Source organism: Coregonus lavaretus (assembly GCF_964263955.1).
Source record: "Coregonus lavaretus genome assembly, chromosome: 17".
NCBI lineage: Eukaryota > Metazoa > Chordata > Actinopteri > Salmoniformes > Salmonidae > Coregonus > Coregonus lavaretus.
The window spans coordinates 26440831-26512919 of NC_140004.1; the positions used below are offsets into that span (position 1 = coordinate 26440831).

General features: G+C 44.1%; 1 protein-coding gene across 1 annotated transcript; it reads right to left on the bottom strand.

Moving 5' to 3' along the window:
- Window positions 1–3532: 3532 nt before the first annotated feature.
- On the bottom strand, window positions 3533–57454 carry LOC311144759 (coronin-1C-A-like). The gene is made up of 11 exons (XM_084180860.1): window positions 57328–57454; window positions 34749–34948; window positions 13694–13816; window positions 12480–12609; window positions 10638–10819; window positions 10359–10478; window positions 10083–10187; window positions 9698–9843; window positions 9155–9212; window positions 8576–8818; window positions 3533–7033 (listed from the first exon to the last, which is right to left on the bottom strand). Exons 2-11 carry the CDS (start codon window positions 34944–34946, stop codon window positions 6914–6916), a joined length of 1425 nt encoding a protein of 474 aa, XP_084036986.1. The 5' UTR covers window positions 34947–34948; window positions 57328–57454; the 3' UTR covers window positions 3533–6913.
- Between the last annotated feature and the right edge of the window lie 14635 nt (window positions 57455–72089).

Genomic DNA, 72089 nt, shown 5'->3' on the forward strand with positions numbered 1-72089 from the left:
TTAGCCATTCCTGGACCTGTGTCCAAAAACAAGCTACAAATGGACAGAACCAAAACAAATGATCTAATGATTCTGTCTCTTCACAGCAAAATCTGCAGAGCTGGGAAGATTGTATCCCCCATATAAATAACATTCTATTGGTAGCAAGAATTTTATATAATAATTTAAATAGAAAGATTCTAATTTTTGAATCCGGTGTCGTTTTGCGTGTCAGTTCTTAAACACTATGCCATGGGATCGGTACGTCAAAGATCTCTTCCCAACTATTTTGCAATCTATATGGGACGGCTGTCAATCCTTTGGTCCTTAAGTGAAACTGATATACTTTTTTATTTATCACAGTTTTCCTTAACCAATTATGTTCTTTAATGCAAGGCCGACAGACAAGTTCCTTACTTTCTCCCCCTTCCACTTTCCTCTTCCACTTTTGTGGTAAGGCTGCAATTATTTGGTTGTAATTTTGGGTAGAGCAGACATTTCCATGTTTTTGTTAGCTGCATGTGCGACATAACTCCACCAGTCCTACCGATTATATCATTTACGATGGTAAAACGATGGTAAATGATATCATTTACCTTTTTTAAACATTGTCAAAAAATTAAGGTTTTTTGTCAATTAGTATATTTGAATTTAACCACAATATTTGTTGCATTATTTGAAATTGAAATTGCAACCAACTTTCTATGGTTTGTTTTAGAAAGAGTGATATTTGGGAGATGATTTCCTTTTCAAATAACTGCAAATGAGTTGTTGTAATCTGAATAAAGGGAAAAAGGCCTTTCTTGAACATTGGGTGAGACAATCTTACTAATTTGCTTGAGAACCAGTTCGGATTTAAGTATAACTTTTGTATGACTGAAGCTTTTAGTGATAGGTCTAATGCTTTAATATTTAATAATTTTTGTCCTCCGAATTCATATTCATTATATAAATATGCCCTTTTAATTTTGTCTGGCTTGCCGTTCCAAATAAAATTGAATATTTTTTTCTCATAATTTCAAAAACTGTTCGCTAGGCGTAGGCAAGACCATAAGCAAATAGGTAAACTGGGATAATACTAAAGAGTTAATCAGGGTGATTTTTCCACAAATTGACAGGTATTTTCCTTTCCATGGTAGCAAGATCTTATCTATTTTTGCTAACTTTCTATTAAAATGTATTGAAGTGAGATCATTTATTTCCTGTGGGATATGTATTCCGAGTATATCCACATCACCATCAGACCATTTTATTGGTAAACTACATGGTAATGTACATTTTTTATTTTTTAGTGATCCAATACGTAATATAGTACATTTGTCATAATTTGGTTGTAATCCAGAGAGGTTAGAAAATGTATCTAGATCCTCTATGAGGCTGTGGAGGGATTCTAGTTGTGGATTTAAAAGAAAACCTGAATCATCAGCGTACAATGACACCTTTGTTTTTAAGCCCTGTATTTCTAATCCTCTGATATTATTATTGGATCTGATTTTAATAGCTAACATCTCGATGGCCACAATAGATAGATATGCCAATAGTGGACAACCTTGTTTCACTCCTCTTGACAGTTTAAAACTTTCTGAGAAATAGCCATTATTTACTATTTTACACCTAGGGTTACTATACATGATTTTGACCCATTTTATAAGAGATTCTCCAAAATTGAAATGCTCCAGGCATTTATATATAAACCCCAGTCGAATTTTACCAAATGCCTTTTCGAAGTCTGCTATGAATAGCAGGCCTGGTTTCCCATATTTTCCATAGTGTTCTATTGTTTCCAATACTTGCCTTATATTATCTCCAATGTATCTTCCATGTAAAAAACCTGTCTGATTAGAATGAATAATATCCGACAATACCTTTTTAATTCTATGCGCTATACATTTTGCTAGGATTTTTGCATCACAACACTGAAGTGTAAGGGGCCTCCAATTTTGTAAATGGACTGGATCTTTATATTTTTCACTTGTATCCTGTTTCAGTAATAATGAGATCAGACCTTCTTCTTGAGTGTCTGATAATCTACCATTTACATAGGAGTGGTTAAAACATGCTAATAACGGTCCTCTTAGTATATCAAAAAAGGTTTGGTATACCTCGACTGGTATGCCATCCAACCCTGGAGTTTTCCCAGACATAAAGTCTTTAATTGCATCCAGAAGTTCCTCCTCTGTAATTTCACCATCACATGAGTCTTTCTGTGTGGCTGTTAATTTGACATTATCAATAGAAAAAACATCTCTACAATTAGCTTCAGTTAGAGGAGATGGAGGCGACTGAAAAGAAAACATATGCTTAAAGTACTTTGTTTCTTCCTTCAAAATATCATTTGGTGAATTATGGGTGACTCCGTCAATTGTAACCAGTTTCATTAAGTTCTTTTTGGTAGCATTCCTATGTTGAAGATTAAAAAATAATTTTGTGAATTTTTCCCCATATTCCATCCAGTTTGCTTTATTTTTATAATATATTACACTTGATCTTTCTTGAATAAGTTTCTCCATTTCTTTTTGTTTTTCCTCTAATTTATTCTGAGCCTCTATGTTACAGTTATTGCCATCTATCTGTTTTGTTAGACTTTCTATTTCCTTTGTTAGTATAAACTCTTTTGACCTAAATTGCTTTTGTTTTCGAGATGAATACTGAATTGCATGGCCTCTAAAGGCACATTTAAAGGTGTCCCATACAATAAGGGGATTCGCTGTACCTATGTTATGTTGGAAAAAGTCAGTTATAAATTCCTTTGTTCTAATTATAAATAAATTACCATCCAATAGGCTTTGATTAAATTTCCAATATCCTCGCCCACGTGGAAATTCAGTAAGAGTAATGTATATGCCTATTATATGATGGTCCGACCGCATTCTGTCCCCTATCAACACTTTTTTTACTTTTGGTGCCAACGAGAATGAGATAAGAAAGAAGTCAAGAAGTCAACGCCCGCTTGGAGTTTGCCAAAAGGCACCTACAGATTCTCAGGTCTGATGAAACCAAGATTGAACTCTTTGGCCTGAATGCCAAGCGTCACGACTGGAGGAAAACTAGCAATATCCCTAAGGTGAAGCATGGTGGTGGCAGCATCACGCTGTGGGGATATTTTTCAGCGGCAGGGACCGGGAGACTAGTCAGGATCGAGGGAAAGATGAACGGAGCAAATTACAGAGAGATCCTTAATGAAAACCTGCTCCAGAGCGCTCAGGACCTCATTCTGGGGTGAAGGTTCACCTCCAACAGGACAACGACCCTAGGCACACAGCCAAGACAATGCAGGAGTGGCTTCAGGACAAGTCTCTGAATGTCCTTCAGTGGCCCAGCCAGAGCCTAGACCTGAACCCGATCAAACATCTCTGGAGAGACCTGAAAATAGCTGTGCAGCGATGCTCCCCATCCAACCTGACAGAGCTTGAGAGGATCTGAAGAGAAGAATGGGAGGAACTCCCCAAATACAGGTGTGCCAAGCTTGTAGCGTCATACCCAAGAAGACTCGAGGCTGTAATCGCTGCTTCAACAAAGTACTGAGTAAAGGGTCTGAATACTTATGTAAATGTGATATTTCACTTTATTTTTACATTTGCTAACATTTCTACAAACCCATTTGTGCTTTGTCATTATGGGGTATTGTGTGTAGATTGATGAGGGGGAAAAAACTATTCAATCAATTTTAGAATAAGGCTGTAATGTAACAAAATGTGGAAAAAGTCAAGGGGTCTGAATACTTTACGAATGCACTGTATCTCAGATATTGCTTGTTTGAAGATGGTCAAGTCATGTTTGCTGTTTGCCCACTCCTCTGGATCACTCATTAACTTGACACCAGAAAACAATTCTTTTTTTTCTTTATTCATTTTTCTGATAATTAATAAGTTTGATACTTGAAGCAGAAAAAATGAACAAAAATGCTTAACAGACCTCCACAAGAGGCTGAATTCTTGTTTGTTTTTCTTCTGTTATTCATTTCTCTCTTTTTGTATTCATAATACCTGTGATAGAATGGAGATTCTGTTCTGTCATGACGCATTATGGCAAGGGCAGGGAAAGCAGACAAGAGGAAACGTTCAAAACCAACCATAACCCAACTCCCAAACACACTTCAGCCCAAAACAATAAACAAAACAAATAAATGAAAACAAATATTTACAAAGCTTTAAATCATTTTCTAGGCCTTTATTTCAAACATCACATACATCTATCTCTCTACAGCATATTTATCCAACCTACAGTGTCCCTTTTAATAGCTATTCACTAATATTCCAAACATCACATCTCTCGCTGCCTTGAGTGGTCCAAGGAGGCTGAGGAGAAGCACTGACAGGGCAGTACAGGACAAGGCCCAAGACAACCTCCCCTGACAGATCAATATCATATCTCAGTAGAACACCTTGAAGTAATTCTCAACCCCAATAAAATATTACAGAACACCAGACGATGCATATTTAGTGTAAAACTGAATCCACGGATATAATCTTAGATCCTGGGAGGCCAAGATGGATTGATTGATATAAACTTATATTTCTCAGTGCTTTCTATGCCCAACACCCCACTGTCAAAGTTCCACTCAGGGTGCCTATCCACTCTCTCCTGCTAAATAACTCACACCATTCTCAAACCGCAGTCATCAATTAAGCACTTCCTGTGCACAACTCTATGGCACTTTCTGATCTCTTCAGTGGTAACACACTTTAAAGGCTAACAAACTCTGAAAGTTAAACCTAACCCACCCTTCCGCTGTAAAATAAGCATAACAAAAATAGCATGACAACAGAACTAATATCGCAGTTGGCAACACCATCAAATATTCGGACGATCCAAACAACTCCTTGTTCCTCTGATTCTCTAGTGATGTGACTGAGTATTTAAGGGGAAACTATTAAAAATCCTGATAAGGAAGTACACATAGTGGGATATCTGCAACGGGAGAGCCGGAGAAGGAAGCACAGGCTAAAACACACAGTATATAAACTACTATCACCACCACACCATCCAATTCTGTTATCATAGGCCAGAACCTTGGTCACACCCTACGGTGAACCCATATAATATCTAAAATCCTCCTCACATTTTCTATCTGGGAAAACAAAAACAAAACTCATAAAAAGGTGCATCCTCTACAACTCCAACCAGGCCAAAGACATATTCACACATCTCCACGTTACATCTTGTCAACCATTATCAAAACAGTCAAAATTGTTATTGTTTCAGACACATCCCGGTCACTCACCCTCTGGTTGGCTGTATGGATATGGGCCAATGAGGTGGTGAATAGTGAGCATCCTGGCACACACAGCATTTCGCTACACCCGCAATAACATCTGCTAAATGTGTATGTGATCAATACATTTGAAGTTGATTTGAACACAAGGGCATGGTTCAACATTGGGGTTTATGACAGCACAGATTACACACAAACACCTCAGAGGCAGAACAAGGCTGATACACTGCTAAAAGTATGTGGGAATGTTTACCAGCCTGGTAACCCACAATTCCATTGGTCCTTCTCTGGGCAGCACACAGGACATTGCCACAAGAACCCGTACAAGCCACCCAGGTGACTGCATATCATGTGTCAGCAGCAGCACTGTGACTTACAGTGCAGAGCTTATTATAGTACATACCTACCATCTGTGTCACAGGGCCAGAGTGGGACATACTAACAAACAAACAAGGAACATATTGGCAAACTATGGCACATTTCAGTTTCATAAGACTCAAACGCTAACAATGTTGATCGCAGAGGTCACCTAAATGATTCAAAAGGATTTTTGGATTGGGGCACGTGCATTGTAAACAACTCCAAACAAACCAGTTTAAGGGAAAATCTAAGGCTACGAGAAGTACAATGTGCAGGGTGACATCTCACCTGTCGTTTTCATCTACAAAGCTAAGGGGAGTCCACTGATAACCCTTTCTGTTCCTGGGACACAAAATTGATGGAGATTATCAAAACGTTGTTCAAGTTGCATACATAAGTTATACCAGGTATCAAATGATATGTAAGGACTGCATGTTTGCTGCTTGCTTAGTAAAACAAGCTAGAGAGTAAGAGATCAAAGATGGAGAAAGAACAGTGGAGAATGAATCTCTTGAGTAGAATATCTATGAATGTATTAACTCTGGTCAGGGTCAGGAGATGTTAGCAAGTGTAAAGACAGCGGTCCCGTTACAATCTAGTCCACTAAGATGGGAGGAGAGGGAAGGATTTAGAGGTTCAGAAAAGCCAGGCAGGAGAGCGAGAACCTTCACACTTACAGCCAGAATCACGCCACCACTTTTACACCTCAGAGTTTTTAGGCATCAAAGACAACAGAATTACTGTGATACATCAGGATCGAGTGTTTGATGGTCAGTCAGTTTCTCATGAGTTAGTTCTCCTCCATTGTCTTTTACAGTAATTGTTTGATTGTTTAAATCTCCCCCCCTTGCATTACCAGCCTATTGCATTGTCCCTTATAGTTTGTATTTTGAATCTTCCCGGAAAACAAAGAGAGAAAAAAGAAAAAGAAATACTGTCAAGGAGGTGTGTAAACAAAACTCCTTTAAAATTTGGCAACATAAGAAGTTGGGATATGGGGGAGACAAAATACTGCTACCTACATATAAAACATTTGGGTTTACCCAAATAGGAACGTTTCACATTGGAATTTTCTTGGTCACAATCTTAAAAGCAAAAAGAATATGTAAGACTTTTTCATTCAATAAACAAGACTAAACTGCCACTTATTAATAGGAATGGAATAGTTTGCCATATTTCTCTCTTATTCCATAATGTTAACTGAGGGTTAGGGGCTGACTAAGAAAAGTTAATCTCGGAATGTTGCTTGGGATTGTTGCTAGGCAGGTTTCAGGCGGAACGCTGTCATTGAGATTGGCAGTGACGGGTCCCGCCCACCTCCTAGCCAATGGATCGTCCTGAACTTTGGCGGGAGGGTCCTTAAATGGCGATCTTGGACATCTGCTCCTCGAGTTGGATGATTCGCTTCTCCTGACTGCTGACCAGGTCCTTGAGGGATTTGATTTCTTTCAAGACCTCATCCAGCTTGGCTTCGTTTTTCTGAGGAATACAGAGACAGAGCAAGACATGAGAGGCCCTTTCTGGAGATGTTTGTACCAGTCCTAGTATAGTTAAAAGCTTTTGCACCAAGACGAAATTGCTGTGAATTCAACAGATTTGGTATTTTGTTATCTGAAAAGAAATGTAGGGTCTACATTAGGGTTCCCTAACTTGCGGCCCGCGGACGATTTTATTTGGCCCCCAAATGAGCATTTAAAAAATATATATGTTTATTAAAGTTTTATTGTTTTATTGTTGTACTGTAAAAACACCAGCAAATCAGCGCCAATGATTTTTATTTTGGAAATCTGTTCCAAAATATTCCCACCCATAATAGAGAGATATATGATCGAATACAAAATGTAAGCAAGTTTTGAAATGATTATGTTTTAGTCAAATATTATATCCGTTTTGGGCTTCTTGCGGTCATTTTGCAAATGATTTGTAATTATGTTCCAGCCCCCTGACCATCCGCTCAAGAAAACAAATCTGCCCGTGTCTGAATCTAGTTGATGATCCCTGGTCTACACACTGTGTGTGTGTGTGTATATATATATATATATATATATATATATATATATATATATATATATATATATATATATATATATATATATATATATATATATATATATATATATATATATATATATATATATATATATATATATATATATATATATATATATAGGGAATTTCCTCAGATCCATTCTATCCCTGCAGGCATGCTATGCTGCAGGCAGGCAGGGCTCCAGTACCCTGTGACACCCTGAGGGTTAACATGGTGCGCCCAGTCTGCCATGATTACAGGCCAGAGCTGCAGATAGATGCGGAGGCCAGGGCTGGGTCCCACGCGGGTGGCTGTGTTGTGGGCGAGGTGGGGCAGGACGCCCAGAGCAGCAACCGCCCCTCAGTTAGTGGGTCAGAGAGAGCGAGGGGGGTGGAGACTTCTAGTAACCACCTTATGAAGTCAGGCAGCCACCCCCCTCTTCACGTTCCAAGTCCCCGGCTGCAACATGTCGAGGCCAGGGCTGAACTAAAGGCCATTTAATGCCTGTTTCAGTGGTAAGGTGGTGGTGGGTGTGGTGATCATCAGACTAGTCCTGGGAAAGCACTGTACATACCCATGTAGATACATACTGTAATGTTGGTATACTGATCCAGTCTGGTGTCAACTTCCACTCAAAACACTAATGGCACATTGCACATACAGAATAATATCCTGGTGTCTGGTGGGTAGTACTTGTATCCATAAAATAGAGCAGTGTTTCCCAACTCCTGTCCGCTAGTACGTCCAACAGTACACATTTTTATTGTAGTCCCGGACAAGCACACCTGATTCTACTTGTCAACTAATCATCAGGCCCTCATTGAGTTTAATCAGGTATGTTAGTCCGGAACACAACAAAAATGTGTGCTGTTGAGGGTACTCTAGGACTGGAGTTGGGAACCAATGAAATAGAGTGGAGAGAGAATGTAACAGTCTCTCCAATACAACCCAGTCAGAGTCCTCCCCAGACAGAGACAGACAGTAATCCTCACTCTGGATGGAGTGGGCGAGGCAGACTTGTTGGCTGGGCCCCTTTTCTCCGCGTTCTTGCTCAGCTTGTTGTCCAGGATGTTCTTCTTGACCACCTTGAGGTCGCGGTTCTTGCCAGGGACGTAGCCGTTCTTCAGGGATATGAGGATGGGCTCGCCGTTCTTCCCCTCGAACCAATCCTCCGCCTCGATGGCACAGTCTGGTCCTGCCGTGTCTGGGTACAGGTCGTCCTGGAACAGGTCAGACTGCAGGGAGAGAGAGGGAGAGAGAGAGAGAGAGAGAGAGAGAGAGAGAGAGAGAGAGAGAGAGAGAGGGGCACAGAGACAGCTGTTAGAGAACACTGTACCAAATGCATAGTTCCAGTTACCAAGACACAGATTAAACATAATCCTGGATGAAAAAGCATTTTCAACTGAGATTCTTCATTGATCTTGCTTTCTTAATCTGTGTCCAGGAAATCACCCCACAATATTCTATCATCTATCCCTAGCCTCAAAACAGACAGCTTGAGTTAAATGTGGCATTGATTGTTTTAATCATTCATATATCGACTGTCTCTAGATCAGAATGAAGAAGCTCACCTTTCTGGGCACAGTCATGATGATAGGTTCACACTTCCTTTCGTGCAGTTTATAAAACCTGTCAACATAGAAGTACAAATAAGCATATTATTCACAACATCATATAACAGGCCTACTGTCTAACATCCTTTTACACACACTGCAGCCCAGCCCAATGCACTTCTACTTCCAGGACACTGGCAATACTCTCAGGCAGCCTCAGTAAACATGGAGCTGTAGAACTGCATGGTACATGATTCTGGTTGGCAGGGCCTGAGTTAAACACAGTTTAGAAGGAGAGAGCTCTCCTCCAACATGTGGTTCTGTGCTGCCTCCTGGTGGACATGGACAGCTAATAGCGTCACATCACAAGTCATGCCTTCCGTTTAGGGCCACCTCATTGACCCTCATCATAGACCCAGCCAAGCACCAAAACACTTGGTTCAACTAATCAACTAGACCTTGCTGAACTGGATCAGGGTTGTGCCCAACAAAGCATGATTATCAGATATGATAGAGCAGTCCTAAAATGGCTGATCCGTTTCCCTATCCAGCGAGCCCTACCTGGCGATCTCACACTTGTTGACGTCCAGACCTCTCTTGGGCATGTATCCCATCCCCCTCTGGGGCTCCTTGGTGGTGAAGGTGTTGAGGTAGTGGACAAATGGGGCCTCGTCTGTGATCTCAAAGTAGCGGATGCTGCTGTCACCCTACAAACCACAGAGACAAGATAACGGCCTTTTATTGTTTGTCTGAAATCCTTTTTTTTTTTTGGTTGATGACTTAATGAGCAGCAATAGACTAAAGTTTAAGATACAGTATGACGTTTTAGTAATGGCTTCATGGATAACACTTCATCATGCCTAACTTCATGGATCAAAGTAAGACTTGTTATACGTTACATGCACAGCAGATCAAATGGATGTGTATGTATGTAATCTCCACTTACCTTACCACACAGATAAACCACATTGGTGTCTGGGTCATAGAAGGGCAAGAGAACTCCATTGCTGGTGTCCATCTCATGCACTGAGATTGCCTCGTCCATGGCTTGCTGTAAATTAAACGTTGACATAAAGTCAGTTACTGAGCAGTCCAGTAACATCTTTAATATAGTGCACTACTTTTAATATAGTGCAAAAGTAGTCCACTATAAAGGGAATAGAGGGTGCCATTTGGGACTCAGCCCAGGAGTTGTGATGGTGAGGAGGACAGGGTGACCCACCGGGTTCCACAGGGCTAGCTGTCGCTCACTCATACGGCTGAAGCCTGTGGTGAACACGTTCCCGTCCGCCAGGAAGATGGCCCTCATCGGCCGCGCCCCGTCGTGTGCCTTTTCCTTCTCCTGTGACACAGAGGGTCAACATCAACATAATGTACGTACATCCTAAATCATCATCTCAGAGAGATCCCTTGAAATTAGATTCTTTTGGGGGAAAGTTACCGGAATTTGACAACCCTATACAGCAGATTTGTTAGTGAAAGTCCTGTCAGTGGTGCTCACCCCTACGATCTCCTCCTTGCGGGGGTCGATGACACGGATGGTCTTGTCCTTGCAGGCGGTGCAGATGAGGCTGCCGTTGCGGTTCCAGCAGGCGCTGAAGATGACATCAGGGTGCATTTCCTCCAGCTGAATCATGGCCTCGCCCGTCCCCACGTTCCAGATGATGATCAGGTTGTCACAGCCTGAGGAATACACACATTTAATATACACACAATACACAAGAGAAGCATGGACACAATACCACTGATATGGCAAAATAATACCATCTACAACTCTTAGTTCATTCTGGTTTGGTTTTGACATGGAGGACAGGGTCATTCTTAAAGGGATACTGCGAGATTCTGGCAATTAAGCAATGACGACGTCTACAGGTACAGTAGCATACGCTAGCGTACCTACTGCTCTGTTCAATCGTTAGGCATTTCTGAGTTCAACATTATTACATTGGAAATGTTTTACGTCAACATTTTTCAGAGACAGCCATGTATGCATTAATTAATCAATTTGACTTTGTTTTTACCACTAAGTACATAACATAATGGTAATCATTTATTTATAGTACGAAAATGCTGTATGTCGCTTTGGATAAGAGCGTCTGCTAAATGACTAAAATATAAAATGTTTAATTGGAATGGTAAATCTCTATTGATAAACTGGATAAATCAAGATATAGCCTAGGCCTATCTGCAATACAGATGAATGCATATTCAATAGGAGTGTGTGTGCATGCATTGAGTAATTGAGCTTGTTTTGGCTGATTTCATGGGGCTACAGATGACAATCTGTTTCCCTTCCATTTGGGATGTATTGTACTGTACTGAGCAACAACATTTGCATAGAAGTAGTTTATTTTTATAAAAGTGTGCGCTGTCTCTAACCAGTAATGACATCATTCACAAGAGGGGTGCGGCCTGTCATGGCCCACACACAGTCAGTTCGCTGAGGCAATAGATCATCTTTGGGAGAGACGTGAGCGAGTCCGATTAAGTGAATCAATAAAGTTTTGGTAGCAATCAGCTTTGAAATCAGCATATTTTGCGTTACAAAGTACTAGGGTAGTGAATTGATGTTGGCTTCAGCTAGTAAGGAAACTTAACCTACAAAGCTGGAAGCTACTGGTATCTTATTGCATTGTAAAGTGTTCTAGCCTGTAGACATTGTTTTGCGAACAATAATGAACAGTTTCAACATTTCTACATGCCGTGTCGCATTATTCAAGTGTGTTCATTTCTGTGCAGCATGAGTGGGGAGCAAACCTGATGCAGCCCAGACTCCCAGTGCAGGCTAAGTGTAGCAGGCACGGTGCGCTCGCGCTAAGGGGGACATTGGCTGCGCTGATACAGAGTTGATCCGTGAGAAATTCGACAGAAGTAGCGGAAGTAACAAAAATTATAGTACCGAACCATTTTTTATGTTCTAGTATCGAATAAGTACAGGCATTTTGGTATACCATGCAACACTAGAGGACATTTTACATTTACATTTTAGTCATTTAGCAGACGCTCTTATCCAGAGCGACTTACAGTTAGTGAGTGCATACATTATTATTATATATATATATTTTTATTTTATTTTTCATACTGGCCCCCCGTGGGAATCAAACCCACAACCCTGGCGTTGCAAACGCCATGCTCTACCAACTGAGCTACATCCCTGCCGGCCATTCCCTCCCCTACCCTGGACGACGCTGGGCCAATTGTGCGCCGCCCCATGGGTCTCCCGGTCGCGGCCGGCTACGACAGAGCCTGGATTCCAACCAGGATCTCTAGTGGAACAGCTAGCACTGCGATGCAGTGCCTTAGACCACTGCGCCAATCGGGAGATAAGGAGGACACCACTCACCAGCACTGAGCAGGACGTTGCGTGCCGTGGGGTGCCATGTGATGATGCCAACTCTTTTGGAATGTCCCTCCAGGACCACAACAGGCTCAGACAGGCCAGTAACCAGTCCGTTCTCAGGGATCTGCCACACCTGCAGACAGAGAGAAGGGTCAGAGGTCAGGGGTGAGGACCAGGGCATAGCTAGGGTCATTATAGCATCATATACTGAGGTCAGAATGTATGGCTGCAGTTCCCCTGCTGTTGTGTCATAAAGCGCTAAACTGGTGGACCGCAGAAAGCAGTACATTCACATGAACCAACTTGTCAAAAACCCTTTTAGATTGACATTACTGTGACAGTAAGTCAGTAGATCACACTTACAACCATGAGACTCAAGGTGGCAGCAGAGATCTAAAGTCACTCACCATACTTATGTACATACTGAGTAGCTTACTTCCTCCTGACAAAACAGCCAGTAGAGACTATACAAATATGGTCAACATTGCAGAATCAGAACATGATCTATGGAAATGAAGACTAAAGTTGAAAGTCACTATGGATTCAGGAGTCTCAACAGCAACACATCAGGAAACTTAATCTAAAGTCAACATTACTTTTAGAGAACCTATTCAGGGGGTATTTCTAGCAGCAATATCAAAAGTTCTGAAGAGAGAGGAACCTTTGGCGGTTCAACTTCTGTAAATACACTTGGAACACTGCACCCATTTCACAGACTGAGGTATTTTTCTGGTGTTCAGAGAGTTGCTTGGGGAAGTCAACGCCTACAGGTGGGGAAGTGGTAGAGCACAGTGAAGTACACTGCACACACTGATCACTGCCGTTCACAGCCCAAATAAGGACATATGGAGAAAAGTACAGCACCAGCCTCAAACAAGTTAGTGACCTCAGCCCTATAAAAAGGCTAAATCATTCCCCAGAGCTGATTCCTATACGACACGTCTCTCTCTGCGTCTAATCTAATCCAGACTAGAGGGCGAGCCCTGCCTGCACCCATGCTTAGCTACCCTATCACTATCTGATTCGGCACCCTTCCCTACACTATCAGTCTGGCCTTTCACAACCAAAATGTGTCATCTCCTGTCGGTTGGCATCGGTGAGAGGGTGTGTATAGAGCAACAGGTTAAGTATGAACAAACACACATTAGTGTACTGCTCCACTGAGAGGAACAGTCTCTGCTGAGGCGTGTGAGGGAGAGGGGTGATTGTAACCTTACCATAACTGTGCAGTCCTCCGAGCCACTGGCGATGACCTGGTCATTGTGGGGGCACCAGTCGATGTCCAGCACAGGGCCCGTGTGACCACACACTGTGGGGTAGGCCTTGTCAATGCGGCCCGACTGTGGAGAAACAAGCAGATACACAAGCAGACATGAGATTAGTCACGGATGTCATTGACGCCTGGTGATCTGAGGGAACAACCTGACACAAGTTTAACTTGAACCATAAAATCAGGGTTAGGCCAACCAACCAGAGACGATGTACAAAACAAGGAGTATGCAATTGATATCATCCCTGTGAGCCGAGAACAGGAAGACACCTCCAGCCGAGGAGGAGGAGCTCAGTCAAACATTAACAAGACACATTTTGACTACCTGTATTTAAATCTGTGTTTCGGTCCAAATTACACAGTCCATTAATGCATTAAGAGCATAGAGGGGAACAGAGACACGAACACAGAGAGAGATTCACCAGCTTAGCACTGTCATAGCCTCAAAAATCTATTTCTGTTTGCAATTCTGCTGCATAGCTACAGCCTAGGACTCATTTAGATTAGAGCTTATCTTTGTTGAATATGTAAATTAAGGTGTGTTGTTGGTGGTGATGACGTCATCAGACGCATGCCAGCAGATGCTTAGTTTTTGCTCTTTAAAGTGAAACACTGAGCTAACCTCCAATCTGAGCCCCTTATATAACCCCCTTATACAACACACAGGCCAGATGGCCAGAAATCACTTCCCCAGCCATCATACAACACACACACACACATACCACAAAGGAGCCAGACAAAGGGAAGGCTGGTCTGTGAGGGCGGGTAATATCTTGACCTCTGACCCTATTGTGATTGGAGGATCAGGTGCTCTCCACAGTGTGAAGTCTGGGTAACGTATAGCTCTGAAGATGCTGAGAGGGGTTAGGGTTGGATTCGGGAGACTAACACATCCTTTTCCATGCTCCCGTCTGTTGATTCCCCAACCAGACCACCGCAGGGCCCGACAGTCAGATGATGTCAGCGAGACAGAGAGCCCTGCTGGCTGCAGCCATACTTAGAGCATAATGGTCTGCCTCATGAAAATCACTCACTGCCCACAGCCATTCTAGCATTAGACTGGGCACCATGACAACAATGGTTTCAGAGGGGCTAAATTTAAGTGCTACATATTCAGTCACGGGGAGAGAAAAGCTTTTCCAGGTCTCTACTGTAGACATTAGAAAACAAAATAACAGTACCTGTAAGCATTAGGCACTACAGCCTTTAGTGTTGACTTCAAAACCATTCAGACAATAACCTAAGAGCGTGAAGTCAGAGAGAACAAAAATATTCAAGTATGAAGAATCATGAACATGTAATAGAGGCGTATGTGGACAGAGAGAGGTAACAAACAATGAACCTGAGTGGGCGGTCTAGGCCCTATGTCTAAATGCTTGTGTAACAGCAGACTGGCCACTAGGACCCAGACAGCCATTTCAGACCAGAACAGGATATGAGTCAGTATGTTGTCTGAAGTCTCCTCCATATTTCTCCATTACTTCCCTGCCTGCTGTGGCACTGGGGAAAACAAAGACTGGCCAGTTCAACTCTGCTGTTCACATGTCACAATACACCACACACAGCCTTAGGTTAAAACCACCACACACAGCCTTAGGTTCAAACCACCACACACAGCCTTAGGTTAAAACCCACCACACACAGTCATAGGTTAAAACCCGATTACAATAGTGGTCAGTGAGTAACAGTAGTTCAACACAAATAAAAATTAATCTGGTAAAAAGGTCTCATTTTGGGAGTGCCAGACATTGCCATGGGGATAGTGGTCATAGATGACAGTCAATTGGTTCACACCACAACGCACTGCTCAGGACACATTCACAGCCCTCCCTACAGCTCAGAGTCCCTCACAACATCAGAGTTGGGCCATGACACAAACTCCAAGCTCAGTGATCAAAGTCTATGCGAGTGTGCTATACCTGAGTGTGTATGAATCTAAAATCACATGACCTAGTCCATGCCTCGCCCTGTCCAGAGAACACTCCCGGAAATCTAACATCAGAATAATCAGCAGCTGTTCTGGGCCTGGGAGGGAGGGATAGGCTCCTCTGAATACATAGCCAGAGAGGGAGGTGAGTAGTTTGTGGAATGAGAGAAAGGTTGACGTGCTTCCAAACACAGTGACCCATATTGCAGCAGTGGCCTGAAAGTCATTCTCAATCTCCCACTGTTGGGGGGAGTGGCCTGTTAGCAGCAAGACGTGCAGCAGGAAAGACATAATCCAGTGTGGAGGGGAGGAGGCTAGCTAGGCTAAATCAGCAGAGGACCAGGTGTGACAGAGGGATGTAGGCTAGGCCTATAATAGCACAGGATACTGCTCAGTACTACCGTTTCCTCTTAGCTGCTTCGGCCTTGCTCAGTGCTTCAACATAACAGCTAGCTAATGGCTTTGTTCGAGAGTATCAAAACTGATGTATCATGGGTAAATTGTGACTGACTGATCTACAAATATTATTGAGTAGTTATTTATGATGCATGGGGATTTCTACATCAGTCAGTTTCGACTCGCCTTTAAAGTCGGCTGCAATGTGGAACACACCCAATGTTTTTCATCAGGCTGGGTGGTTGGTTGTATAATGTCCTCATTGTCAGCAGAGCTGTAGTTTCCCTGGCTTCATCTGACTGTGACATGTTGAGCTGCAGGTTTTCAGTATACTTTTTTTTTTTCTTCACAGGGACAACAAAGGTGTGAGATGACAGACTAGAATCTGGGTGTGTGCAGTAGATGGGTCTATACACAGTGTACAAAACATTAGGCTCTTCCCATGACATAGACTGACCCGGTGAATCCAGGTGAAAGCTATGATCCCTTCTTGATGTCACTTGTTAAATCCATTTCAAATCAGTGTAGATGGAGGGGAGGAGACAGGCTAAAGAAGGATTTTTAAGCCTTGGGACAATTGAGATATGGATTGTGTATGTGTGCCATTCAGAGGGTGAATGGGCAAAACAAAAAGATTCAAGTGCCTTTGAACGGGGTATGGTAGTAGGTGCCAGGCGCACTGGTTTGAGTGTGTCAAGAACTGCAACGTTGCTGGGTTTTTCACGCTCAACAGTTTCTCGTGTGTATCAAGAATGGTCCACCACCCAAAGGACATCCAGCCAACTTGACACAACTGTGGGAAGCATTGGAGTCAACATGGGCCAGCATCCCTGTGGAACGCTTTCGACACCTTGTAGTCCATGCCCTGACAAATTGAGGCTGTTCTGAGGGCAAAAGGGGATGCAACTCAATATTAGGAAGGCATTCCTAATGTTTTGTGAACTCAGTGTATGTGCTGATCGTGAATGACAAACACTGCTACATTATACAGCGGTAGGCTTATAAAACACACAGGTGGGTGCCTGTCTCAGTGGTATTTGCTGCCTGCCTGTCTCAGTGGTATTTCCCGCTGACATAAGCAGTATCATGTCCTCTAGCTGCAGCCTGGTTCACAGACCCCAGAGAGATTAGGGCTACCCCAAATGGCATCCTATTCCCTATAGAGTGCACTTCTTTTCTCCAGAGCCCTATGAGTTCTGGTCAATAGTAGGGCATTATATAGGGGACAGGGTGACATTTGGTACACAGTTGCAGACTAGGACTATGTGCACAGGGTCTGGGGAGGATCTCGGCACTCAACAGGAGACTCACATTTCACATGGAAACTCCCACACACCTGTTCAAATTATATGCTTTTGTCAACACGCTTTTGTTGTTCTTTACCAAAAAACTAAAAAGGAGTACAGTACAGACTGTCACCCAACCAATAATCATCTACATGGCTGACTTGTGAAGAGGGGACATGTTGCCCAACAGGAGTGAGGGGCTGCTGTAGGCCTGTTACCACACAGCTCACAGGGCTGCTGACGTGCCTTCCAGCAGGCCTGAGAGCCTGTCGTTCCAGTCATTCCACACCCCAGGCAGCTCTGGTATGGCTGTGACTAATGAGAGTGAGAGGGCCGCGGGGGTGTTAAACGCACCACTCTTTGAGGTGTTAATCGTGTTTGTCTCTGCTATACACAATAAGGAATTCCAGTCAGAGAAGTACAGGAGAGGATCTCGCTTCAAGCCTGAATAATTATTATTTGAAAGCGTTGTGATAATCTACAAAAGGCTGGAATGCTTGTGTACGGTGAGGTCACTGTGGTTAGGAAAGGACTGCCAATAAACAGATCCTAGCCAAACTGTTCAAACACTTCCAAGGCAGGCACGACACCACCATGCTGCTGTTTATGAGTACAGACCGTATACACATGTATCTTACTCTTTTAGACCACGACTTCTCAACGCATAATGACAAAATCAGGCTTATTTTTATAACCATTTTGGTTATTTAGCAGACACTCTTATCCAGAGTCCAACTTCCTTGATTCAGGTGAACACAGGTAACTAAGCTAGATTCTCAGAGATAATAAGGAGCAGTAGGAGGACTGGCCTGTGGCAACCTGCCTCTGCTCTGACTGACTGGCTCCTCCCTGAGACGCAGCCTGAGGCAGGTATGTATAGCTGCGTTTACACAGGCAGCCCAATTCATTTATTTTATTTTTTACTTTTTTTAAAAACTAATTGGTCTTTTGACCAATAAGATCAGCTCTGAAAAATATGTGATGTGAAAAGATCTGATGTGATTGGTCAAAAGATAAATTAGTGGAAAACATATTGGAATTGGGCTGCCTGTGTAAACGCAGCCAAAAGATACGGCCAGCCTTGATTCTTATTACAGTGTGATAATATTTACCCTCATGTCATTCAGTAACCACAGAACTATGTGGAACTGGAACCAGTCCGGAGAAGAAGGTGCCAGGTGAAAATGTGCTAAAGCTGAAGATAAGGTAAGTGGATAGGTGCTGATAAAATATGCTCGTAAGTAGAGAATAGTGCTCTAAGCTAGAGATCAGGCAGAGTACAAGGACCGGCTACAAGTAGAAACACAGTGAAGAAAAGACAGTTAGCTACTTGGCACAGCCCCTTTACATGCCTGCCTTGGGTGACATCACAGAACACTTTCACAAAAAAAAAACTAAGAGCTGCTCCTGAAACAGACCAAACCAGCAAAGAAGCAAGGAATGGCAGACCAGACCGCTGATCATCAACTCCACGGCAAACAGTCCAGTGGGAGCACAGTGGGAGAGACAGGAGACTGGGTAGGAGTGTGTTTCATGTAGACAGGTGGGAGTTGGAGATATTTGACAGCCTGTTGAGCAAACCACTGACATGAATAGAAAGGCTGAATAGCACGGTCAAAATCATACGCAATTGAGGCAACCCATCAAATATATAAGCTAAAGCCTGTATTGAATAACGCAATCCAAATGTAAGCAGCAGTCTATACATTATTCAATTGTCATTAGTGTTCAATATGTTACTACTGTATTCTGTAAATGACCAGAACACCCAAGGACCTTGACTAGGCTATGTGCTGTATGATATCCTATGATAGAATGTCTGTCAAGCAAGCAGACCTGTTGGATAGCAACAAGTGAAGTTACACAAAATGTGCTTGAACCTCATAACAAGATATAACAAAACAAATGGACGATGACATCAACGTTGACACTTTGAATCCCTAAAACCCAAGAGAGGCATCATGCACAAACACATCCTTACAGCAAAACATGTGATACTCACACACTAAGAGAGGTCTTACACGCATTCTTCCCCTCTGAGCACCATGGAAAGGTCCACCTTTCCGCTTCCCTTTGTGAGTGTATGGCCTTGAGAGCACAGCTGAGGCTGCTGCCCAGTCGGACCCTGGGCTGGTCTCCATGACAAATGCAGCACAATGAGAGGGGAGGTACAGTACAGGCAGACTGGACAGAACACCACCGTGAGGCCCTCTACTCTGACTGTACATGGCTGAAGATCTGCTCCAGCTTTAACATGGTAATGGAGGGATAGAGCAGAGGAAAGGTGGCCAGACATGAGTGATGACAGGGCAGGAGCCAAGACCAACATGTGGCTTCCCAGGCCCAGTTAGGTTAGGAGAGAGCCTGCAGGTACACAGAGAGAGAGGGGGAAACTATTGCTCAGGGAAATTGTTTTGATATAGAGATCAAAAGAGTAATGAATCCTGGGCCCAGCATGTCTTACAAACCCCATTAACAAAAGGTTTATAGGGACATGATTTTGTCACTCAACCAGCAAAACACTTTACCAATCGTGAGGAGAGATTCTACTTAGTTCATTCAATGTTCACATGTTCCATTCATAAGCAATTTCTTTGCCTTTCTGAAAAAAATTATGGAAAAGCAATTATATACAAAACAATGAAAAACTGCACCAAGCAAGCATAGTCTTAACCTTGTATTAGAAAATCAATGGCACTAATAACAAACAGAACATGGCAATGAGATCCACAGAGGGACTGTGAGGGACTGGCTGACAGACAACACTTGACTCAAATCTCCCTTCTCATCCAGTCCCCTCTCTCATCTCCAGCCTATCCCTGAAATCACAGAGAACTGGCAGTGCTGGCAGCCAATGACGAGGCAGGGAGGAAATGGTCCTGTAAGGCTGTCAGGCGGTGAGCAGTGAATGGCCATATATGGTCAAATCTGCAGTCAGCAGGACTCAGTTGCAGCAGTGGCGAAAGCAGAGGCATTATAGGGCTCCTGGAATACAGATTGAGCAGTGGGCAAAGACGCTTATAATACCCCTCTTCCATATGTTTAAGAGTTAGGTAGGGAGTGTGTATGTGTGAGAGAGGTATTGTGTGTGTGTCAGGGTAATAGCCGGCTTTTGGCAACAAAAAAAAAAAAGAGAAAAAAGCCAATAAAACAAAAAAAATTGCCGCAGGCCAATTGTCAGTGAGAATAAATACAAATCCTTTGCAAAATACTGCTTTTTAGCCCATTCATTGATGTAAATACATTTGACCGGTCGTGCTTATCGGTCTATAGGTTAATTTGCATAATTTAGTGGAATTAATTGCTGCATGTATTTTTGTTAGTTGTTATACATCTCATTTAACACACCCGCACAGCATATAGTGCCTAGTTTGAGCGGAAAATCTGTCAGACAGCGCGAGAGCTGCTGCTACAGCGCCTCAAACAGCTCTTTCGTTGCTGCTGGAGTGAAATGTGCTTTTATAAGCCCAATCATTGTGCAACAACTCTAAATGCAATCGTGTGCTAAAAAACTATTTTGATGGCCACGATTAAAAAAAGAGCTAGTATTTTCCTTTCTCCACTGGTAATTGAAGCACGCTTCCCATTCACCATTGAAGTGTACAGGCAACGGTAGGGAGGCTTTAGCGCATCACACACCACTTTGCAATGAGCTGGAGAGAGTATGCATTTTGAAAACATACTTAATTGTTTGAAAACTGAATGTTTTACTTTGTATTATATTATGAGGCATGTCTTACCTTGCTTCAAAGTAGCCTAGCCAAAACCAGACCATAGAAATGTGGCGGCAACGGATATTTTCATCTCCATCACATGAAAGCGCTCACATGTGGCGTGCGTTTTTTCCCCCGCTAACTGCATTATGGAAGGAACATGTGTAGCCTAGTGCCTTGTACGCATTACAGCGCTCATAGTTTATCAACATTTTAAGCTAAATGTTCTGATCCGTTGCATCAGCCTCGTTACTTAAAACAAAAATAATGTAGCCTCGGCCTACTGGTTGGATGAATGTGGGATCCATCATCCCACAACTGTCCCAGAGTCTGTTTGGAATCGGCCATTTCTTTCTCGCACAGAACAACAAGCTGACCAATAGAATAGGTATACATTTCTACTATAGGGGATTGTAGATTGACATAGGCTAGTGATTTTACTGTTTGTTACTCGTCTAGTTGACTGAGGAAAAGTAAACGTGAACAGCTTTAACATCTTCAAAGTGCGTATCGGAATTCGGTAAGAAGGAAGCACGCCATTGCATCCTCGAGTGGCATGTTTGGTTAAGAATAATTACCATAATGTAAATGTGATTTCTGTCATTCTGAGCACCGTGGGTTCTGAGCACGCCCTAATCAGGATACGCACCCAATGTACATGGGTCTGGTAAATGTCTCAAATGTCTGGTCAATTTAAATGCTGCCGGTCAAATCTGTCAGGCGCCACTAACGGAAACCCTGTTGTGTGTGTGTGTGTGTGTGTGTGTGTGTGTGTGTGCGCTTGTTTGTGTGCACACATCGAGAGATCTCTTATGCCAAAAGGGTGAGCTCTGGATGAATGGGGGATTGAGGATGGGTCCAAACAAAACATGGCCAAATCTGATCTTCCTCTCTCTACGGTGAAGAAAGAGTGTTTGAACCACTGGGTTAGAACATGACCCCATATACAGAGTGTCCTGGCTGTAGTTTTATCCCAAAAGAGTCCCAGAATGGACAGAAGAAACCTACTGCCTCAGTCTGAAAAACTTTATTGTAACACACTGACCAACACATGGAGATTACACATGGGAAATAAAGACACAGAGGCTACTGAGCCAGCCAGTCACCAAGAAGAATTCAACAATTTAATGCTTGACTGAATCAAATGAAGGATTTCAAGGCATGGGAATATGAATCATAACAATTGTGGTTTATTGAGACTTTCCCCCTCTACAGAGTTGGGCCAGGCAGATTGAGAGGACAAAGCAGGAATGTCTCAGCGCAGTTGCTACAGCATTCAGTCTCCCACTGCTTCCTTCATATGGAAATGAGGGAATATATTACATTGCGTCAGGCGCAGAGAGAGAAAGGAGGAGATTGAAAGCATGAGGGTTGAAGAAGACATGCGTTCAATCAGACACCTGACACCTCCACACATCCCTCTCTGTCCTGACAGGACGCAGCCAAATATGCAGGCAGCAACAATGAGGCGAGGAGGGGCACTGAGTCATCATGGCCTGCCACAGGAACCACCTCCTACACACAGAGACACACCCAGCTCATCCCTGTGCTACAAATGACCAATACCACAGGCACCTTATGGCCTCACACACACATCGCTCCACAAGCTCAAGCACAGGCCAACGTGTCCAAGCACACTCATACTCAGAGTAACAGTCAAAAGTTTGGACACACCTACTTATTCAAGGGTTTTTCTTTATTTTTACTATTTTCTATGTAGTAGAATAATAGTGAAGACATCAAAACTATGAAATAACACATATGGAATCATGTAGTAACCAAAAAAGTGTTAAACAAATAAAAATATATTTGAGATTTGAGATTCTTCAAATAGCCACCCTTTGCCTTGACAGCTTTGCACTCTCTTGGCATTCTCTCAACCAGCTTCATGAGGCAGTCACCTGGAATGCATTTAAATTAACAGGTGTGCCTTCTTAAAAGTTAATTTGTGGAATTTCTTTCCTTCTTAATGCGTTTCAGCCAATCAGTTGTGTTGTGACAAGGTAGGGGGGGGGGGATATACAGAGGATAGCCCATATTATGGCAAGAACAGCTCAAATAAGCAAAGGAGAAATGACAGTCCATCATTACTTTAAGACATGAAGGTCAGTCAATCTGGAACATGGAAGGAACAGAATGGAAGACCCAGAATTACCTCTGCTGCAGAGGATAATTTATTAGAGTTACCAGCCTCAGAAATTGCAGCCCAAATAAATGTTTCACAGAGTTCAAGTAACAGACATCTCTACATCAACTGTTCAGAGGGGACTGTGTGAATCAGGCCTTCATGGTCGAATTGCTGCAAAGAAACCACTACTAAAGGACACCAATAAGAAGAAGAGAACTGCTTGGAACAAGAAACACAAGCAATGGACATTAGACGGGTGGAAATGTGTCCTTTGGTCTGGAGTCCAAATTGAAGATTTTTGGTTCCAACCGCCGTGTCTTTGTGAGACGCGGTGTGGGTGAACGGATGATCTCCGCATATGTATTTCCCACCGTAAAGCATGGAGGAGGTGGTGTTATGGTGTGGGGGTGCTTTGCTGGTGACACAGTCTGTGATTTATTTTGAATTCAAGGCACACTTAACCAGCATGGCTACCACAGCATTCTACAGCGATACACCATCCCATCTAGTTTGGGCTTAGTGGGACTATCATTTGTTTTTCAACAGGACAATGACCCAACACAACTCCAGGCTGTGCAAGGGCTATTTTACCAAGAAGGAGAATGATGGAGTGCTGCATCAGATGACCTGGCCTCCACAATCCCCTGACCTCAACCCAATTTAGATGTTTTGGGATGAGTTTGACCGCAGCGTGAAGGAAAAGCAGCCAACAAGTGCTCAGCATATGTGGGAACTCCTTCAAGACTGTTGGAAAAGCATTCCAGGTGAAGCTGGTTGAGAGAATGCCAAGAGTGTGCAAAGCTGTCATCAAGGCAAATGGTTGCTATTTGAAGAATCTCAAATATAAAATATATTTTGATTTGTTTAACACTTTTTTGGTTAGTACATGATTCCATATGTGTTATTTCATAGTTGATGTCTTCACTATTATTCTACAATGTAAAAAATAGTAAAAATAAAGAAAAACCCTTGAATGAGTACGTGTCCAATCTTTTGACTGGTACTGTAAGTGCAAGGAAAGTACGAGGGGTGAATCTCAAGGCAAAATCTCAAGACACCTTTAGTCAAAGCGCAAACCTACACGTATTTGGAGGGTTTCTGTGGTTCTCTGACTTAACACCAACAATACTGGATGTGGATAGGGAGGTAGACCATATGAAGATGAAATTAGGGCCACAGTATGCATATCAGAAGGGCCATATTTTGGGGGTTGGATTCAAGGAGCAGCACCCTCCTTCCACCTCCAGCCCCCCCCCAGCAGGCAGAATGCAGAAATGACAAAGGGCCTGGCTGGGAGTGAGCGAGAGACAAAGGCTCTGAGCAGCTGGCTGCCCAAACAGGCTGGGAACAGCACAGCATGGGCAGATGGGCCAGATCCACCCTCACATGGGCTATAGTGTGTGTGTGTGTGTGTGTGTGTGTGTGTGTGTGTGTGTGTGTGTGTGTGTGTGTGTGTGTGTGTGTGCAAAAGAGAAGACATGGCAGAGAGAGTTAGACAGACATGCGTAGACATATTGATCTGAACCCTGTGCCCTGCTACGAGGCTGAGAGGTTATAGGTTACTTCTGACATGGTGTGTAAGGGTTGAGTCCCAGTTAAACAGCCATTTAGCATGACCACCACACTAGGGCTGCCTGTTTTGTTGAGAAAGAAACACACTCAGCTCAGCCATGATCAGAATAACTAGAACTCAATAACATCACTAAAATCAGAAAGGTCATCTGTAAATCAGGAAGTAGTCTCCAAATCCATTTTAAAAGGCTGCAGTTGCAGAAGAAGACAACCCTGAAACCCTGATACTGCAGTGTTTATTAATGCTGTGTAACGTTCCTGTTTACAGAGTAGTATTTTCCACGCTGCCATAGAGATGTAAGCTTATACGGAGACAGCAGCCTGTCCCTGTCCTTTCTCTGAAAGATTACATTTTGACATAGTGGTAACAAAACACTTAATGGCCATTTGAAACGATATGAACTCTTCTTACTTAGTGTTTTAGAGCATGGCCTGTTGATGGGACATTAAAGGGAGATTAGGCCATGCTGCCAGCCCACAGCAGAAAGCTCTCTCAGAAGTCAGTTAGAAAATCAAAAGCCAGTCTACCCCAATGATGTATAAACCATGGATTGATGATGCTATGCATTGGCCAACGAGAGGCTTTGAAGCCACCGGTCGGCCATATTAGCACTCCCAAGAAGAAGCAGTCCTCCATAGGAATGAATGGAATTCTATAGTATTTCAATTAAATGTTTTAAGGACAAAATGTATTTAAGTATTTTTTTTATGTCGTAGTGGGCACAGTAACATTAGAACTTTCCAATAATTTTACTTTAAGGAAAATGTTGTTATACATTTTTAAATGCTTTAATTTTTATGTTTAAGTCACATAATATAATTTAAAAGTATGCATTAAGGTGTCTAATAGAATAAACGTGGCAAAAACAAAATGTAGACATTAAATGCATTTCTATAGCTTCCAAAATATTTTTTACAACAGTGGGGGAGTGCCAAGATGGAGGCGCAGTGGCTTCAAAACAGCACCCCGTCAGTGTATATATAAATCATTGGTCTAGCCCTGACACACAGCCAGGGTCTGGGAGCTGGCAGTGGGACAGGCAGGCGGTGGCTGTATTGAGTAAGGTGCTGAGAGGTGTAAGGCTGTGTGATGACAGGCCAGAGGATCCACTTCCCAAGACCATAGCAGAGTCAGATGACATGGCCCACCAATGGTCTGCTCGGATTACAGGCCTAGGTTACAGGCTGTCAAAACCACACAGACAGACAGAACTTACTGTATGTCACCCAGGGTATATCTGGCTCTGGCTGGCTGACATTGGGGCACTGCTGGACCAGACATACAGGTACGCCACCAGGCTGTGTGTGTCTGCTGCTGCAGCCAGACATCTACTACTGACCACTTATGACACTGTAATAACACCTAATGGGGTTACTGAGGGACATTCCAGACCAGAGACCTTGTTGGCTTCAACGAGTGTCTGACCTTCTACACTTTAATTAAACCAAGTATGAGGGGGGTTGGGTCCGACAATAACGATGCCCTGATGGCCCAGGGCCAGTAAAAACATGTCGGGCCAGTGGATCTCGTCAGTCACTGGCCCGACATGTTTTTACTGGCCATAACTTCTCAGCACATTTTTGCGTTCCAGTTCAACATTTACCTGCTCTGTCACAGTCCACCATTGTAGACTAAACACGGAAAAGTCTTGCCATTTGTATTTGAGCAATATGATCGGCAGTTCATTCAAGCACCACCACGCTGCCGCAAGTCACAACTTGGAGAAGTACAGTGCCTTGCAAAAGTATTCATCCCCCTTGGCGTTTTTCCTATTTTGTTGCATTACAACCTGTAATTTAAATTGATTTTTATTTGGATTTCATGTAATGGATATACACAAAATAGTCCAAATTGGCGAAGTGAAATGAAAAAATAATTTCGTTCAAAGAATTCTAAATAATAAATTACGGAAAAGTGGTGCGTGCATATGTATTCAATCCCTTTGCTATGAAGCCCCTAAATAAGATCTGGTGCAACCAATTACCTTCAGAAGTCACATAATTAGTTAAATAAAGTCCACCTGTGTGCAATCTAAGTGTCACATGAACTCAGTATATACAGTTGAAGTCGGAAGTTTACATACACTTAGGTTGGAGTCATTAAAACTTGTTTTTCAACCAAATTTCTTATTAACAAACTATAGTTTTGGCAAGTCGGTTAGGACATCTACTTTGTGCATGACAAGTAATTTTTCCAACAATTGTTTACAGACAGATTATTTCACTTATAATTCACTGTATCACCAGTGGGTGTGGGTAAGAAGTGGGTCAGAAGTTTACATACACTAAGTTGACTGTGCCTTTAAACAGCTTGGAAAATTCCAGAAAATGATGTCATGACTTTAGAAGCTTCTGATAGGCTAATTGACATCATTTGAGTCAATTGAAGGTGTACCTGTGGATGTATTTCAAGGTCTACCTTCAAACTCAGTGCATCTTTGCTTGACATCATGGAAAAATCTAAAGAAATCAGCCAAGACCTCAGAAAAAACAATTGTAGACCTCCACAAGTCTGGTTCATCCTTGGGAGCAATTTCCAAACGCCTGAAGGTACCACGTTCATCTGTACAAACAATAGTACGCAAGTCCTATGGTCCTCTGTAGCTCAGCTGGTAGAGCACGGCGCTTGTAACGCCAAGGTAGTGGGTTCGATCCCCGGGACCACCCATACACAAAAAAATGTATGCACGCATGACTGTAAGTCGCTTTGGATAAAAGCGTCTGCTAAATGGCATATTATTATTATTATTATTATTAAGTATAAACACCATGGGACCACACAGCCGTCATACCGCTCAAGAAGGAGACGCGTTCTGTCTCCTAGAGATGAACGTACTTTGGTGCGAAAAGTGCAAATCAATCCCAGAACAACAGCAAAGGACCTTGTGAAGATGCTGGAGGAAACAGGTACAAAAGTACCTATATCCACAATAAAACAAGTCCTATATCGACATAACCTGAAAGGCCGCTCAGCAAGGAAGAAGCCAGACTACGGTTTGCAACTGCACATGGGGACAAAGATCGTACTTTTTGGAGAAATGTCCTCTGGTCTGATGAAACAAAAATAGAACTGTTTGGCCATAATGACCATCGTTATGTTTGGAGGAAAAAGGGGAATGCTTGCAAGCCGAAGAACACCATCCCAACCGTGAAGCACGGGGGTGGCAGCATCATGCTGTGGGGGTGCTTTGCTGCAGGAGGGACTGGTGCACTTCACAAAATAGATGGCATCATGAGGAAGGAAAATTATGTGGATATATTGAAGCAACATCAAGACATCAGTCAGGAATTTAAAGCTTGGTCTCTAATGGGTCTTCCAAATGGACAATGACCCCAAGCATACTTCCAAAGTTGTTGCAAAATGGCTTAAGGACAACAAAGTCAAGGTATTGGAGTGGCCATCACAAAGCCCTGACCTCAATCCTATAGAAAAGTTGGTGGCAGAACTGAAAAAGCGTGTGCGAGCAAGGAGGCCTTCAAACCTGACTCAGTTACACCAGCTCTGTCAGGAGGAATGGGCCAAGATTCACCCAACTTATTGTGGAAAGCTTGTGGAAGGCTACCTGAAACGTTTGACCCAAGTTAAACAATTTAAAGGCAATGCTACCAAAATCTAATTGAGTGTATGTAAACTTCTGACCCACTGGGAATGTGATGAAAGAAATAAAAGCTTAAATAAATCTCTCTACTATTATTCTGACATTTCACATCTTAAAGTAAAGTGGTGATCCTAACTGACCTAAAACAGGTAATTTTCACTAGGATTAAATGTCAGGAATTGTGAAAAACTGAGTTTAAATGTATTTGGCTAAGGTGTATGTACACTTCCGTCTTCAACTGTATATGCACACCTGTTCTGAAAGGCCCCAGAGTCTTCAACACCACTAAGCAAGGGGCACCACCAAGCAAGCGGCACCATGAAGACCAAGGAGCTCTCCAAACAGGTCAGGGACAAAGTTGTGAAGAAGTACATATCAGGGTTGGGTTATAAAAAAAATATCAGAAACTTTGAACATACCACAGAGCACCACTAAATCCATTATTCAAAAATGGAAAGAATACGGCACCACAACAAACCTGCCAAGAGAGGGCCGCCCACAAAAACTCACGGACCAGGCAAGGAGGGCATTAATCAGTGAGGCAACAAAGAGACCAAAGATAACCCTGAAGGTGCTGCAAATCTCCACAGCAGAGATTGGAGTATCTGTCCATAGGACCACTTTAAGCTGTACACTCCACAGAGCTGGGCTTTTTGGAAGTGGCCAGAAAAAAAGCCATTGCTTAAAGAAAAAAATAAGCAAACACGTTTGGTGTTCACCAAAAGGCATGTGGGAGACTCCCCAAACATATGGAAGAAGGTACTCCGGTCAGATGAGACTAAAATTGAGCTTTTTGGCCATCAAGGAAAACGCTATGTCTGGCGCAAACCCAACACCTCTCTTCACCCTGAGAACACCATCCCCACAGTGAAGCATGGTGGTGGCAGCATCATGCTGTGGGGATGTTTTTCATCAGCAGGGACTGGGAAACTAGTCAGAATTGAAGGAATGATGGATGTCGCTAAATACAGGGAAGTTCTTGAGGGAAACCTGTTTCAGTCTTCCAGAGACATACTCCAAGAGACTTGCAGCAATTACAGCTGGAAAAGGTGGCTCTACAAAGTACTGCCTTTGGGGGGGTGAATAGTTATGCACGCTCAAGTTCTGCTTTTTTTGTATTATTTCTTGTTTGTTTCAGAATAAAACATATTTTGCATCTTCAAAGTGGTAGGCATATTGTGTAAATCAAATGATACAAACCCCACAAAAATCCATTTTAATTCCAGGTTGTAAAGCAAAAAAATAGGAACAATGCCAAGGGGGTGAATACTTTCACAAGCCACTGTAGGCCTACATGAGTTGATGCCTTCACACAGCACACGCAAGCTGTCCCAAGCATTGATCCACTCTGAGCTTATTTTACAGAAAGTGATTTACAAAAGTAAACATTCAATAGTGAACATACTAGCAATATGCTGCCTACTGGTAGTCTGCAAAAAGAAGCCTAGCATTGGTCTTGGCTCACCTTCTGTAGCCAGTCAATGTCTCTTTTGGAACATTTGTCTTAAAAAGGGCAGAGTCCTATTTTGATGTAACAAAAAAAACATCTCAAAATGACATACTTTTAAAAAGAAATGAATGCATCAATTCAATGCAAGAATAGGTTAATGACTTGCGTTGTTCAATTATATTACAGTTTTTTTATACATCATAACCTAATGTAGCCTATTAATAGCTGAATATAGAGAGAAAGCATGCCAACCTATAGGCCTTGCATGACCCCAGGAGGGGGTGTTCAGTCAACTGTTTACAGCCATACACTGTCAAAATGCTGTTCATCTCCAAGTTGAGGGTAGAGCAAAGTGGTCTGAGCTCTTTAAGGCCCTTATATGGAGCTGAGCAGCACAGAGAGGTCCTGTCCCCAGAGGCCTTTGGTTTAGTTTGTGTTGTACACAACGCTATGATAAATGAGATAGCCATCCAGCCAACCTATAGTGAGGGTTAGGAAACCTCACTCCGGGAGAGCTGACACAATCATCCCAGTGGCTCAGACACTAACACTGTTTGTCCTCCCTGTAGTGAAATCTGAAATGCAAATGTAGGTTTATTTACTGTATGCAAAACAGACATTTTCACTGGAAAACAACCTTGCTGTTAAAAGGGGCAAAGCTGAAAAAAAAGGCTTGTCTGGCTGGCCTTTGCTGTCCATCAGGAATAGCCTAGCTTCCAAAGGCATTGTAACACTCCCCACCCTATCCTGTCCTCCTAGGTCCCATGTCTGCCTTCATGTGTGTCCAAGTCTCTCAGACGTCACCTCATCATCATCCTGCTTGTATCAAATATCTGAAGCCAGTTTGGATGCTTTCCTCTAAAAATACACTTTAATACCCTTAAAGGGATACTTCAGGATTTTGGCAATGAAGCCCTTTATCTACTTCCCACTAGTCAGATGAACTCGTGGATCCATTTTTGAGTCTCTGCATGCAGTTTGAAGGAAATTGCTAACTACACTACATGACCAAAAGTCTGTGGCCACCTGCTCGTCGAACATCTCATTCCGAAATCATGGGCATTAATATGGAGTTGGTCCCCCCTTTGCTTCTACAACGGCCACCACTCTTCTGGGAAGGCTTTCCACTAGACCTTGGAACATTGCTGCGGGGACTTGCTTCCATTCAGCAACAAGAGCATAAGTGAGGTGAAGCACTGATGTTGGGGGATTAGGCCTGGCTCGGAGTCGGCGTTCCAATTCACCCTAAAGGTGTTCGATAGGGGGTTGAGGTCAGGGCAGGCCAGTCAAGTTCTTCTGCACCAATCTCGACAAACCATTTCCGCTCTTTGTGCATGGGGGCATTGTCATGCTGAAACAAGAAAGGGCATTCCGCAAACTGTTGCCACAAAGCTGGAAGCACAGAAACGTATAGAATGTCATTGTATGCTATAGCGTTAAGATTTCCCTTCACTGGAACTAAGGGGCCTAGCCCGAACCATGAAAAAACAGCCACAGACCATTATTTCTCCTCCACCAAACTTTACAGTTCGCACTATGCATTGGGGCAGGTAGCGTTCTCCTGGCATCTGCCAAACCCAGATTCGTCCGTCAGACTGCCAGATGTTGAAGCGTGATTATCACTCCAGAGAACGCATTTCCACTGCTCCAGAGTCCAATGGCGGCAAGCTTTACACCACTCCAGCCGACGCTTGGCATTGCGCATGGTGATCTTAGGCTTGTGTGCGGCTGCTCGGACATGGAAACCCATTTCACGAAGCTCCCGACAAACAGTTATTGTGCTGACGCTGCTTCCAGAGGCAGTTTGGAACTCAGTAGTGAGTGTTGCAACCAAGGACAGACAATGTATATGTGCTACGCGCTGCAGCACTCAGCGGTCCCGCTCTGTGAGCTTGTGTGGCCTATCACTTCGCGGCTGAGCAGTTGTTGCAGCTCTAGCAGGGCAGAAATTTGACGAACTGACTTGTTGGAAAGCTGGCATCCTATTACGGTTCCAAGTCACAGATCTTCAGTAAGGCCATTCTACTGCCAATGTTTGTCTATGGAGATTGCATGGCTGTGTGCTCAATTTTATACACCTGTCAGCAATGGGTGTGGCCGAAATAGCCAAATCCACTAATTTGAAGGGGTGTCCACATACTTTTGTGTATATAGTGTAGCGTTAGCCCAATGACTGGACTTAGTGCCTTCGGAAAGTATTCAGACCCCTTGACTTTTTCCACATTTTGTTACGTTACAGCCGTATTCTAAAATGGATTAAATGATATTTTTCCCTCATCTATGTACGCACAATACCCCATAATGATAAAGCAAAAACAGGTTTAGACATTTTTGCTAATTTATTTAATATAAAACATTACATTTACATAAGTATTCAGACCCTTTACTCAGTATTTTGTTCAAGCACCTTTGGCAGCGATTACAGCATCAAGTCTTCTTTGGTATGACACTACAAGCTTGGCACACCTGTATTTGGGGAGTTTCTCCCATTCTTCTCTGCAGATCCTCTCAAGCTGTGTCAGGTTGGATGGGGAGCGTCGCTGCAAAGCTATTTTCAGGTCTCTCCAGAGATGTTCGATTGGGTTCAAGTCCGGGCTCTGGCTGGGCCACTGAAGGACATTCAGAGACTTGTCCCGAAGCCACTCCTGTGTTGTCTTGGCTGTGTGCTTAAGGTCGTTGTCCTGTTGGAAGGTGAACCTTGACCCCAGTCTGAGGTCCTGAGCGCACTGGAGCAGGTTTTCTTGAAGGACCTCTCTGTACTTTGCTCCGTTCATCTTTGCCTTGATGCCGACTAGTCTCCCAGTCTCTGCCGCTGAAAAACATCCCCACAGCATGATGCTGCCACCACCATGCTTCACCGTAGGGATGGTGCCAGGTTTCCTCCAGACGTGCCGCTTGGCATTCAGGCCAAAGAGTTCAGTCTTGGTTTCATCAGACCAGACATCTTGTTTCTCATGGTCTGAGAGTCTTTAGGTGCCTTTTGGCAAACTCCAAGCGGGCTGTCATGTGCCTTTTACTGAGGAGTGGCTTCCATCTGGCCGCTACCATAAAGGCCTGATTGGTGGAGTGCTGCAGAGATGGTTGTCCTTCTGGAAGGTTCTCCCATCTCCGCAGAAGAACTCTGGAGCTTTGTCAGAGTGACCATCGGGTTCTTGATCACCTCCCTGGCCAAGGCCCTTCTCCCCCGATTGCTCAGTTTGGCCTGGCGGCCAGCTCTAGGAAGAGTCTTGGTGGTTCCAAACATCTTCCATTTAAGAATGATGGAGGACACTGTTCTTGGGGACCTCCAATGCTGCAAAAATGTTTGGGTACCCTTCCCCAGATCTGTGCCTCGACACAATCCTGTCTCTGAGCTCTACGGACAATTCCTTCGACCTCATGGCTTGGTCTTTGCCCTGACATGCACTGTCAACTGTGGGACCATATATAGACAGTTGTGTGCCTTTCCAAATCATGTCCAATCAATAGAATATACGACAGGTGGACTACAATCAAGTTGTAGAAACATCAAGGATGATCAATGGAAACAGGATGCACCTGAGCTCAATTTCGAGTCTCATAGCAAAGGGTCTGAATACTTATGTAAATAAGGTATTTCTGTTTACAATAAATTAGCAAACATTTCTATTCATTATGGGTTATTGTGTGCAGATTGCTGAAGATTTGTATTTATTTAATCCATTTTAGAATAAGGCCGTAACGTAACAAAATGTGGAAAAGGTCAAGGGGTCTGAATACTTTCCGAAGGCACTATCATGCTAGCTATTACCATAGACGTCCAGTCATTGCGCTAACACTAGTTAGCAATGGCTTGCGAAACTACCTCCAACTTCCTTCATACTGGATGCAGAGACATAAAAATGATCATCGCCACGGTAAGTACATTATCACACAGGTCACCCGGCCGCTGAGGATATAGGAAAGAGCCAACAGGCACAAAGAACAAAAAGGTGGATGTTATCTGCTACAGCATTTTATGGTACTGTATTGTCCCTCCCTAAGAGAAGATAAAATACATAAAAATGAACTGTAAATCTTTGACAGCAGGTTAATTTAAGGTCCTGTCATTAAAGCTGAACTGCCGCTGAGCTGACAGGGCCTTTACTTTCTTTCTATTCAAAATATAGGAGAAGTGAACACAGACTTGAGTTACTAACAAGACACTGAATTGATACAAAGATAGCACTAATATTGGATCTTCCTCAGAATAGTGAATCTGTAGTATCGGTCTCCCACATCTGGACCAGTCAGACTGCAGTCTCTCTCCACTGACCACCACCAGTATGTACTGCTGCCTGCCTGCACTGCTGAGCAACCCAGCTTGTTAGAATCCATTTCAATCTCACCCGCTCAGCCAGGCCACCAGAGACCAGTCACACAGCTAAAAATCCCTGTCTGTCCACAACCTGAAACATGCCTATGTGATGCTGCTGACACACAATATGCTGCTGCTTTCTCCGCATGAATGACTAAGGGAAATATGTAGGCTCCCAAACACACACAAAACGTAATTTTTAAACTGCAGAGTTGGGATTTGTAGGTGGCCAATGTGTGATTTCCCCTGGATGTGTGTGGGTCTATCTGAGCAGTAAATTGTGCTGTGTGTGACGTGCCTGGTTGTTCCCTGCAAACAGGGCGTGTTGGAACTGACTCTGGGAAGGAGGAGGGGGAGGGGCTGGCCCAGGCCAAAGCCACGCAGACACACACACTCCGTCATGTCCCCAGGGGGAGGTGTGTGTGTGGGAAGTGTGTGTCAAAGCCACAGACGTAGTAAGGACAGGTCAAACGAGGCCAAAGCCCAAATCTGCTCAGGCAGCAATAGCACATGCCCATATGAATGTATAAACCTCTGTTGCTTGACATAAGTTTCCTTGTGAAACCCACTGACAGATCCACACAATGCAGTTTTTATAGTCAATAATCCGACTCACCTTGTTAAGAGGGAGGACCAGGAAGGCCCCGCCCCCGCTGGCCTCTATGATGATGGCGACAAACTTGGGGTTGACGGCGCAGAACGAGCTGTCCCATGTGACCCGCGACACTCTGATGTCGTCGTAGCACTGGTCATTCTTCAACGCCTGGCCAAAGACATGACGGAATTTGCTCGCTCGCACAACTCGCCTGAACATATCTGGATAGTGGACCGGGGGGAGAGAAAAGTTGGGGTTTTAGTTTGGAAACTGTCACTCACAATCAAAGGGAAAAGACAAAACCAAGCAGTCAAGGAATTTATGCCTATAACATCTCAAGTGACAACTCTTTCTCCTGGTTGCATTAGGCCTAAAGAAAACACAAAAACACAGAATTTCACACGGTGCAGCATGGCTGAGAAATAGAAAGGCTGCAGCTCCCACATGAGTACGTGTTTACTGCTTGTGAGACATGGGTGCCTTGAACGTCCTGTCCCCTAGCTGTGGCTGCTACTCTGCAAGACAGATTGATTGCATGTGTGACTGAGCCCTTTACACATTCCCCTCCCAGATGTGTGAGGCTCAGCCTCAGTCAAAGGATGCATCCCAAATGTCACCCTATTCCCTATTGGCCCTGGTCAAAAGTAGTGCACTATATAGGCAATAGGGTGCCATTTGGGACGTAGCCTAAGGTAAGGTTCTACAGCAGCAGTACATTCAGAGAGAGGAGCCATGTGGCAGATCAGACTAACCCTCCTTCCCCATCCCTCTGACACAAGACCAGGCTGACATTCAGCAGACATGTGCCAGCAAGGGCGCCAATTATCTAGAGTTGAGCAATGAGCATAGCTCAGCTGTATCATTCCTTTGTTCCACCACCAGAATTTGGCCTACACTGGCTATTGTGTACTTCCTTACACACTGGCAACGAGGAACTAGATAATAACAGAGAGTAGGCAGAGATTGTAGGCCGAGAGAGCAAGACAGAGAAAGAGATAATAGCAAAGCTGGGCAAGCAAATCCTCCCTGAGTGAATTACTGGAATGGAAAATAATGTTAGCGTAGGCTTTGCCATGAAGGTTAAAGTGTAATCACAGTCTAATAAAACCAAGAGATAAAACTCTTGGCTTGACAGGGAGGAAAGGTAATCCTCAAATATCCTCATATCTAGGCATATACATGGATATTTCTTTAAGCCCTGCCCTAGCACATGAACATGTTTGACATAACATTCCACACGAGGCTCACACCTCTCATCACATTTCATTTGTTTTCGTTTCATCTTGCATTATGCCAACTATCAAACTTAGAAATACAAGAACCATGTTTCATCCATTGAATAGCCCACCTACTTAAGTGCCATTTCCCAACAAAAATAAGACATGTCCAATTCAAATATGAAACAGTCAGGGACTGTGTAGCTGGTTCAGTTGAAATTCTCACCCAGTAATGAAATCTGTCAACAGATGAGAGAGCTTTGGAAAACATAAATTGTTTTAACAGCTACAAGTGAAGTCACATCTCTGAGCAGCCAATCAGCAGTAACCTAGTTTTCAAAGATAGCGGGAGGATAAGGGGAATTCGACGGTAACGGAATTAGGATGTCTCCAATTTTTGTCTTTAAAATATATGCCAAACAAAAAACATTGATTTCAAAGTTTAAAAACCATACAACTCCTGTAAATGTGTTTTTGTCAAATGTTCTGTGTAAATTCTTAAAAGTAGTCCTTGTGCATAGAGTTGTATGGTTTGTTAAACTTTGGTTTTTCAATGGTTTTTGTTTGGTATACATTTTAAAGTGACAAATCTGAGTCTCACCGTAATTTCGTTACCATGGAAATGCCCATAACTAATCACAAAACTAACTGGGCCACTTTGTCTTAGTTTATCAACTAAGCCTATAGTACCTCTTGCAGCAGAAAAGTGAATGCTGCCATCATTCTATCATTGAGTGCAAAGACTAAACAACAACCACAATTTCGTGCAGACAGGTGTGATACTGTAGTGTGGGCTGGACGATATCGAATTAATTTGAATTAATGTTTTTGCGCGATATTCCAAATACCAGTATCGCAGAATCAAGGTTTTTCGTTTTTATGATCGTTTATGGCCGCTTGTTCTCATGTTGTCTTTCTGGTCTCGTCTCGTTCGCTCCTTCTGTGCTGTGCACCTTCCCATTTACACCAGAGATCTGTACATAATGACGAGATGCTCATGTCTCCGCCCTAACAATGGGAGTCGTTGTCCCAAAGGCGGGAACGCAGGCGACAAGTTTAGGTTCAAAATAAGCAACAAGCGTATAGAAACGCATTAAGCTAATTTTGGACTGATTTTGGCGAGAGTGAAACCTCTCGATTCGCCTCTTCCTCAAAGGCCCTCCCCTCTCACAACAACAAATATGAGAGATCACGTCTTCCTCTGACAAACGGTTCCAACTCGCTATTTGCATTTGTCAAAAATCGGTCATATGGACACCGAAACACAGAGACATTATTTTACTGTAATAGAGAAATTAACATTTCAAACCATACCCTGTTTATGTTTCAACTCCTCAAATTTCGAGCAGGTAGATGCTACTAAAACGGATGTACCAATGAACATTAATTCTGGAAAATTAATGCTCAGTTTGTCACGCGCGCATTACGGTAACACGTATCGCTAGCAGCATTTGAGTCAAATAAAGATTGTTATACTAGCTTTTTAGTCTGTGTTTTATAAATGTGCAATAAGCATAAAACATTCTGAGAAATAAGGTATCCACTTGATTTCAACATCTGAACAAAGTGGACAGGCTAGCATGCTGTTCAAACAGTTGGAGACGGACAGAAGGTTGTTTTCATAACAATTCAACTGTTTTGCCTTAGCAGAATTCAGAGCTTGTGAAATTATACCTAGATCCAAATTGGCTAAACATGAAATATAAATATTAGCTGGCTACTCACTAGCACGTGGCCTTGTGCTTGAGAGATCGTTTATGAGACCGGTGTTAATGCCTGCTACATTATTAGTGAATGTGTATTATGCATGGTTCTGGTTAAATTTGTTACAAAAAGGGCATTTTTATAGACAGACCTGAAAGCCAGATCAGTGATTATTGCAACAAAAAAAGCAGGTACAACTATTTTTATAAAATAATAAAATTATTAGTGGAAGGCATATATTCAGCCTAGGTATAATTTCACAAACTCTGAATTCATTAGATTATTGCTGACTGTTTTAAATGGAGTGTATTTTACCTTTAATTGTAAAACAAAGCTTAGAGAAAAAAAATTATATATATTAATCACCCATAATAATATAAATAATATGCCATTTAGCAGACGCTTTTAACCAAAGCGACTTAGTCATGTGTGCATACATTTTTACGTATGGGTGGTCCCGGGGATCGAACCCACTACCCTGGCGTTACAAGCGCCATGCTCTACCAATTGAGCTACAGAGGACCACATAAGTTTGATTTTTTTTTCTTCGAGATATGAGTTTTAGGCCATATCACCCAGCCCTAAGTCCAGGTTGACTAGATTAATACATTGTTATTCAACAACTCAAATCACCTCTCCTTTTACACCTGATTTGGCAATTAAACAGACTTACTTCAACAGATGAAATACAGTGTTGCTGAGGCAACCAGGTAAGGGAGGAGAAACTAGGTCCTACATCATATAGCCACATCCCTTCTCTGGAACATAGTATGGCATCTCACCTACATCTTTTTGGTTTAGCCTGAGAAGGAAGTCTCTCATTTAACTGACCTGCCTGAACTTCTGATGATGATTTGTGTAGTCGAGCCATGATCCGCTGATATGATGCACAACCACCAGGCAGAACTAGGCTATCTACTATTCACACCCTTCACTACCCATGTCCCATTCCCATCCTAATTCACTGATGAAGCAGGGCATGTGGTGGTGGCGGTGTCAGCAGAAGAGAAGTGAGAGGATTTACCCCGCCCCAAATATGTCCCTGTGAGATAATCCCATTTTTGTATGGAGGTCTAGGATAGTGTCGAATTACAGGAGGCTTAGTTGATCAATTTACTGATACAAGTTGATGCATGTGGCATTCCGGCCACTTTGCAAAAAACGACTTAGTTGTGCCCGTTGTTTACATGTGTATCTGCCCACTCATTGGCTAGAGAGGGCAGATACGCATGATCTCGCCTTCCTTCAATCATTGAGGACATGTATTTCCATTTTTAGAGCGGTCACTCGGCTATCTTGTCAATATAGTAGATCATCTTTCGTGTCAGTCAGGCAGGAAGTTCTTCCTGTGGAGGGGTGTGGCACTGTGACACAGGCAGATAATATGCAACACTACTTCCACTATTAACCCTTGTGGAATACAAGCCCAGATCCTCCCATCACCAACCTCCTTACCATGCTACAGGCAGTCAGGCACACAGCCCATGTATGCCCCCCCATGCTGGATCTAAAGGAGGGAAGAACCTTGGCAGTAAAAGTTAAATGGGTAGGCTATACATTCAATTCATTGTTCTGCTATGCATTTGTCCTTATTTGTTCCATCTATGTTAGCGAGGGGAATTAGCCACGCTATTGCCACTACTACTATACTGAACCTCACCTTCTAACCTATGATCTTCATACTCCAACCTGCTTGTTTCTCAAACCAACACAAACTGGGAAAATGGGAAATGGTTCTTCCTCAGTGTGAGGGCCGTTTCATCAAAATACTCAACAAGGGTGACTTAGTTTTAGGGAATGAAAGCCCCCAAGGCCCTGTATGCCCACCCTCCCACCACTGGGGATCTACCACAGTGCTTCTCTGTAATGGCAGGCAGCACTGTAGGCACTTAAAATCAACCACCATTTCCTCTGGGAGGCCAAATGCCTAGTCCACAGAGTCCAACCCAAACAGAGACACCTTCTCCTGTTGACCTCTTCATCACCCTAGTAGGGACCAGTGGGTTAACAGTAACACACAAAACAAACCCCTATGAGAAAGTGTGTTCTGAGCGACTGAGCTAGGAGTACATACATGCTATAAGAAAAAGGGGTTATCCTTTATGAATAACATGATGCTTATTCAGCTTTTTCCACACAAAGCTCTGAAAATGTATACCATAACAGTGAGGAGTAATGCCATAACAGCTGTATGGGACAATATGGCCACAGAACAACACTTAAAGCCTCACAGGATTTCTTCCATGCTCCTCTATGGCTTTTCCACACAATATGAGTGTGTGCTGCTGGTATATAAACTGATGTAGAGGGAGAGATAAAAACCCAGGTCATCTGAACAATCTAGCGTATTGTCCTGCCAAAAGCATAAACCCACTACAGTGTGTGACACAGGACAGATTAGGCCTTCAGCCAGCTGGGAGCTGTGGGGAATTGCCATGGAATTTGGACATTTGTAAAGCGATAAATTGCATAAAATGTCCTTAATCATTTGATGTTTTGGCATGGTGGCCATGTCGGCCTGTGCAGTTTGAGCCCTCTTGGTCTAGATCTGTTTGTGTGGTCTGAAGGTTGCCTAATGCCTATCAGCTTTAGTGGCACAGTAGGCAGTATTGCCCTTTTTCGCACCATCATGCCGACCTAAACCGTACTGTGCTAGCACAGTAGGCCTACAGTTTGTTTCAGCTCAGCTCAGTAGTGTGAAAAGGGCTAAATGTGACCCCAGTCTTGTATGTCCTCATTATACCAAGGCTGAGGGAACACAGAGTGGAAACAGCTGGCATACAGCAGCCCAGTACAGAACATTGCTATAACCTGTATGAGTTTCCATCAAGCTGCCTGAACCTGTATTCCATACGGACAGCTTGTGATCCAATGCAGATCACACTCGCCAACTCCAGAAATAACACTATCTTAAAAAGGCATGATACAGGAAGACACATTTAGAGACGACAGACATTTTAGCTCCCTATGGTGCCAAGATGTGGTACCAAAGATGCATAAAACAGCTTTAGTCAGGAACAAATCGTGGCGACAAGTGGATGACCGGCTAATTGAGGACCACTCCAAATGTTCAATTAAAACCAGTCTCTCCCTACTGTGTGTCTGATGGCACCATATGGTCCCTTGTCTGGAGGGAGCCAACTCTACAGAATGGGGGAGGCAATCATTGACTTGTGGTCTATTGTGAACAGCAGAGCTCACCAGGGTCCTGGCTCAGTCAGAGCAGAGTGGGGCCTGATTGGTCCCGAGTGTGTGCGGGACCATGGCTAATTATCACAGTAAGCTAATCAGTCTCTTGTTAGTGCAAAGATGCTGAGGGGGGTACATATGATACCTGTTCCATTTCGTCTGAAGTACGGTTGAATAAATAAAGTCAACAGGGTTCCCCTCTGTCCGAGTGATCCATCTGCTGCTAACAGACAAAACTTCCCAGGTCTACCACACATCATACACAGATGGATGAGTAGGATGAAACTATGCATGGATAATGAGCAGTTTGTTCCTGCAGTGACAGGACCTTTTTGCCAGCAGAGCAGAGCAGCCACAGCCCCAGCTCCAGCCCCAGCCCCCAGACAGACACACTCCTAGCTTAGCCTGGCCTGCGCATCACAGGCTCTGCCTGTCCCACCCATTGGACCCTGGGCTTCACTCTGAGTCAGACAAACATACTGCTACTCCAGTTTGGTCAACACGCCAGTCTGCCTGACCAGAATGCATAATGACCACTCTCCCTCCTGGCGGGGAGCAATGCATTCTGGGACATTCTGCTACGCGCTACGGCCCCTGCATCAGGGGTCAGCGCAGGGTCACGGCTGCAGATCTTGGCAGTTGGCAGATATGCTGCGAGTTAGGTGAGGCTGGGACTTCTGACAGACAGCTAGACAAAGCGAAAGATGGTGGAAAAGTGTTTTCTCCTCAGCACAGTAAGGATGTGCTTGACAGGCTGGCTCTGTGTTGCCAAATGCACCAGTGGTCTGCTGTAGCCTAATGCGTGAGTCAGCCATGCCTGAAGTTGAGACTTGGTTGAGACTGGACGGCTCTGCCAAGTCGCAGTAAGGTCTCCAGGCCATGTTTGCAAACACAGACGCTGCTTAGCAACATCAGTAAAATACCAGCCGAGGAATGTTTAAAAATGTCAAGCATTAATGCGAGAAGGTGTGGTCATAGACAAACAGCACAGTTAATTAAGCCTCATGTCCATGAGTAGTATTTGAAGATAATCTGCTCTCAGATCAATTGAACAGGTAGAGTGGAATGCCCAATTTCATGCCATGAATTACACACAGATATCACATTTCTCTAAACAATTAAAGGGAACAATTTAATAAAAAGCTATTTTAACTCTTGATAAACATAGGCCTAACACTAAGAATTGTGTTTTGTTTATCATGCCATTATCCAAAAGTCTCCACACGTACAAGAAAATAAACATTCAAGGGGCTACATTAGGCTACTGCCCGGAGGACAGAGAGAGCGGGACAAGCAGTACAGTAGTGTGACATGTACCGTAGCTCTACCCTGACTAATATCAAGAGATTAATGGTGTGAAAAATTGCTCATAATGTGTGCTAAATGTGAGAATAATTTGTAAGCATTACAGAGTCAGAGAGAGGCCATGCAGTGTTCAGAGCTAAGCCAGTCTTCAGTTGCCAATCAAGAAGCAAAGCTCTGTGAGAAGTTCAGAGAACAGAAATATATATATATATATATATATATATATATATATATATATATATATATATATATATATATATATATATATATATGTTAGGCTAGGCCATGTTAAGCTACTCTGGCAAGTACAAGAAGATCATGCAGTTCTGCTCGCTGTATCTGGTCCATAACACTTTTTAAACGTTTTTAATGTTCAGCTAGTGCATACAAAAGCCATATATGAAACATACTGTACGATTCAAAGGCAATGAATATGAAAAGTTTACAGGAAGACAGACAGGTGGGGTTTTACAACTGTGGTATACAACAATGATAGCAGGGTCGGTAGGGGAGGGAGTTGTGTAACAGAGCTCGGTCAGAGAGTCTCGCATGGCGGAGCGCTGTAGCCTGGCTTTCCTATCCTCTACTTAAGCAATAATACATGAAAGGCCGGCCATGTGTTGACATTTTTATCATGGCTGTGACATGGTCATAGCCAGGAGGCAGTCATAACACATGGACTCAAGTGTATTATTGCTTTTACACACAGGTTACCAGCATAAAAACGCAAGACTCTTTTCCAAACCATACATTTTTTTACAAAACATGATGCTACATTCACTAACCCTGGTAGTCAAGCGCAACTTTAGGCGTTTTCTGGTCATTAGTTCTATTCGTATTGACTGCCATGTAAAGCAAAACCACTACCCAAGCGCTGGTTGACAGTTCCAGAACACTGCAGGTTGCTATGGCAAACAAAGCATGAGAGCTACTTTAAAAAAATTTAACATCATTACGAGCTACAACATTTTTTGATATACTTCTGCCAGGTAAGCCTACTTTGCAGTTAACATTTAATTGAGAAGGTTTTGGGGAAAGTATTTCTGTCAACCCACAAGACTGTTAGCACATCAACTGGCTACACACGGAGTGATAGACAGGGGCAATATTGCTGGAAATTAATTGGCAGATATTGCGTTAGATTTGGCTTTTTAAGCCAATAGTGGCTAACCAGGGGTGGGATAATGTCATGGTTGCTATTGATTAGATAGCAGCTGGGAGCTTGCGGTGTCTGATACTTGTGAGATTTGTGTATAACAGTTTGCGGTGGAACACGTGGAAATTGCATGTACTTTCAGAATTGTTTGGCAAGCTATTCGTGATCGACCTGTTGGAGACCCCTGCTATTGAGGCTCTTCCCCCCCTGCTAGCTAGCCACTGGATCGATCCAGTGTTGTGTTCAAGACCACCTAAAGTGAGACCGATTCAAGACAGGAGCAAATCGAGTCAGAGTCAAGACCATGATTGTAATTGTGTCAAATTGCAACCATAATAAAAGTTCAAAAACTCCATTATTTCTGTGTTCATATTTCATAAGAACATATGGATTCTTTAGACCAGGGGTTTGTAAACCTTTTCAGCCTGGGACACAAATAAGAAATTCTGTGTTTTCCTGGGACCCAAGCTCATGAAAACATGACCCCCTTTTGTATTTGTATTTATTATGGATCCCCATTAGCTGCTGCCAAGGCACCAGCTACTCTTCCTGGGGTCCAACAAAATTAAGGCAGTTATACAATTTTAAAAACATTACAATACATTCACAGATTTCACAACACACTGTGTGCCCTCAGGCCCCTACTCAACCACTACAATACAAAATCCATGTATACGTGTGTGTATAGTGCGTATGTTGTCGCGTGTGTGTGTGTGTATACAGTGAGGGGAAAAAAGTATTTGATCCCCTGCTGATTTTGTACGTTTGCCCACTGACAAAGAAATGATCAGTCTATAATTTTAATGGTAGGTTTATTTGAACAGTGAGAGACAGAATAACAACAAAAACATCCAGAAAAACGGATGTCAAAAATGTTATACATTTATTTGCATTTTAATGAGGGAAATAAGTATTTGACCCCCTCTCAAATCAGAAGATTTCTGGCTCCCAGGTGTCTTTTATACAGGTAGAGAGCTGAGATTAGGAGCACACTCTTAAAGGGAGTGTTCCTAATCTCAGCTTGTTACCTGTATAAAAGACACCGGTCCACAGAAGCAATCAATCATTCAGATTCCAAACTCTCCACCATGGCCAAGACCAAAGAGCTCTCCAAGGATGTCAGGGACAATATTGTAGACCTACACAAGGCTGGAATGGGCTACAAGACCATCGCGAAGCAGCTTGGTGAGAAGGTGACAACAGTTGGTGCGATTATTCGCAAATGGAAGAAACACAAAATAACTGTCAATCTCCCTCGGCCTGGGGCTCCATGCAAGATCTCACCTCGGAGTTAATTTTTTTAATTTGTATTTCACCTTTATTTAACCAGGTAAGCCAGTTGAGAAAAAGTTCTCATTTACAACTGCGACCTGGCCAAGATAAAGCAAAGCAGTGCAAATGTAGCAAGTTATGGAGGTAAGGCAATAAATAGGCTATAGTGCAAAATAATTACAATTAGTATTAACACTGGAATGATATATGTGCAAGAGATGATGTGCAAATAGAGATACTGGGGTGCAAATGAGCAAATTAAATAACAATATAGGGATGAGGTAGTTGGGTGGGCTAATTTCAGATGGGCTATGTACAGGTGCAGTGATTGGTAAGGTGCTCTGACAACTGATACTTAAAGTTAGTGAGGGAGATAAGAGTCTCCAGCTTCAAAGATTTTTGCAATTCGTTCCAGTCATTGCAATGATCATGAGAACGGTGAGGAATCAGCCCAGAACTACACGGGAGGATCTTGTCAATTACCTCAAGGCAGCTGGGACCATAGTCACCAAGAAAACAATTGGTAACACACTACGCCGTGAAGGACTGAAATCCTGCAGCGCCCGCAAGGTCCCCCTGCTCAAGAAAGCACATATACAGGCCCGTCTGAAGTTTGCCAATGAATATCTGAATGATTCAGAGGAGAACTGGGTGAAAGTGTTGTGGTCAGATGAGACCAAAATCGAGCTCTTTGGCATCAACTCAACTCGCCGTGTTTGGAGGAGGAGGAATGCTGCCTATGACCCCAAGAACACCATCCCCACCGTCAAACATGGAGGTGGAAACATTATGCTTTGGGGGTGTTTTTCTGCTAAGGGGACAGGACAACTTCACAGCATCAAAGGGACGATGGACGGGGCCATGTACCGTCAAATCTTGGGTGAGAACCTCCTTCCCTCAGCCAGGGCATTGAAAATGGGTCGTGGATGGGTATTCCAGCATGACAATGACCCAAAACACACGGCCAAGGCAACAAAGGAGTGGCTCAAGAAGAAGCATATTAAGGTCCTGGAGTGGCCTAGCCAGTCTCCAGACCTTAATCGCATAGAAAATCTGTGGAGGGAGCTGAAGGTTCGAGTTGCAAACGTCAGCCTCGAAACCATAATGACTTGGAGAAGATCTGCAAAGAGGAGTGGGACAAAATCCCTCCTGAGATGTGTGCAAACCTGGTGGCCAACTACAAGAAACGTCTGACCTCTGTGATTGCCAACAAGGGTTTTGGCACCAAGTACTAAGTCATGTTTTGCAGAGGGGTCAAATACTTATTTCCCTCATTAAAATGCAAATCAATTTATAACATTTTTGACATGTGTTTTTCTGGATTTTTTTGTTGTTATTCTGTCTCTCACTGTTCAAATAAACCTACCATTAAAATTATAGACTGATCATGTCTTTGTCAGTGGGCAAACGTACAAAATCAGCAGGGTTACAAATACTTTTTTCCCTCACTGTGTGTGTGTGTGTGTGTGTGTGTGTGTGTGTGTGTGTATGTATATATATATATATATATATATATATATATATATATATTTGTGTTGCTTCACAGTCCACACTGTTCCATAAGGTGTATTTTTATCAGTTTTTTAAATCTAATTTGATTGATTGCATCAGTTACCTGATGTGGAATAGAGTTCCATGTAGTCATGGCTCTATGTAGTTCTGCGCCTCCCATAGTCTGGACTTGGGGACTGTGAAGAGACCTCTGGTGGCATGTCTTGTAGGGTATGCATGGGTGTCCAAGCTGTGCGCCAGTAGTTAAATCGGTGCATTCAACATGTCAATACCTCTCACAAATACAAGTAGTGATGAAATCAATCTCTCCTCCACCTTGAGCCAGGAGAGATTGACTTGCATATTATTAATGTTTTCCCTCTGTTTACATCCAATTGCAATTTTCTTAAGTCCCTCTTTGTGGCACCTGACCATACGACTGAACAGTAGTCCAGGCGCGACAAAACTAGGGCCTGTAGGAACTGCCTTGTTGATAGTGCCGTTAAGAATGCAGAGCAGCGCTTTATTATGGACAGACTTCTCCCCATCTTAGCTACTGTTGTATCAATATGTTTGACCATGACAGTTTACAATCCAGGGCTACTCCAAGCAGTTTTTTTGGCTACGTAACACGGAGTGGGAGAGCGAGCGAGCAAAAGTAGCCAAACCAACTCGCACAAGTTATACAAACTTGTTGCTGCGATAGTTTATCTATCATCTCATCTGGTAGCGTCTGCCTTAACTGCATCAAATTGATGTAAAGCTAACTAGTTAGCTACACTAGCCAGCTACACTAGCCAGCTGGCTAGCAAGGTTATTTTGATGAGCTCCCACCGTCCTTGTCTACAACATCTCCATTCATATTAAACAACAGCCTACCTGTTGGTTGATCATTGTAGCCTACTCCTAATTTAGCCAACTTAATTCTGTAATTGTAATTCTATTTTGCATTGAATATAAATCTACCACTTCACTTGTTACACATGGTAGCGCAGCTTTGATTGACCGACAATAACAAGCTACACGCGTGTAAGCTAGTGTGTAGGCTACCGGTAGGCCTACGTCTTTTTTATGGGGCGCACTCATAAAAACGGTCATAAAACCTATTTTATTAAGTTTCTAAATGTCATGGTCTATCCTTGTATGTAGCAATGCCACATAGATATGTTAATTTACTTTTAGACATAGCATATATTAAACTAGACCTATATTTTTTTCCTCAAAAATGAATACTCTTGCAAGTAATCGAATACTAACATCCATTTGGATATTTGAATATTCTAATAACCGTGCATATCCCAACTGTAAAGAGCTTCACACCTACAGTGGGGAGAACAAGTATTTGATAACCTGCAAAATCGGCAGTGTTTCCTACTTACAAAGCATGTAGAGGTCTGTAATTTTTATCATAGGTACACTTCAACTGTGAGAGATGGAATCTAAAACAAAAATTTAGAAAATCACATTGTATGATATTAAAGTAATTAATTTGCATTTTATTGCATGACATAAGTATTTGATACATCAGAAAAGCAGAACTTAATATTTGGTACAGAAACCTTTGTTTGCAATTACAGAGATCATACGTTTCCTGTAGGTCTTGACCAGGTTTGCACACACTGCAGCAGGGATTTTGGCCCACTCCTCCATACAGACCTTCTCCAGATCCTTCAAGTTTCGGGGCTGTCGCTGGGCAATACGGACTTTCAGCTCCCTCCAAAGATTTTCTATTGGGTTCAGGTCTGGAGACTGGCTAGGCCACTCCAGGACCTTGAGATGCTTCGTACGGAGCCACTCCTTAGTTGCCCTGGCTGTGTGTTTCGGGTCGTTGTCATGCTGGAAGACCCAGCCACGACCCATCTTCAATGCTCTTACTCAATACGGTGCAGTCGTCCTGTCCCCTTTGCAGAAAAGCATCCCAAAAGGATGATGTTTCCACCTCCATGCTTCACGGTTGGGATGGTGTTCTTGGGGTTGTACTCATTCTTCTTCTTCCTCCAAACATGGCGAGTGGAATTTAGACCAAAAAGCTCAATTTTTGTCTCATCAGACCACATGACCTTCTCCCATTCCTCCTCTGGATCATCCAGATGGTCATTGGCAAACTTCAGACGGGCCTGGACATTCGCTGGCTTGAGCAGGGGGACCTTGCGTGCGCTGCAGGATTTTAATCCATGACGGCGTAGTGTGTTACTAATGGTTTTCTTTGAGACTGTGGTCCCAGCTCTCTTCAGGTCATTGACCAGGTCCTGCCTTGTAGTTCTGGGCTGATCCCTCACCTTCCTCATGATCATTGATGCCCCACGAGGTGAGATCTTGCATGGAGCCCCAGACCAAGGATGATTGATATCGTGGTCCTCTGTAGCTCAGCTGGTAGAGCACGGCGCTTGTAACGCCAAGGTAGTGGGTTCGATCCCCGGGACCACCCATACACAAAAAATGTATGCACGCATGACTGTAAGTCGCTTTGGATAAAAGCATCTGCTAAATGGCATATTATATTATTATTATTATTATAATATTGACCATCATCTTGAACTTCTTCCATTTTCTAATAATTGCGCCAACAGTTGTTGCCTTCTCACCAAGCTGCTTGCCTATTGTCCTGTAGCCCATCCCAGCCTTGTGCAGGTCTACAATTTTATCCCTGATGTCCTTACACAGCTCTCTGGTCTTGGCCATTGTGGAGAGGTTGGAGTCTGATTGAGTGTGTGGACAGGTGTCTTTATACTGGTAACGAGTTCAAACAGATGCAGCTAGTACAGGTAATGAGTGGAGAACAGGAGGGCTTCTTAAAGAAAAACTAACAGGTCTGTGAGAGCCGGAATTCTTACTGGTTGGTAGGTGATCAAATACTTATCTCATGCAATAAAATGTAAAATAATTACTTAAAAATCATACAAAAGTGATTTTCTGGATTTTCGTTTTAGATTACGTCTCTCACAGTTGAAGTGTACCTATGATAAAAATTACAGACCTCTACATGCTTTGTAAGTAGGAAAACCTGCAAAATCGGCAGTATATCAAATACTTGTTCTCCCCACTGTATCTATAAGTTGGCCACGCAGGCCTCCTGTCCTGTGTCAGTGCCACACAAAGTGCATTATAGCACAACCAGTGAAGAGAATGACGAGACAGAGAGAGAGAGCGAGACTGAGCACAGCATGTGAAGTAATCAGTGATAACAGAAGAATTCAGCCCATTCCCACTTTCCTTGAGAGCACAGAAGGTTAGAGGTCTCCTCTCCACCAAACAGTCGAAGCGGAGTGCTGGGGAGTGGGGACTGCTGCCTTTTATTAAACCAAGGCACATTGTTATGCTCTGACATAAGGCTGGGAAGCAGTTACTGAAAAGAGAGGCGAAGAGTGAAAAAAAGAGGAGAGCGAGAGCTCGTAGTTGCCCGAAGAGAGACAGAATGCCTTCTTTTATTTCCCTTTCAGCTGAAGACAATCTAACACTATACATGGTTATGTTCATGCATCACAATTAGGCCTACTACAGCATGGCCATCCCATTCTGTCTACGACTATCAGTGCCAAAACTGGTTTGTCAATGAGAAGGCTGCCACACTGTAATACTGCCCCACCCTGACAATGCACCACAAGGATCACTGCAAAACAATACAAACAAGGAAATAGAAAACATAGTATCAATCTGGGGGAAAAGGTTAGTTCACTGATCAATCTGAATCATCCTGAGTAAAAGGGATATCGTACACAGACAAAGAGCCAGGAAAATGATGAGGAAGGGCTGTATCCTGTCTGATCCCAATCCCTCCACCCACCGACAGATCAGGTCAGCATGTCCTCCACTTTAAAGTCCCATCGTGTATCTCCTTCTCCCTGTCTCTGTGAAAGCCACTAATAATTTAAAAGAAGGGAGGGGCTAATCCTAGTACATGGAGAATGGGCAGGTGGTCAACCAAAGCCAAGGTGAACAATGTCAATCCAAATAGAATTGACTTTTTAAAATAATGCATTTAACCATCCGCTCACTAGAGTGGTTACTAGGGAACCAGACAGGTGCTGATGCTATCAAGCACTCCATTTCATAGCTCACTGCAGGGAGCTCAGTGAGATTTGACCAGGAAATCCAAACAAACACACGGTTCCCACTAGTTACCACAGCCACAAAGTCCAAATAGGCTAAATCATAACAATTCCTGAAAACAAAAACGTGCTTTTTGGTTTTAGGATTAGGCATAAGATTAGTAGTGTGGTTAAGGTTAGGTTTAAAATCAGATTTTAAGAAGATAAATTGTAGAAATAGGCGGGGTTTATGACTTTGTGGCTGCGGTAACTAATGACAACCAACACACTCCCCTATGTGGAGAAGGGGAGGGGTATAGTCAGCCAAGGAAAGAGAATTAGGAAATTATCAAACATGATGGCACCACTTCATAACAATAACACATAGCAGCAAATCGGAATCTGTTCAATCATTAGGCTATATTCACACCACACCTTGGTACTATGATTTAAACTCTCAAAGAGAGAAAAACTTGAAAATAAGATTGTTTCTCCAAATGTGGCCAATAAAATAGCACAGAGAAACAGGTGAAGAAAAGGAGCACTGACCATGTTTTACAAACACCAGACATGTCAGAATTTAACCAGCACTTGTGTGTCTGTGCTTTCCAAGTTATGAAAGATGTCCCATTTGGTAATTTTGTAAATTGAAAGCCATTTGCCCCCGAGGACACTGATGATTTACAAAGTTGAGCAGAGAGAGCATCTTTTGTTGACAGATATTAGGTTTTGCTTCCTCAACTGACAGGATGAAGTTCACTAGGTAGCCAAACTGCCCGCATCACTTGAATATCGTTGCTTTAACCCATAAGAGTCTAAGCCCTGTCTAAGCGGGGGTTCTACTAAGCTATATGGAATTGTTTTAAGGTCATACCAAGGATCAATTAGCTATTGGATTTGTAATTGTAAGTTCCCTTGAAGTATAAAATTGTAAACAATTATTTGATGAAAAACATTTTGGGGGACCCATACAAACATATTGAATAACAGATTCACTGCATGGACCAACAGATAGTCCCCCTCCAAAAAAAATCTACAAGAAGTTGGTTCTGAAGTGTCTGTCCTCTGAGAGATACAAGAAAGATCAGGAAACTATTTTATTTTACATTTAATTATCCCATTATTTTAGGTACTAAACTATCTCCATATATACACTTCCATATAAAAAAAACTGGTACCAGGGACCTTCAGACAAGTATTGTGAGGCTTGTGGGCGTCCTAGAGCAGGGTTTCCCGAACTCGGTCCTGGAGCCCACCCATGGGTATACGTTTTGGTTATTGTCCTAGCACTACACAGCTGATTCAAATAACCAACTCATCATCAAGCTTTGATTATTTGAATCAGCCGTGTAGTGCTAGGGCAAAACCCCAAAACGTGCACCCAGGAGGGGCCCCAGGACCGAGTTTGAGATACCCTGTCCTAGAGCACAACGGAGAATACCATCGTGTTCGTGAGAGTCTCAGCTTTCCACAGATATTAGTGTGTAGCCCAAACCGTTCGGACGCTACAGACAGAAGTTGGCAAAAGAGGCTGTACCAACTTCAGACAAGTCTTGTGAGCATCCTAGAGCAAAACAGAGAACACCATCGTGTTCGTGAGAGTCATCTTTCATTGCAGTGGTCATACTATTCTTATAGGCCAAACCGGTCGGTCGCTACACAAATGTTTTTGTGAGAAGACCGATTTTCGGGATGTCTCATGGTCTGACAAACACAGCTCTACCTCTGCCACCTTCCACCGCAGATACGGAAGGGCGATATCGGCGGATTGAGACCAGCCCATGCAAGAAACTGATATCTCTAGCTTAATGTATGGCCCATAAGGCTCAGGTAGCATCAGGCTTGAATTTTCACGCTGATCAAAGCTCTAATCAAATCCAGACACATTTATATGCTTTAAAATAACACTTCTGGTTTGGGTGGGAAATACCGGGTTGCCTAGGAGAACAGTGATTTTTCTCAGGATGGAACATACAGTGGGGAGAACAAGTATTTGATACACTGCCGATTTTGCAGGTTTTCCTACTTACAAAGCATGTAGAGGTCTGAAATCCAGAAAATCACATTGTATGATTTTTAAGTAATTAATTAGCATTTTATTGCATGACATAAGTATTTGATCACCTACCAACCAGAAAGAATTCCGGCTCTCACAGACCTGTTAGTTTTTCTTTAAGAACCCTCCTGTTCTCCACTCATTACCTGTATTAACTGCACCTGTTTGAACTTGTTACCTGTATAAAAGACACCTGTCCACACACTCAATCAAACAGACTCCAACCTCTCCAAAATGGCCAAGACCAGAGAGCTGTGTAAGGACATCAGAGATAAAATTGTAGACCTGCACAAGGCTGGGATGGGCTACAGGACAATAGGCAAGCAGCTTGGTGAGAAGGCAACAACTGTTGGCGCAATTATTAGAAAATGGAAGAAGTTCAAGATGACGGTCAATCACCCTCGGTCTGGGGCTCCATGCAAGATCTCACCTCGTGGGGCATCAATGATCATGAGGAAGGTGAGGGATCAGCCCAGAACTACACGGCAGGACCTGGTCAATGACCTGAAGAGAGCTGGGACCACAGTCTCAAAGAAAACCATTAGTAACACAGTACGGCGTCATGGATTAAAATCCTGCAGCGCACGCAAGGTCCCCCTGCTCAAGCCAGCGCATGTCCAGGCCTGTCTGAAGTTTGCCAATGACCATCTGGATGAACCAGAGGAGGAATGGGAGAAGGTCATGTGGTCTGATGAGACAAAAATATAGCTTTTTGGTCTAAACTCCACTCGCCATGTTTGGAGGAAGAAGAAGGATGAGTACAACTCCAAGAACACCATCCCAACCGTGAAGCATGGAGGTGGAAACATAATTCTTTGGGGATGCTTTTCTGCAAAGGGGACAGGACGACTGCACCGTATTGAGGGGAGGATGGATGGGGCCATGTATCGCGAGATCTTGGCCAACAACCTCCTTCCCTCAGTAAGAGCATTGAAGATGGGTCGTGGCTGGGTCTTCCAGCATGACAACGACCCGAAACACACAGCCAGGGCAACTAAGGAGTGGCTCCATAAGAAGCATTTCAAGGTCCTGGAGTGGTCTAGCCAGTCTCCAGACCTGAACCCAATAGAAAATCTTTGGAGGGAGCTGAAAGTCCGTATTGCCCAGCGACAGCCCCGAAACCTGAAGGATCTGGAGAAGGTCTGTATGGAGGAGTGGGCCAAAATCCCTGATGCAGTGTGTGCAAACCTGGTCAAGACCTACAGGAAACGTATGATGTCTGTAATTGCAAACAAAGGTTTCTGTACCAAATATTAAGTTCTGCTTTTCTGATGTATCAAATACTTATGTCATGCAATAAAATGCAAATTAATTACTTAAAAATCATACATCATACAATGTGATTATCTGGATTTTTGTTTTAGATTCCGCCTCTCACAGTTGAAGTGTACCTATGATAAAAATTACAGACCTCTACATGCTTTGTAAGTAGGAAAACCTGCAAAATCAGCAGTGTATCAAATACTTATTCTCCCCACTGTATGTAAAATATTCAACCTTAGTGTGTGCACATGAAGTAGCCCTACATAACTTGCCACTGATTAACTCCATAGCCCATCAACACAAACCACCACTCTGGAGTGGAGGCCCCCTTTCCCTCCCCCCCAGTGTCTGGCATCTATGTTGTCCCAAGGCTTTTCTTTCTGTACTGTCGCCTCAATGCTCTCCATGCACTGGCAGACTTTGCCTTTTGTCACTCAGAACGCATAGAGACGCCACCTAAATCCCCTTCCTGTAACCAAATCCACAGTGTACCATTGTAATCAAATTCCAGCTACATTCCACTGCTTTTCTCAACAATGAGATAAGGTGCTGTTTTTTCACCCCTCTCTGTTCCTGGGTGACCATGTGGTCTGTGCTCTGCTCTTTGTAAAATACCACGAGGGCACAATGTCAGCAGCACAGTTCAATGGAATGTTGTATTGTTTTACAAACTTGGGACTACGCGCTCAAGGGCCAAGAAGACTGTATCCTCCAAAATACAGACAGTCAGTGTAACAAGACAATCCACTGGAACTGATCCACTTATTTCCCTATTCATCCATCTACAGTGCATTCGGGAAAAGTATTCAGACCTTGACTTTTTCCACATTTTGTTACATTACAGCCTTCTTCTAAAATTGATTAAATTGTTTTTTCCCCCTCAATCTACGCACAATACCCCATAATGACAAAGCAAAAACAGTTTTTTATAATTATTCAGAGCCTTTACTCAGTACTTTGTTGAAGCACCTTTGGCAGCGATTACAGCCTTGAGTATTCCTGTGTATGACGCTACAAGCTTGGCACACCTGTATTTGGGGAGTTTCTCCCATTCAACCTGTTTTCACTGTCATTATGGGGGATTGTGTGTAGATTGCTGAGGATTTTCTGTTATTTAATCCATTTTAGAATAAGGCTGTAACGTAACAAAATGTGGAAAAAGTCATGGGGTCTGAATACTCTCCGAAGGCACTGTATTTATCCATCTATCTATCTTGCTCAGACGAACCAGACCAGACATTTCAACAACATTCAAACGGCACATCAAATGTCCAATGAGGATGAGGTACAGCAGCATTCACTATTTCACCTTGTTCTTAAACTGGAAGGTCAGGATCTGACAGGGACTAGCCTAAACTAGAAGAATAAAATGTCAACTGTCTCAAAGGAGGACCTTCGTCTACACGTGTACTTATCCAACTTAATTCCAAGACTTGAGAAAGCCCACTCCCCCAACCCTATAAAGCTACTTAAATCAGGACAGGCTTTAGGCAGACAACTTAGGACACACAGCACAGGAGTTTAAGGTGAGAGGTTCTGTTGTTTTATATCCACCAAGACAATAAAACCCACTAAATGGGAAAGTCTAAACAAAAAGTGTGTGCGATAGTTGTGATGAAAAAATAATTATTGACCAGATGAATCCACTGCCAGAGAAATCATGTTGAATGGTGTGCTCATCAGATCAGAGCATGCTCCTGGCCACTTCCCAAATGAGTTGCATCTACAGACAGACAGACGACACACATCACATGACATCTTGGTCTCAACCTCAACTAGGCCTGTGCAGTCCTATGTCTGTCTGTCACAAACAATCTCACCCTCGTTCTGACATGGTCAGTCAGGTCCTCCTCCCACACTGAGCCGTCGTCCAGCCAGCCATGGCCCATTTCACCAGATGTGAGCCGTGGGTGGGGAAAAAATGACGGGAAGAAATCACGTTGGTTTGTAACTGCTGAAACTTCAGAGCAGGTTTGGGAGCACAAACACAAAACAGGGCAAAGGAAATGCGGCTGGCCAAAATACCATTACACTTGGCTTCCCAAAAATGAGGAGAGGTGGATACTGTTGGCAAGACACGAACACCTTTCCACGATGGGTCATGTTTCCAGCACCAAGGGTACTAGTGCCTACTAGCCCTAATAAAAAAAAGAGACTAATGGTGTTGGGTGTGATAATACCAGCAAGAACTGGGTGTGATACAACCAGCAAGAACTCAGAGCACATGTGCAAGTTTGTGTGATGGTTTCTCGATACCTCCACTGGGCAGAAAATAATTGGTTGAATAAACCAGTTGCTGGTGTGTAGGCCTACTCCAAATCATTATCAAAATCCAATTTAAAGTTGCATAATTTTATTTCCCTGTAGAGGAGTCTCAGGAGAAGACATACATCCTTCACTTTGGTGATGTGGCCTCAGATAGCACCACCTTGCACAGACAGGACCTGACACAAACTCAAGAATGTGAGACATGAACTGAGGTATGCAATCAGAGTTACCATCAGGCAGAAATGCTACCTGAAAATGTGCACGTTCTTGTTGTGTTCCCCTGAATTTCCTAAGGACCTTCATCTTGGAATCCATTTATACAAATGCGGTTGGAGGGGGGGTGCGAGGACTCACCATCGCCAAACCCCACTCCATCTCGCTGCATCCTCTGTAGCCTAACACTTCCTTGCATCTCACGCTTAATTTCCCTCTGCATTCTGACCCACTTCCTCTCCCAGCCGAGCCATGGGAGGCAGGGGGTGACTTCTGAGTTAACAGTGGTGCTGTCTGAGTGGCCAGCCAACCTGACTGCCAGAGGGTGATGTGTCCTGACATCCAGACCAAACATGACTGTGGTGTTAACATGTGCCCCTCTGGTCAGACTGACAACTAGCTATGACCTGCACCCACAACGACTCACTCACTCACTCTCCAATGGAAGGGAACTCCCAAGCTGCTTATGCAAACACAATTCTATGCAAATAGTTCTGGGGGGTGATCGAGGCTAATAATAGGCTAATCCTTTTGGTCTGAAAACCAAAACCCATCAAGTAAAATCAAGGTTAAATGCTATTTTTTAACAGCCTGAAAAGTGTAAAGGCTGATTAAAGCTATGGCTGTTTAATACATCTAGCCAAGCCACAGTGACAGCTTTAAGTAGGTTGGCATTATACAGGTCCATTCACGGTGACCCATCACCTCGGTTAGAGAGCAAAGCCATACCGAAATGTTTATGGGCGATGTTAGATACAAAGGGGGACGCATAACGTCTTTATGGTCACACTAGAATATATTTTTATACAATTAATTTAATCCAATCGATGTTTGAAACATAGCTGTGCCAGTAGTAGCGCAGATGTGTTGTGGTGACAAGATGTGCTTTTGTCAGGGAATTTGAGTTGTTGCAAACATCATCACCCAGCAGACATTGTAAAGCTGAAAGATGAATGAAGCTCAGCTGTCTGAATCAATAGTTCCCAGTTAACTAACTAGCTAGTTACCTAATAGTATCTACTTTTGTTCAGTTTGAGGCTAAATTACATAACCCCATCCTCTTCTTTTTAGCTGGAACCACAGGTTAGTTCGGTTCATCAGATACGATTACATTGTCGTGGAATAATACCCCACCCCAACTGGCTGCTGCTGGACTGGCCATTCATCCGCATGGTGGTTAGCTAGTCAGCTAATGGATATCATAAGTATTAGAGGCAAAAAAAAAAGGTAGCTAGTTAGCTACCTAACTTAGCTAGGTAACTAACTAATTGGCGTTGAAAACTTGGCAATCCCAATTAACTGTAGCTTTCCTCATTGAATTCAAGCAAGTTGTGCCTCGCTTACTAAAGCACAGACCGCACAGTTTAATACAATAACCAAGTCGGAATGTCGCTAACTGTGTGTACAATATTAGTAAAGATAAAGCAACAAGACTTACCTTCCAGATCAAAGTACAAATATCCCTGACTGCTGAATTATCTAAAATAGGACTGTCGACGTTTATCCAATTGAATCCACCGCTGACAACTCGCTTGCGCTCTCTTTTCCTCTGTCACTGCTGCACCGGACGCAACGCCCTCCCCTATCTCCATTCCCCGCCTCAGTTATTGCTTGACCAGGCATGTTTGGAATAGATGAGCAGCAGCCAAGGCCACCAATCACAATCACCGTTAGAGCTGGGTCAGCGAGCAAGACACATGCCTCCAATATGTAATTGTTAATGTGATGATAAATAGTGTGTTATAATGAATAACATAAAAAGGAAATCCAATAGTTTTTTCTATATAATAACACATCTACTGTATATTATTACAATGTCATAAATGTGAACGCCTGGAAAATCTGAAATTTGAAGAGCAATAACCACTGACATAATCCCCCTCTATTTCTTCTAATAACAGATGTGTACAACTTGAAGACATGGGAGTGGTTGGTGCACTGTCCCTTATAAAAAGTCATGTCCCAGGGCCAGCAGAGGTAGGCCGAAAATATATTCTGACTGTACATATGCAAATATCATCCAGACTCAGTTAAAGGCAAGAGGGCAGTGTACTGTAGTGTGTTGCTGTAACCGCCTCCTCTAAAGCTGTTGACAAATGTTGTTTAGAGGTATTTTAGCTAATAGATTAAATAGAACGTAAATTGAGAACAAAATCTACCTCAGGAATTTGTTTATTCTGCTTGCCACAAGATGGCATCATTTTACAAATCCACATGTAGTGGAATAAGCCACATTCTACAACTGTAATACAAATAGCGGCTGCATCTGCCCTATCAGCCACCAAATGTTTTCCCTGAGCCTTGTTGTTTAGGCCCACTAGATGAAGGTAGATTTGGAGGTGATTGGGATAAATCACAAAACTAAGTTAAAACAGAAAAGCCTGTGATTACCAAATACTTTCAGCATACAAATTATTCAAATATACTAGTTTCTGATTCATGCACATGGTGCCCTGTTATCTTTAATTAATCCCCACTTACAGTAGGCTATGTCACATAATGCACATTTCAGATGATAACTTGTAAAGCTCCTACCTTTTCTCACAGATGGTTTCCTCTCCAGTGCCTTCTCTGGGGATTTCTTGGGGGAGTCAAAAGCCGCCAAAATTTGAGCCACCTTCACAGACTGGGCTTGCTCCGAAACTCCATCAGGTTTTGCTTCCAATGACTTTGTCAAATCCGGATGCTTCAGCTTTTCTTGTAGTAGAATGTTCTCCTTTATAAGTTCAGAGACAGGCCTCGATTTAGGAGTATCCTGTTGTTTGTCGCTCTCTGAGACAGTTTGGTCCTTGTCCTGGGTAGACTTTTCGTCAGAGTGGACTGCAGTGGTGCTCTCTGTAACTTGCTGTGACACAGGCTCTATTTTTAAAGTCACATCTTGAGACTGAAGCTTCTCATCTTTGCTCTGATTATCCATACTCTCTTGGCTTTCTTCTGATAGAGCCATCCCAGTTCCTACCGAGGCTGAGGCAGTCTCTATCACTACAACTGGGATGTGTGTTATTTGAGGAGGGTCCTTCATGGTCTTAGCCTCCTCCATAGACTCAGAATGCAAGGCCTCTGAGGTGCATAGACTGGGTGTTGTTTTCCCCGCAGTGGTATTTTCTGGTTTTGGTGGAGGAATCTCAGTGACAGTGATAGCGCTGGGTGATTCATCTATGTTGTGTAAAGGCAGGGGCTCTGTGGTTTGATCATCCTCTTTGTTGCAGGATGGAGACTCAGTAGACTCAGTCATGAGCTCATCAGACACTGAGGAAGAGGCAGGTTTTTCTGTGATGACCTCACTCCTAGTGGAGGGCCTGCCTTCAACAGGCAGACTTGTCGGTGAGGTCTCTGGTGACTGGGTTTCAGCTGGGGGAGTATTTTCCATTGTCTTCCCCTCATTTTGGGGTGAGGCAGCTGTTGTTGCCGAGTACTGCTCGGAAGCCTTACAGTCAGCCTCATCCAATGGTGATGACATTCCCGCTTCTCTATCAGTGACAGATCCAGTCTCTAGAGGTGGAGCTGGTGGACAGATGATATCTGTAGAGTCCTGAGCAGTTTTCCCTGCCTGGTTACTCTTTGTCAGGCTTTGTGAATGAACCTCCTCATGGCAGGGCTTAGTGTTAGCTTCAGCTCCATGGGGTCTCTCTGTTGCACATGCAGAGGATGATGACATTATGGTTTCCTCCTCAATATGGCATTGTAATCCAAGGTTATTTTGATCTGATGGAGCTGTCTTTGCAATATCAGCGGATGGTTTTGGTGTTGTTTCCTTGGCAGCAGGTTTTGGTGTTGTTTCCTTGGCAGCAGGTTTTGGTGTTGTTTCCTTGGCAGCAGGTTTTGGTGTTGTTTCCTTGGCAGCAGGTTTTGGTGTTGTTTCCTTCACGGCAGGTTTTGGTGTTGGCACAGCCTCTGTCTCCACAGCCACTGGATGAGGCTTTGTCTCAGGTTTCAGCTGGTCATGGTCATCAGACTGGTCCCTTGACACAGAGACCACCTTTCTAACTTTGGAGAGATCTGGACACGGCTCATTTTTGTTTATTTTCAGTAACTTCTCCAAAATAGAGCTGGGCTCCACTGTAGGCTCCATGGGCAAGGCTTCTTTGTCCCTTTGAGTGGGAGGGTCAGTTGTAGGGGATCCTGCCCCTTCCAGCTCACTTTGTTTGTGATGATCATTCAGGCCAGGCTTAATGTGACACCTTGCTGCCTCTGACACTTTATTTTCTTTCTCAATGTCCCCCTTGTTTTCATCTCCATGTGGCTTTACCTGTCCTACTGTTGGAGGGTCTTGATTCAAGGTCCCACCCACGGCTAACAGAGACTTTTCCCCTTTTGTCTTTTTCAATGGTGATTGACGTTTATCCTTATAGGGGTCTTTCAGCTCTCTCAAACCGCCTACAGCTCCATCAATGCACTTGGTGTCTCCATCCTCAACTGCCTTTGAGGTTTCATTTTTCATTTTAATTTCCTGGTCTTTCTGAACAGGCAACTTCTTTCTTCCTCCCTCTTGAATGACGTCATCAGTAGTTCCTGTATTAGTCCCACCCTTGCCGACTTTCACAGAACCCTCCTTCTTGTATTCCATGGTGCTCTCACCCATTGAAACAGTGCCATCAGTTTTCTCCACAGCTGAATTATACGTCTCACCAGTAACTCCCTCTGAAGCAGAACAGAGATTTTCTTCCTGGTTTTTCTGGTGTGGAGCTGTTCTCTCATCTCGATGGTCCATCTTGGCAGTTTTACCCTCCTTCTTCTGCTTCTCTCTCACGTTTTGGGTGGATTGTCTGGGTGTTCTGGCCTTCTCCTCACTCTGTGTGTTACTCTCTGGGCTATGGCTATTGTACCGATCCTGTGGAGTCAGTGGAGCAGTCCTGCCTCCCTTCTCCCTTCCCTCCTCTCCTCCAGCCCCTCCCTCTCTCACCTCCCCCTCCTTGGAAGGACTCACCCCTTTCTGAGTGCTTTGGTTTTTCTCTGCCGAAGGTGTTGTTGGCTCCCTGCCTGGACCTTCATTCAGACTTTCAGCGTCTGCTTTTCCTGGGTCCTCCCCGGCATTACCGGCCTCCTCACAAGGGCTTCCTCCCTCCATGGCACCGCCCGTGTCCTTGCCTGCATCCCCTAGGTCGGGGCAGGGCCCCCTCTCCTCCGCCCTTCCACTGCCGACATGTTCATCCCCTTCCACCTTGTCTTGATTCTGCCCCATGCTAGTCTGTGGACAGAGACAAGCTGTTACCCTCCTCACTCTGAAGTAGCAGTCGACAATAATGCCATAGCTTTGGCATGCCAGTCCAGCAGCGTTTATTTAACTGTAGACCCTGTGCTCTGCTCTCCCACATCCACTCTCTCACTCACTCCCTCCATCTCCTTCTTTTCTTTCAAAGCTGGGTGTATGATTTTACCTGTCCCACTGAGAACAGGCAGAGATAGAAATATGAGCTGAAAACATGAGAAGTAGAGACAGGAAAAGGAGCAATGTAATCAGATATCAGGAACAGAGCTAGGTTAATTTACTGTGAAATACCACAAATCTGATCATGTGTAGACACAGTGTAAGCATTATATACCACTAGTCTGTTATGGCACACTAAACAGGAGCCATTTACATGGTCTGCTCTGGCTAAGCGTCTTTTGACCACAACCACTCTAAACCCCAATGATTGTTCATGCTCTTGCAATGTCAACCCTTATAGGGTCAACTTAAGAAAAATACATTGGAGTCACAAGATTTCTCCTTCTGAGGATGATCATGTCAGCACGTAGGACCTTAGCCAAGCATGACAAATTCTGATGTATGTAAAAGGAGCGGTATGACATTATTGAAGGTAACTACGCTACTAAAAAGAGGTTAGGATAGATCATCTCAAATTAACACATTTAATAGTAAGTGGGTGACAGGCATGCAGTATTTGAGATGGTCAGGGTAAAGCCTGACTCCACAGTAGATGAAGTAGAGGCACATAGATGATTTAATCTCTCTAGTCTTCAACTACACTGATAATAATCCCTCTCTCACTCTTTGTGAGTTTATGAGGTTTTTAATAAAATTTCTGGAGATTTCTTTGTCCATCTTTTCTTAACAAAATGTATTTCCCAGCCTTTGGATTGAGAGGACATTGGGTTGGCAAGCTATTTTTGTTTGGAGGCAGTTCAATTTATCACCGGATATTTGTTCTCAATAATAGTAATTAATTGACCTACTCAAAATGAATGCCTATGCAGGACATCTTAAAAGATGACTTCCTATGATTTGGACTCTGTCCAATACTGTATATTTAATTTCTGAAAGCAGGATTTTCATCCAGTAAATCTACTGGTTATATTGTACATTTTTCCTTAGTTATTTTAGTATTCTATCCATTGTTATTTAGGAGGCTGTTGTAGGGGCACAAGCAATCCTGGATCTGGTGTTTGTCTGTCTATGGTTTTAGCTGCTTCATACATGACTACGTCTAAGGACAAGGGAAGGGGATACCTAGTGAGTTGCACAACTGAATGGATTCAACCGAAATGTGTCTTTTGCATTTAACCCAACCCCTCTGAATCTGAGAGGTGTGGGGGGCTGCCTTAATTGACGTCCACGTCATCGACACCCGGGCAGCAGTTGTTGTTAGGGGTTAACCAGCGACCTTTCGGTTACTGGCCCAACGCTCTTAACCGCTAGGCTACCTGCCGCCTGTATCGTTGCATCCCAAGCGATCTAAGCTTCCACTCGTGTTGCTGGTGAGTGTATCAGTTGGTCTTCCATGTTACAGAGCTTATTTTCTCACACTGAACTGCAGTGGTCAGCAGAGAGAATGATGAAGCACAATGGACAGAGGTCTGGAACAAGAGTCTGTTTCCTGTCAGTGCCCCTACTCTACTTTCCCTGTCTATTAAAGCCGTGGCTGCTGCTTCCTTAGCATATGACTGCTCTGAACATTCACCAGACAGACAGAGACATGACTGGGTGAGAACAGACTCCACTAACAGCCGATCACTATGTAGAAATACAAACATGTTGAAAATAAGTTGAAATCTGTGCATGTGTGTGTGTGTGCATGCAATTTGGAATGAAAATGTGAGAAATGACAGAACAATATGTATCAAAGTGTTAAAATACATGTTTAAATTACATGGTATATACATGATATATCACTCAACCCTGAGTCCATTGTTTGAGTATTATAGCTGAAATGAAGATAAGAAGTGTAGCCTACCATTATTTTTCCTCTAGAGAGAGAGAGAGACGTAATAGTTCCTACAGCATTGGTACATCAAGCTCACTGTGCAGTCACAGCTATACTGAACTCTCCTGTAGACTGTGTGAAATGACTCCTGTATGAGAAAACTTCCCTTACCATCACACACCAGTCATGTGAACACTGACTACTACAAAGGCTCACCCTAAAATCACCCTCAACTCAGACTCCTGAGAGTCCTGCAGGCCCCATCAGCACCATGCTCACCGTGAGGAGGACCCCCTGCCTCAAGTCATCTCCTCCCTGGCTACAACTACCCCATTGTCCTGCATCCTTCTGCCGTAACGCCCAAGGCAGATCACTTGATCGCCTTGTGCTCTGCTGCCCCATCTCAAACCAACAACAACAAGCCAGGAAGCACAAGTAAAAAAGTTATTCCAGTCTTACAATGGCATCCTGAATGAAGGTAGCTTACAGTAGGCTACACATTCCCAACACTCGGGTAAGCTGACTGGAGAGGCAGCCAGGGTTAGGCCTGGCTTTTTACAGTTACTACAGTTATGGATATAGTTTTGATCTGTCCTGTGTTTGTGTAAAAGTGTGACGGTCACTCACTGGTCAGTTCTGTCTCCTAGCCAAATGCTCACCCAGGACTGACAGAGCACTCTTTGTTAGTTGGTTGGTTGGTTATGTCGAGTCCTCCCTCAACTGCACTAGCAATGGGAGGCTTATATTCCAGTCTTGTGATGTCACAGCCCATTTGCCTAATACAATAAGTGTCTCGTCAAGGTTTATCAATTAAGGCCAAGCTCCCGGTTTCTAATTTCCATACGATGGTGAGATACACACCGCACTGTGACCTGTAAACTCTACAAATCCACCATGAAAAGCCTTACTCCTCATCAACTCATTCAAGGCATGTTTATGTTGAGTTCTAGAGCACCTTTCCACCCAATTCTTTACATTTGGAGCTGTTCATTACTAGACAAGGTCTGATATCCCCTTATCATGTCGGGTACAGTACATCCAGAATGAATAAGGTATAAGTTGGAACAAAACATAGGCATACACAGCAGACCCAGATTTGGAAACATCTTCTCAGAGTGCACAAGTCATCTTCACTTTGTGATATTCAATAGGAGAGAGATTTTTCAGAGCGGAATTTCTACTCTCATAGGAAACAGGATGAGAGGTCTGGCTCAGCAGACAGTGAGGACCCACTGGGCACGTGGAAATGTGGGTAATATTTGGTTGAGACGTTGATCAATGAGATTTCAACCATTATTCACCCACTCAAAAAGACAGCCAGAATGTTGTTGAATTCTCAATCATTATGCTTTCAATCATCTAAAAGCACAACCAAATTCCAATGGAAAAACAATGTCAGATTTTTGGTTTAGTTGTCATCTAAATGTGCTATCAATGCGCTTTCAACCATTTAAAAGCACAACAAAGTTAAAATGGGAATACAATTGTATTTATACAACAACATCTTATTACTGTGCTTAATCTAATAGCACAATCAGATGACTTGGATTGCAGTTGAGATTACATTAAAAGTACATAGTGCAAATTATCAATGCTGTTCAAGATTCTGCGCAGATTATTATAGCAATTGTGAAGATCTCCACAGACCTGCGACCTTTGCATGCTATCTTGAACATGCACGCTTTCTATGATTACATAAGGATAACCTGAAAATATGACCATGGATGTGCTACTCATATTAAGGTTGAATAAATACAGTTACATTAGTTTGCAAAATAGCCTTAACTTTAGGCTATTTACTGTATTGCTAAAGTATTATTGAATTGTGTTTGGTTGTCAACGCAACCAAATATCAACATTTGAAGGAGATGTATCTTTTGTGCCACTGATCAAAGTCAAGGAATAGGACTAAATTAAATCAAATCACATTTTAAATGCACTTTAAGTAAAGTTTGATTTAGTCCTATTCTTTAACTTTGATTCCTGGTTGAGATGGAGACGAGAATCCAACATATCAAATCATTAATTTGTAGACAAACTGGAATTTTTGGTTAAGATGGAATTAAAACCAGACAAAGTCAGTGGCACAGATGGAACTCTCCAAGCAAAATATTTCCTTCAAATGCATTTTAAATAAAGTTTTATTTGATTTAGTCCTATTGTTTAACTTAGATTTTTGGTTGAGATGGAGACGTGAATCCAACATATTAAGGATTAACTTGAAGATTACATTTGAATCAACCAAAGCTTGAAACCCTAGGCCTATATGTATTGTCTATTGTTTGTTAACCATGTATTGAATTTAAACAATAGCTGTTGATAACTTTACAAATGTTATAGAACTCGCCGGCTTGTAGTCCTAAAACCCGGTGTGACGAGTACTGAGGATACGAAGAGGCAGGACGCAGACATCAACAATGTAAAGGTTTACTTAACACTGAGCAAGAGAACAACAGAGAGAGAGTACACGACAAGACACTAACAATCACACACACAACACTGAACAGTCCAGGGCTATATAGGGGTGGTGGAGGTGATTAGGGTGCGTTGGGTTTCCATTCGGGTGTTGCCGAGGTGGTGCGCTCAGACCGGTGGCTCAGTAGACCGGCGAATCAGAGCACCGGAGGGGAGCAACGGGAGTAGACGTGACAGTACCCACCCCCCCCCCCCCCCCCCCCGGACGAAGCTACCGCCGCAGGACGTCACCAGCCAGAAGGACGACCCCGAATTAGATTGGGGTCCAGAACGTCCCCAGCCGGAAACCCAGCTCCTCTCCTCAGGACCATACCCCTCCCAGTCCTCCACGAAACCTGGAGTCCAGCAGGTCCCTCACCGCATACGCCGGAATCCCGTCAATGTCCAGGGGCGGAGGGGGCATAACCCGGGGGACGGCATCCGCCAGAGGACCAGGAACCACCGGCCTGAGGAGAGACACATGAAAAGTGGGTGAGACACGGTAATGAGGGAGAAGGAGCAGCCGGTACGATACCTCATTTATCCGCCGGAGGACCTTAAATGGCCCCACAAACCGGGGGCTCAGTTTCTTGCAGGGCAGGTGGAGAGGGAGGTTTTTTTGTGGACCGCCAGACACGATCACCAGGCTGGAATACGGGGGCCTCACTGCGGTGGCAGTCGGCTTGGTCCTTCTGCCAACGAATGGCCCTTTGGTGATGGACGGCGTCCCAGACCTGTCCGGCCCTGCGGAACCACTCGTCGACAGCGGGCGCATCGGTCTGGCTGGGTGTCCAAGAGGCCAGGGTCGGCTGGTACCCCAGGACGCACTGGAAGGGAGTGAGCCCTGTGGAGGAGTGAACAAGGGAGTTCTCGGCATATTCTGCCCAGGGTAGAAACCTCGCCCACTCACCCTGCCGGTCCTGACAGTGGCAACGAAGAAACCTCCCCAGCTCCTGGTTCATGCGCTCCACCTGCCCATTCGACTGAGGCCTGTACCCGGAGGTGAGGCTGGCCGTGGCCCCGATCTTCTCCCGGAAAGCCTACACTCGGGAGGTGAATTGGGGGCGACGGTCCGAGACGATGTCCTCCGGAAGTCCATAATGCCGGAAGACCTGTTGGAACAGGACCTCAGCGACCTGGAGAGCAGAATGAAGACCAGTTAGTGGCAAAAAAACTGGATGATTTGGAGAACCGATCTATGACCACCAGGACTGTGGTGAAGCCGTCAGAACGTGGGAGGTCGGTGACAAAGTCTATGGACAGGTGTGACAAAGGTCGCTGAGGCACTGGGAGAGGAACTAGTTTGCCTGCCGGGGCATTCCGAGGTATCTTTGTTTGGGGACATACGGAACAGGAGTTGATATAGCAGGAGACATCAGTAGCCAAGGTGGGCCACCAGTATTTTTGTGAGAGAGAATGTAGGGTGCGCGTCATACCGGAATGCCCTGCCATATGGGTGGTGTGCGCCCAGATCAGCAGACGGTCATGGACCCTGGTGGGTACATACGCGCGCCCCGGAGGGGCGTTGGCAGGCGCTGGGTCCTCCTGAGCCGCCAGGAGGATGTCTTCGTCCCCATCCCAAACGACAGGTGCCACGATGAGAGACAGTGTCAGGATAGGACCCCCCAGATCCTTCCTTTCTCCGGTATGGTGCATCCTGGAGAGTGCGTCGGCTTTCACATTCTGGGAACCTGAGCAGTAGAACAGAATAAACTGAAAGCGAGTAAGAAAATTGGGTCCACCTGGCTTGACGAGAGTTCATCCGTTTCGCTGCCCATATGTGCTCCAAATTCCGGTGGTCTGTAAGAATCCGGAATGGATGGACTGCACCCTCCAGCCAGTGTCTCCATTCCTCCAGATCGAGGACCACCGCTAACAGCTTCCCGTCTCCAACTCCATAGTTCCGCTCTGCGGGGGTAAGCTTTTTCGAGAAAAAGGCACAGGGATACATTTTTTCTGGCTTACCTTGCCGCTGGGAGAGGACCCCACCCACGCCTTCCTCAGATGCGTCCACCTCCAGGATGAAAGGACGACCTAGATCTGGGTGTTTTAGGAGGGACGCTGTGGTGAACCTGTCCTTCAGCCTCTTGAAGGCAGCGTCAGCCTCAGGGTTCCAGACCAGCTTCTGAGCCCCCCCTTAAGGAGAAAGGTGAGCGGGGGCGACTATGGAGCTGAAGGACCTGATGAAACGCCGGTACAAATTTGCGACACCCAGGAAGCTCTGTAGGCCCTTGATGGTGGTGGGAACTGGCCATGATCTGACGGCGTCCGTCTTCGCTCTTTCCATGAACACCCCCTAAGGACTGATCCTGTATCCCAGTAAGGAGATGGCCTGTTGGTGGAATTTGCCTTTTTCCCCCTTCACCAACAGGCTGTGTTCCTGGAGGCGGAGTAGGACCGCTCTGACGTCCCTGACGTGTTCCTCGAACGTAGCCGAGTAGATCAGGATATCGTCGATGTACACCACCACCTGTCTACTCAGCATGTCTCGGAACACGTCATTGACGAAGGACTGGAACACGGAAGGTGCGTTGGCGAGGCCGTAGGGCATGACGCAGTATGCATAGTGGCCTGAGGTAGTACTGAATGCCATCTTCCACTCATCTCCTTCCCGGATTCGGATCAGGTTGTAGGCACTCCTCAGGTCCAACTTGGTAAAGTACCGGGCCCCTCGAAGCTGCCGGGGGTACCGGTACTTGGTGGTGACTGCGTTCAGCCCCCGGTAGTCAATGCACGGTCTCAGTCCTCCGTCCTTTTTGGCCACGAAGAAGAAGCTGGCGGAGGCAGGAGAGGTAGAGCGTCTGATGAACCCCTGTTTCAGGGTCTCCGCCACATACTTCTCCATGGCCTCAGTCTCCGCTATGGCGAGGGAGTAAATGCGACTCTTCGGGGGGGGGGGTTGTCCCTCCAGCAGGTCAATGGCACAGTCCCAGGTCCTATGAGGAGGGAGACACTTAGCCTTGGAGGCAGAGAAGGCATCGGAGAGATCTGCGTACTCACGTGGAATGTTGGGCTGGAGGGCGGACTCCAACAAACCACCGGCAGGCAGGTCCTCCGGCATGAGGGGGACCAGGAGGCTGTGATCCTCTTGGTGATCCAATTGATGGTGGGGTTGTGTAGTCTGAGCCAGGGCAATCCCAAGACGATCCGGTGAAGGGGTGACGTGACGATGTGGAAGGACAGCTCCTCGTGGTGCTCCGGTAGTGTGGGAATGGTGATGGTGATGGGGAGAGTGACATGCATAATGGTGCCTGATCCAAGTGGTTTATTGTCCAGCGAGGTGACGTGTAGCAGAGAAGGCAGTGGCACGGTGGACAACCCCCATTCAGAGACCAGCTCCCTATCGATAAGGTTTCCCGCTGATGTGGAATCTATCATTGCCATGGAAAGCGAAGAGAAGGAAGAACCATTCACCGTTAGGGGAATTCACCGTTAGTGACGGAACACTCACGGAGCGGCGACGGGAGTCATACCGCCTAGATAGGGAGCCGCCAGGAGATCTGTGGTGGTGTAGAGGGTGCGGCCCACCTCCGTGGGTGTGGACTCGGAGTCAGGGCGGCTTCCATAGCTCAGATGGGGTGAGCGTCGAGGCTCCGGGAGGTGTTGGGAACGCCGTCGGTCTCTCAACATGTCTTGAAGAAAAATGGACGTGGCGATGAGGGTATCAAGGTCCATCTCGTCGTCCCAACATGCGAGTTTCGTCATGATGTCCTCCCGTAAGCCTCTCCTGAAGGCCGTGCGCAGAGCACGCTCATTCCAGCCAGAAGACGCCGCCACCGTGCGAAAGCTCAGGGCGTACGCGCATGCGGCCCCCTCTCCCTGTTGTAGCCGGAGGAGACGCTCACCCCCGTCCTTTCCCTCCGTGGGATGATCGAACACTGCCCTGAACCGAGCAAGGAAGGTGGAGTAGGGAAGTGCCGCGGCCTCACCTCCTTCCCAGACTGCCGTGGCCCAATCCAGCGCCTTTCCCTTCAGTAGCGAAATCACCAGCGCTATCCCGGCTTGGTCCGATGGAGATGCCCCACACTGACGCGCCAGATACAGTGAAACCTGTAGCAGGAAGCCTCTACATTTCGTTGTTTTCCCGTCATAGCGCTCCGGCAGGGCAAGGGGTCCCTCAGACGTTGGTGATAGCCCGGGAGGAGGTGGACTGGGTGCACTCGCCGCTCCCTGAGGTGGAACCGGAGCGATGGTCAGTTTATGCAGCGTTTGGAGCACTTCCTGCATGGCGGCGTTCAGCTGGGCAATCTGCTGCTGGTGCTGGTTGACGCGCTGGGAAACTCCAGGAGGATTACCTGCTGCATCCATCTTCGTGATTGGTGTGTGATTCTGTGACGAGTACTGAGGATACGAAGAGGCAGGACGCAGACGCAGGAATCAACAATGTAAAGGTTTACTTAACACTGAGCAAGAGAACAACAAAGAGCGAGTACACGGCAAGACACTAACAATCACACACAACACAACACTGAACAGTCCAGGGCTATATAGGGGTGGTGATGAGATTATGAGGTGCAGGTGCGCTGGAGGTGATTAGGGTGCGTTGGGTTTCCATTCCAGTGTTGCCGAGGTGGTGCGCTCGGACCGGTGGCTCAGTAGACCGGCGAATCAGAGCGCCGGAGGGGAGCAACGGGAGGAGACGTAACACCCGGAAATGAGTTAGATCTGGTTCGTTCAGCCATCCCTATGGGAAAAAATGATTTGGGAAAGAAATGGGTTTTGGAATAAATGCTGAAAATAACGTCTGAGGTTAACACAGGCTTAGGAGACCTTATACGTTTTGTTCTATGAGATAATATCAGTCAGTTAACATAATCTTTATGAATTACTAAACTGGGTCGCCGCTGCGAAAGGTTCAGCAGCAGGCTCTTAGCACTTCATATCTGGCTTAAAGACTACTGTCACTCTGTTGGCATAACTTTTATTGACAATTCCGACACTTTTTGGAGAGAAAAAAATGCTCTACAGCGATGATGGACTCCACCCAAACCATCTGGGAGCCTAGACCCTCTCTTCACATTTAAAGGCCACGTTAAGATATTGACTCAGAGACAGTCCAAGCACCGCTAAGGTAATACCTCCCTTCCTTTCTAAGCGTCATACTGTTGTCTATACTGCCATGGGTGTAGTCAGTTGTAATCTTGTACCCATTTGCAGTGGTGACTTTAGCACCAATGCAAAAACAAAACATGTTTTGATGCATGCCAGCAAAGCAACTACACAACACAACAATAAACTCCAATTTGTAAGTCGCTCTGGATAAGAGCGTCTGTTAAATGATGTAAATGTAAATGTAAACAATACATTAATTGCACTGTAACGGTGACAAACGGTGCCCACAAACTGTTAGGGCCTATATAAAGCTTTCCCAACAGCAATCCCAACACCTTACCACTGCTACACGAGCCTTGTCTAGCAGCGAAACAGTTCATTCAGCCTAATTTACTGCCTTTAAAAAAAACATAGCTGATATGGCTGACTTGCTTAAACAAATGTGGTTTATACTGACAATTGAGATGTACAAACTATGGCATAAAGGGACGACGAGCGGATAAGAGGCAATCCGTAATTAAAATTAAGACATTAATGAGCGAGCTAGGACGGACGTAGTCAATATAACTATTTGTTCAGCACTTTTCAGAATTCAGAACATGGGCCGTTCTTACAGTATTCTCCCTGTACACCAAGTCAAAACCATAGGATAAATAAAGGGGCCATATAAGCAGGCAATGAAAGCTCTTACAATATTCGATGATGACATTTCTCTAAAAATGTGCACCACCAAGTCAGAACAGTAGGCTAAGTTATGAGGGGAAAAGGGACCAAATTATTAGGGTGAGGCCAATGGGCTACTAACAGCTTACTACACAACATCAAATCAAATCAAATTTACAACAGGTGTAGACATTACAGTGAAATGCTTACTTACAGCCCTTAACCAACAATGCATTTATTTTTTTATAAAAAAGTAAAATAAAACAACATCAACAAAAAAAAGTGTTGAGAAAAAAAGAGCAGAAGTAAAATAAAATAACAGTAGGGAGGCTATGGGGGGGTACCGGTGCAGAGTCAATGTGCGGGGGCACCGGCTAGTTGAGGTAGTTGAGGTAATATGTACATGTGGGTAGAGTTAAAGTGATTATGCATAAATAATTAACAGAGTAGCAGCAGCGTAAAAATATGGGGTGGGGGTGGGGGGGCAGTGCAAATAGTCCGGGTAGCCATAATTAGCTGTTCAGGAGTCTTATGGCTTGGGGGTAGAAGCTGTTGAGAAGTCTTTTGGACCTAGAATTGGCACTCCGGTACCGCTTGCCGTGCGGTAGCAGAGAGAACAGTCTATGACTAGGGTGGCTGGAGTCTTTGACAATTTTGAGGGCCTTCCTCTGACACCGCCTGGTATAGAGGTCCTGGATGGCAGGAAGCTTGGCCCCAGTGATGTACTGGGTATTACACTTAATATTACTTTCTTATCTACAGTATACATATCTCCCTGGCATATTACATCATTTATGCAGCAGCATACAATACATCTTTGGACTCACCTTGTTGTGCTGTGCTCACTTGAACAGGAAGGTGGCACGGCAGTCCTACGTGTCTGGCA

What these genes read in the sequence shown, in the direction of transcription:
- LOC311144759 (XM_084180860.1), bottom strand. Translation starts at nt 34,946, where the DNA reads ATGTTCAGGCGAGTTGTGCGAGCGAGCAAATTCCGTCATGTCTTTGGC. An exon ending in AACAAGTGTGAGATCGCCAG is followed by an intron (nt 9,213 to 9,697) that starts GTAGGGCTCGCT and finishes CTATGTTGACAG; the next exon opens with GTTTTATAAACTGCACGAAA. An exon ending in CCTCGCCCACTCCATCCAGA is followed by an intron (nt 7,034 to 8,575) that starts GTGAGGATTACT and finishes TGTATTCCTCAG; the next exon opens with AAAAACGAAGCCAAGCTGGA.